At 46.3% G+C, this 72,089-nt stretch overlaps 1 protein-coding gene across 1 annotated transcript; it reads left to right on the forward strand.

Moving 5' to 3' along the window:
* The first annotated feature begins 9,561 nt into the window (after positions 1-9,561).
* Positions 9,562-38,030, forward strand: LOC137348249 (endoplasmic reticulum protein SC65-like). Its single transcript, XM_068013659.1, has 7 exons — positions 9,562-10,107; positions 22,241-22,390; positions 23,034-23,205; positions 24,596-24,724; positions 29,145-29,290; positions 34,883-34,966; positions 36,021-38,030. The coding sequence occupies exons 1-7, from the start codon at positions 9,643-9,645 to the stop codon at positions 36,168-36,170; spliced, it is 1,296 nt and encodes a 431-aa protein (XP_067869760.1). The 5' UTR covers positions 9,562-9,642; the 3' UTR covers positions 36,171-38,030.
* The last annotated feature ends 34,059 nt before the right edge of the window (positions 38,031-72,089 follow it).

The raw sequence follows: 72,089 nt of genomic DNA on the forward strand, positions 1-72,089 counted from the left end.
AAGCCACTTCATTGTATCGAGCTGCTACAAAGTCAATAAAACAGAATGAAACTGGACGGACCACCCGGCATTGACCTAGGCACTGGAAATGACAACGGCTAACCCAGCCCTGTCAACCCTGCAAAGTCCTCCTTACTAACATCTGGGGGCTTGTGCTAAAGTTGGGAGAGCTGTCCCACAGACTAGTCAAGCAACAGCCTGACATAGTCATACCCACGGAATCATACCTTACAGACAATGTCCCACCAGCAGGACAGACCCAGCAGATGTGGTGGCACAGTGGTATACAGGAGGGAGGGAGTTGCCCTGGGAGTCCTCAACAGTAACACTGGACCCCATGAAGTCTCATGGCATCAGGTCAAACATGGGCAAGGAAACCTCCTGCTGATTACCACCTTCTGCCCTCCCTCAGCTGATGAGTCAGTACTCCTCCATGTTGAACACCACTTGGAGGAAGCATTGAGGGTGGCAAGGGCACAGAATGTACTCTGGGTGGGGGATTTCAATGTCCATCAGCTTGGTAGTACCACGACTGACCGAGCTGGCCGAGTCCTAAAGGACATAGCTGCTAGATTGAATATGCGGCAGGTGGTGGGGGAACCAAGAAGAGGGAAAAACATACTTGACCTCATCCTCACCAATCTGCCTGTCGCAGATGCATCTGTCCATGACTGTATTGGTAGGAGTGACCACTGTACAGTCTTGTGGAGATGAAGTCCCGCCTTCACATTGAGGATACTGTCCATCGTGTTGTGTGGCACTATCACCGTGCTAAATGGGATAGATTTCGAACAGATCTAGCAATGAAAAACTGGGCATCCATGAGGCACTGTGGGCCATCAGCAGCAGCAGAATTGTACTCAACCACAATCTGTAACCTCATGGCCCGGCATATCCCCCACTCGACCATTACCATCAATCCAGGGTCCAACCCTAGTTCAATGAAGAGTGCAGGAGGGCATGCCAGGAGCAGCACCAGGCATACCTTAAAATGAGGTGTCAACCTGGTGAAGCTACAACACAGGACTATCTGCGTGCCAAACTGCACAAGCAGCATGCGATAGACAGAGTTAAACGATCCCATAACCAACAGATCAGATCTAAGCTCTGCAGTCCTGCCACATCCAGCTGTGAATAGTGGTGGACAATTAAACAACTAACTGGAGAAGGTGGCTCCACAAATATCCCCCTCCTCAATGATGGGGGAGTCCAGCACATCAGTGCGAAAGATAAGGCAACAATCTTCAGCCAGAAATGCCGAGTTGATGATCCATCTCAGCCTCCTCCTGAAGTCCCCAACATCACAGATACCAGACTTCAGCTAATCCAATTCACTCCGTGTGATATCAATTAACGAGTGAAGGCATTGGATACTGCAAAAGCTATGGGCCCTGACAATATTCCGGCAATAGTACTGAAGATCTGTGCTCCAGAACTTGCCGCGCCCCTAGTCAAACTGTTCCAGTACAGCTACAACACTGGCATCCACCCGGCAATGTGGAAAATTGCCCAGGTATGTCCTGTACAGAAAAAGCAGGACAAGTCCAAACCAGCCAATTACCATCCCATCAGTCTACTCTCAATCATCAGTAAAGTGATGGAAGGTGTCATCGACTGTGCCATCAAGTGGCACTTGCTTAGCAATAACCTGTTCAATGACGCTCAGTTTGGGTTCCGCCAGGGCCACTCAGCTCCTGACCTCATTACAGCCTTGGTTCAAACATGGACAAAAGAGCTGAACTCAAGAGGTGAGGTGAGAGTGACTGCCCTTGACATCAAGGCAGCATTTGACCGAGTATGGCATCAAGGATCCCGAGCAAAACTGGAGTCAATGGGAATCAGGGGAAAAACTCTCTGCTGGTTGGAGTCATACCTAACGCAAAGGAGGATGGTTGTTGTTGTTGGAGGTCAATCATCTGAGCTCCAGGACATCACTGCAGGAGTTCCTCAGGGTAGTGTCCTAGGCCCAACCATCTTCAGCTGCTTCATCAATGACCTTCCTTCAATCATTAGGTCAGAAGTGGGGATGTTCGCTGATGATTGTACAATGTTCAGCACCATTCACAACTCCTCAGATACTGAAGCAGTCCGTGTAGAAATGCAGCAAGACCTGGACAATATCCAGGCTTGGGCTGATAAGTGGCAAGTAACATTCACGCCACATAAGTGCCAGGCAATGACCATCTCCAACAAGAGAGAATCTAACCATCTTCCCTTGACATTCAATGGCATTACCATCGCTGAATCCCCCACTATCAACATCCTAGGGGCTACCGTTGACCAGAAACTGAACTGGAGTAGCCATATAAATACCATGGCTACAAGAACAGGTCAGAGGCTGGGATTCCTGAGGTGAGTAACTCATCTCCTGTCTCCCCAAAGCCTGTCCACCATCTACAAGGCGCAAGTCAGGAGTGTGATGGAATACTCTCCACTTGCCTGGATGGGTGCAGCTGCAACAACACTCAAGAAGCTCAACACCATTCAGGACAAAGCAGCGTGCTTGATTGGCACCCCATACACAAACATTCACTCCCTCCACAACTGACGCACAGTGGCAGCAGTTTGTACCGTCTACAAGATACACTGCAGCAACGCACCAAGGCTCCTTAGACAGCACCTTCCAAACCCGTAACCTCTACCACCTAGAAGGACAAGAGCAGCAGATGCATGGGAACACCACCACCTGCAACTTCCCCTCCAAGTCACACACCATCCTGATTTGGAACTATATCGCCGTTCCTTCACTGTCACTGGATCAAAATCCTGGAACTCCCTTCCTAACAGCACTGTGGGTGTACCTACCCCACAAGGACTGCAGCGGTTCAAGAAGGCAGCTCACCACATCCTTCTCAAGGGCAATTAGGGATGGGCAATAAATGCTGGCCTAGCCACATCCCATGAATGAATTTTTTTAAAACTATTTGCCCTTCCCCCCCCAAAACGCTTACCTTTTAAATCTGAACACTCCCCCCACAGACTGCACAACTTTTAAAGTTCACCCCTTCCCACCATCCCCTCCACCTATTAAGTTTATTTGACCCCGTCTGACCACCCCCTCCCACACTGAAAATCTTAACTCCTCCCCCCTCCCCACCAGTGTCATGACTACTTTCCCCAGGATGGGGAATTGAAGGTGCGGGAGTGCCAGTCACCGCAATGAAGATTGCAGCAGGCCAGGAAGATTGCCAGTAAGAATATTTAAATGAATTCATTTTATTGATTTAAATATTGAAATTGAGGTCCTGTCGCCCGGCGGCAGCAGGGGGGGCGGGGGGGGGGGGTGGGGAGCGGGGGAGCCACAGGGCCTCGCCACTCCTGGGAGGATTGGGCTGGGTCCTCCTCCTGTCGGGCTCCATGGTGGGAGGGCTCTGCTGGAACATCTTCCAACCACCCCCCGCCACGAAGCCCGACGTCAGGGGCCCAGTAAAATCCAGCCTATTGTTTATCTCACCCTGTTACACAGTTACCCTGCAAATCAGTTTTTCCATTTGTTGGGAAAGCCAACTATACCAAAATTCGGCAGGAGCTGGGGAATGTAGATTGGGAGCAGCTGTTTAAAGGTAAATCCACATTTGATATGTGGGAGGCTTTTAAAGAGAGGTTGATTAGTGTGCAGGAGAGACATGTTCCTGTGAAAATGAGGGATAGAAATGGCAAGATTAGGGAACCATGGATGACAGGTGAAATTGTGAGACTAGCTAAGAGGAAAAAGGAAGCATACATAAGGTCTAGGCGACTGAAGAAAGACGAAGCTTTGAAAGAATATCGGGAATGGAGGACCAATCTGAAACGAGGAATTAAGAGGGCTAAAAGGGGTCATGAAATATCTTTAGCAAACAGGGTTAAAGAAAATCTCAAAGCCTTTTATTCATATATAAGGAGCAAGAGGGTAACTAGAGAAAGGATTGGCCCACTCAAGGACAAAGGAGGAAAGTTATGCGTGGAGTCAGAGAAAATGGGTGAGATTTTAAACGAGTACTTTGCATCGGTATTCACCGAGGAGAGGGGCATGACGGATGTTGAGGTTAGGGACAGATGTTTGATTACTCTAGGTCAAGTCGGCATAAGGAGGGAGGAAGTGTTGGGTATTCTAAAAGGCATTAAGGTGGACATGTCCCCAGGTCCGGATGGGATCTATCCCAGGTTACTGTGGGAAGCGAGAGAGGAAATAGCTGGGGCCTTAACAGATATCTTTGCAGCATCCTTAAACATGGGTGAGGTCCTGGAGGACTGGAGAATTGCTCATGTTGTCCCCTTGTTTAAGAAGGGTAGCAGGGAAAATCCAGGTAATTATAGACCGGTGAGCCTGACGTCAGTGGTAGGGAAGCTGCTGGAGAAGATACTGAGGGATAGGATCTATTCCCATTTGGAAGAAAATGGGCTTATCAGTGATAGGCAACATGGTTTTGTGCAGGGAAGGTCATGTCTTACCAACTTAATAGAATTCTTTGAGGAAGTGACAAAGTTGATTGATGAGGAAAGGGCTGTAGATGTCATATACATGGACTTCAGTAAGGCGTTTGATAAGGTTCCCCATGGTAGGCTGATGGAGAAAGTGAAGTCGCATGGGGTCCAGGGTGTACTAGCTAGATGGATAAAGAACTGGCTGGGCAACAGGAGACAGAAGAGTAGCAGTGGAAGGGAGTTTCTCAAAATGGAGACGTGTGACCAGTGGTGTTCCACAGGGATCCGTGCTGGGACCACTGTTGTTTGTGATATACATAAATGATTTGGAGGAAAGTATAGGTGGTCTGATTAGCAAGTTTGCAGACGACACTAAGATTGGTGGAGTAGCAGATAGTGAAGGGGGCTGTCAGAGAATACAGCAGAATATAAATAGATTGGAGAGTTGGGCAGAGAAATGGCAGATGGAGTTCAATCAGGGCAAATGCGAGGTGATGCATTTTGGAAGATCCAATTCAAGAGTGAACTATACAGTAAATGGAAAAGTCCTGGGGAAAATTGATGTACAGAGAGATTTGGGTGTTCAGGTCCATTGTTCCCTGAAGGTGGCAACGCAGGTCAATAGAGTGGTCAAGAAGGCATACGGCATGCTTTCCTTCATCGGACGGGGTATTGAGTACAAGAGTTGGCAGGTCATGTTACAGTTGTATAAGACTTTGGTTCGGCCACATTTGGAATACTGCGTGCAGTTCTGGTCGCCACATTACCAAAAGGATGTAGATGCTTTGGAGAGGGTGCAGAGGAGGTTCACCAGGATGTTGCCTGGTTATGGAGGGCGCTAGCTATGAAGAGAGGTTGAGTAGATTAGGATTATTTTCATTAGAAAGACGGAGGTTGAGGGGGGACCTGATTGAGGTGTACAAAATCATGAGAGGTATAGACAGGGTGCATAGCAAGAAGCTTTTTCCCAGAGTGGGGGATTCAATTACTAGGGGTCACGAGTTCAAAGTGAGAGGGGAAAAGTTTAGGGGGGATATGCGTGGAAAGTTCTTTAGGCAGAGGGTGGTGGGTGCCTGGAACGCGTTGCCAGCAGAGGTGGTAGACACAGGCATGATAGCGTCTTTTAAGATGTATCTAGACAGATACATGAATGGGCAGGAAGCAAAGAGATACAGACCCTTAGAAAATAGGCGACATGTTTAGATAGAGGATCTGGATCGGCGCAGGCTTGGAGGGCCGAAGGGCCTGTTCCTGTGCTATAATTTTCTTTGTTCTTTGTTCTTTTGTTTCCACCGTGGACTGTTTGAGATAACTTAACTCAGAGGTCGTGGATGTCTGTCTGAAGTCAGTCAAGAACATAAGAACATAGGACAAAAGCAAAATACTGCAGGTGCTGGAAATCTGAAATAAAAACAGGAAATGCTGGAAAAACTCAGCAGGTCTGGCAGCATCTGTGGAGAGAGAAACAGGAGAGCTGGTGCTGACACGATGGACCATTGTCCTGTGCTGTAACAATTCTGTGATTCTGTCATCCTTCACCCAGTTTTCAGTTCTCCTCTGCCTCTATTCAACATTATCTGTGCTTTACAAATTGAATATTAAAAAGGGAGAAAGACAGTGAGCAAGGGAAAAGAAAGAAAGCATGACTATATACCCCAAAACACACAATCCCAAGTTCCCAACATGAAATGACATGCTAACAGATACATACAGTGCTGGACATGTTTTATGGAATCTTCTGCCCCCTAGTGCTGAATTCCTGAATAGAAGTGATGGATTTTTCATGCAGGATAAAAGTAAGCAGTTCCTGTGCCAAGTGAGTTGATACAAAGCTGTTTCACCATTGCAGAATCAGGGGCAGTCTGGCTATATGGGATATTGGAAACTTTCCTGCAATGAACCCGTGAATGAGATGAAAGGTCACCCACCTGAAACATTAATGTTATATTTCCATACAGATGCTGCCTGAGCTGCTAAGTGTTAGCCACATTTTCTGTTCTTATCACTTTTCTTTGATGCTCGTTGGTTCTATCTTAAAGGGACCACCTCACTCCCGTCTGTCTCACTCAGTGAATCTACTGCCTGCCATGGACCATCTACTCCTTTGTCCTTTAGTCCAAGCTTCACCTCTCACCCCCTGCATATCTGCTGTTTGGCCAATAGCATTACCAATTTAACTGGTTGTTCCCCCCACTCCACTGCAGAATTGGGGTTCCTTGAAATGAACTCCTGCTGGTTGGTCCGCAGGAAGACTGAAACAATTTCCAGTGTCTAAGGTAGAATTGGCATTTGAGAGGCACCCTTTTATCCAGCTTTATTACACATCTTCCACACTTCCTTCAAGGATTCAGAGTTTGTGCTAGGAGCTGAAGACAATGGCTTTGGTCTTCCCAAAGTTTATCTGAAGGAAATTGCAGTTAAACCAAGACTGGATGTTAAACAAATAGTCTGATAGCATTGAGACAGTAGAGGGGTCATGGGAGAGCTGATGGTGAAGAACAGCTGGGTGCCATCAGTGTACAGTGTACATAATGGAAACTGTTCCCATGTTTGAGGATAATATCACCAAGGGGTAGATGAAGAAGAGGAGGAGACCATGAGTAGATCCTTGGAGCTGAAGATGTAGGTGTTTGAAGAGAAGCCATTGCTGGAGATGCTCTAGCTATAATTCGATAAGTCAAAGCTGAATCAAGCAAGGGCAGTCCCGCTGAGCAGGACAGCAGAAGAGAGAATTGGAGGAAAATGGTGGGATTGACCAGGCCAAAGGACACAGGAAGATTGAGAAGGATGAGAAGGGATAATCCAAAACACCGACACTCACAGAGAAGGCGGTTTGTAATGATGGTTAGAGGGGTTTCAGTGCTGTGAGGGAAAGACCCAATTCAAATGGGGAGCTGCAGGATTGCTGGTCATGAATTTGGGAGGCAATGGCACATTCAAGGACTTTGGAATTGGAAGGGACGTTGGAGATGGGATGGTGGTTTGAAAGGAAAAGGTGTCTTTTTGAAGAGGGAATGATGATGGCAGTTTTCAAAGGGAAGGGGATCGTTAAATATGTCAGTATATCAGTTAGCATGAGGGCCAGGGAGGCACGTTGGTGGTCAGGAGTTTGGTGGGAATGGCATGGAGCAGGAAGTGGGCCTCATAGAGAAGATGAGTATGGAGAAGGCATGGGGAGAGATAGAGAGACAGAAAGGTGAAGGTTGCAGAATAAAGTGAGGGGGAGTTTAGGGTGACCTAGAGGAAGGAGGAAAGCAACAGCGACATCTGAACAAATGGTCTCTACCTCAGTGACAAAGAAATTCATTAGTTCCTTATACTTGTTGGAGATGAAAAGAAAAACTTGCATTTGTACAGCACCTTCCATGACCTCAGGTTGTATCAAAATGCTTTACAGCCAGTGAAGTACTTTTTGAAATGTAGTCACTGTAGTAATGCAGGAAACACAGCAGGCAATTTACACACAGCAAGATCCCAGAATCAGAAATGTGATAATGAGCAAATAATCTGTTTTAGTGATGTTGATTGAGGGATAATTATTGGCCCAGGGCAATTATTGAGGCAGGAGGAGTTTCAGGAGAATTTTGGTAGTGGAGAAATGAAATCTGGGTTTATCAGGTGGTTTTGGTTCAGAAGAGTGAAATTGGTAGGATCTGTTGAGCCAGATCAGGTGATTGATGGCTGAACCAATTGTGTAGCAGATACTTTTGTTTGCACCCCTTTAGAGAGGAATATTGGGATGGGAGACAGTGACAATGTTCCCGGGTACAATAACATCAGGAGTGAAGGTGAGGGAATAGCTGTCAACAGCTGCAGAGGGGTATTTAGAGGAGAGAGGACAAAACTCCAGGCAGCTGACAGTTATGAGAATGCAGTTCTGAGTGACAGGAGAGATTTCTCCAGGAGCAGATGCAGAAAGGAATTGGATTTGGAAGAATGTAGGTTGGTGTGGGTGGTGAAGGATAAAAAGATGTGATTAGCGACAGCCTTAGAGTGCCTGTGGGGGGTTTCCTGGGCCAATTGTGGATGGGTATCAGATGATTGAGGGGGAGTCACACTTGCCTCTGCCCAAAATCCTCTAAACCCTCTTCCTCCTCCAATACAGGATAGTCATTGGCAAGTCCAGTGTGATTCCCTTACTGAGCATTGTGATTGGAGCTTGTGGCAGCAACAACACTATATCTGATATCTCTGCAAACTATGAACCACCATAAGAGAGATAAGGCAGTGAGTGGGAAAAGTTTTGAAAAGAGAGGGGAAGGAACAGACGATCCTGTGTACAGTATTGGTCTCCTCATTTAAGGAAGGATGTAAATATGTTGGAGGCAATTCAGAGAAGGTTTACTAGACTAATACCTGGAATGGGTGGGTTTTCTTATGAGGAAAGATTGGACAGGCTAGGCTTGTATCTGCTGGAGTTTAGAAGAGTAAGAGGCGATTTGATTGAAACATATAAGATCCTGAGGGGTCTTGACAGGGTGGATGTGGAAAGGATGTTTCCCCTTGTGGGAGAATCTAGAACTAGGGGTCACTGTTTAAAAATAAGGGGTCGCCCATTTAAGACAGATGAGGAGAATTGTTTTCTCTCAGAGGGTCGTGAGTCTTTGGAATTCTCTTCCTCAAAAGGCGGTGGAAGCAGAGTCTTTGAATATTTTTAAGGCAGAGGTAGATAGATTCTTAATAAGCAAGGGGGTGAAAGGTTATTGGGGGTAGGTGGGAATGTGAAGTTGGGGTTACAATCAGATCAGCCATGATCTTATTGAATGGCGGAGCAGGCTCGAGGGGCCGAGTGGCCTACTCCTGCTCCTAATTCGTATGTAAGATCGGAGTTGTTCTGGACTCCTCCCTAAATGCTGCTTCAGGGACAGAACTCATCTTTGGGGAGAAAGTCTTGGAATAGTTTCCCTAAATTAGATTAGGATTTCCCATCTCATCACAGTGCAGAACATTTTACTCTGTATCTAACCCATACTGTACCTGCTCTGGGAGTGTTTGATGGGACAGTGTGGATTGGAGGGAGCTTTACTCTATTTGAAACTGACCCGCGGAGAGCGAAAAATCTTCGAAAACAACGATTAATAATGACCTGATATTGGAATTTTAAAACTTGGGGCGGGATTTAATAAGTGGGCTCTAAGACCCTGTTGAGTCCTTGCCTCCTCCTCGGATCTGCTGCAGGGCCTGTGTCCATGTCAGCTCCTGAGCTACGTGCAGGCAGTCAGGAAGAGGAGGGCGATGGAGCGGAGCGGGAGGTTCACTGTGACCGGGGCCGTGTTTCTCCTGAGCGCTTTGTTGTTGGCAGGCGCCCAGTATGAGAAGTACAGTTTCCGAAGTTTCCCGGAGGGTGAGCTGATCCCCCTGGACTCTGCCTACCGTTACTCCATGGAACAATATGCGGCTGAGAACTGGAGAGAGAGTATCAGGTACCTGGAGCTCAGCCTCCGTGTCCACCGACTGCTGCGGGAGAGCCAGGCTTACTGCAGCAACAACTGCAGCGGGCCCCAGGCCGGCCAACACACTCTCTCTCCCGGGGACTTCAGGGAACTCAGGGCGTTCGCTCACATCCTGCACCGTGCCGTCTGTCTCAGGACTTGTAAACACTCCCTGGCCGTATTCAAACTCACTTCCCCCCAGAGAGAAACCCTGCAACACTTCGAATCACGGATTCCCTACAAATACTTGGAGAATGCATACTTCCAGGTAGGAACCCAAACAAATACAACATTAGATCAGTAATAAAAACAGCAAGTGCTGGAAATACTCAGCAGGTCAGGCAGTGTCTGTGGAGAGAGAAACAGAGTTAACGTTTCACTTGTGACTTTTCGTTCGATCAGTAATATTGTGATTAGTTGCATTAATATTACAATGTATCCATTAAATGAAATACAAGATATTATCATTAAATTATATTCCACATTTTAGAATCCGATTGTTGAGTTTTTTTTTGGTGGTTGGGGCTTCGGGTTATTTATTTATTAAAAGTTGACATTACAATGTTTTCAATGCTCGGCTTCTTTTAATTTCACATTTTTCACAATTTGCGCTTTTATGTTAGTTTAAAACCTGAAAAAGTTCCATTGTAATTACAGTTTATTTAAACTATCAACAACAAGAAAGTTCGGAAAGTTTCAGTCGTTGTCGCGAATTATTTTAGACGGTGATTTAATTCTAACGGTAAAATAAACCGGACGAGCGAGTAAATCTGAACTGGGTTTAATCAATTCATTCCAGCTCATTAACTGTATTCCCTCTCTCCTTTTCTCCTTCGCTCTATCCCCTCGTTCCCTCCCTTTCATTTCCGCTCATTCGGGAAGTCGCGATTGTCTGTCGGTGAATTGCTTTGTTCTGAGATGTTAGTTCCTTGTGTTTCCCCTGGAAGAAATTAACCAGTTTTCAAGCCCCCTCTGCAACATGTTCCTTTAACTGCTTTCAAGCAGTTCCTTCAGGCTGAGAAAATTGCCACGTCTTCCCGGTGTTCAGCTTGGCTCCTCCCGGGTTGTGACTGACAGCTCGCCCTATTCACAAAATAGCTGGAGCGCTGCATTCAGGAATGCCCAAGCACTTGGATCAGGGAAGCAACAGGGCTGTGAGATTTCCCATTAAAAACAGCCGGACACAAGACCGCAGGAGCAGAACTACATAACATTATACAGAATTTACCGGCGCAACTTGCGCCCTTGGCACAGGAAAATATTCCCAGGCGCTTTCCAACATTTGACACGAGCCATAAAAGGAGATAAAGACAAGAAATGCTGGAAATACTCAGCAGGTCTGGCAGCCTCTTTGGAGAGAGAAACAGAGTTAACGTTTTCGTTAGCATTTCTTGTTTTTATTTCAGATTTTCCAGCATCCGCAGTATTTTGCTTTTAATTTAGTCCATAATAGGAGATGTTAGGACAGGTGACTTGGGTTTTAAGGAGAGAGAGAGATGGTTTCGAGAGGGAATTCCAGAGCTTAGGGCCCAGGCAGCTGAAGGCAGAGCCGCCAATGAAGGAAATCAGAGATGATCAAGAGGCCGGAATTAGAGGAGTGCAGAGATCTCGGGAGGGTTGTGGGGCTGGAGGAGGTTACAGAGATAGGGAGGGTTGTGGGGCTGGAGGAGGTTACAGAGATAGGGAGGGTTGTGGGGCTGGAGGAGGTTACAGAGATAGGGAGGGTTGTGGGGCTGGAGGAGGTTACAGAGATAGGGAGGGTTGTAGGGGCTGGAGGAGGTTACAGAGATAGGGAGGGTTGTAGGGGCTGGAGGAGGTTACAGAGATAGGGAGGGTTGTGGGGCTGGAGGAGGTTACAGAGATAGGGAGGGTTGTAGGGGCTGGAGGAGGTTACAGAGATAGGGAGGGTTGTGGGGCTGGAGGAGGTTACAGAGATAGGGAGGGTTGTAGGGGCTGGAGGAGGTTACAGAGATAGGGAGGGTTGTGGGGCTGGAGGAGGTTACAGAGATAGGGAGGGTTGTAGGGGCTGGAGGAGGTTACAGAGATAGGGAGGGTTGTAGGGGCTGGAGGAGGTTACAGAGATAGGGAGGGTGTAGGGGCTGGAGGAAGTTACAGAGATAGGAAGGGGTGTAGGGGCTGGAGGAGGTTACAGAGATAGGGAGGGTTGTAGGGGCTGGAGGAGGTTACAGAGATAGGGAGGGTTGTAGGGGCTGGAGGAGGTTACAGAGATGGGGAGCGATTTGAAAACAAGAATGGGAATTTTAAAACTGAAGTCTTTCCAGGCCAGGAGCCAGTGTAGGGCACAGGTGAGCACAGGGATGATGGGTGAACAGGACTTGGTGGGCAGAAGGAGGCCATTCTGTCCATCCTGCCCATGCTGACTCTCTGAAAGAACCCTTAAACCCATTCCCTGACATCGTTCCAGATGCTTAAAAAAAATCCTTTAGAAATATTTATCCATTTTCCTGTTTAAAAACTATTATAGAATTTGTTTCACCACTGGCCATCTCTAGTCCTAATCATGTTTTTAACAAAAAAAAACTCCTCTTCGCTTTCCATCATCACTAGAACAGAGGAAGTATTTTTTAAACTCTTCCCAAATCCCAACTCCCCTAAGAGCCCAATCCCTGTCACCTGTCCCTTACTCAACGTAGTGAATTTTCAAATTCATCCCTGGCCCTCTGTGCTTTCTGATACAGGGGAGGCGGTGGTGTTGTAGTAATGTCACTGGACAAGTAGCCTAATGCTCTGGGGATATGGGTTCGAATCCCACCAGGGCAGATGGTGAAATTTGAATTCAATTAATAAATCTGGAACTTAAAAAAAGCTAGTCTAATGGTGACCAGACATTGTTTGCCTCTACAGCTTCTCCTGACATTTTATTCATGGAATAAAGCCATTTTTGTACTTGTGGATTCTCCAGGAAAGGATTTGGAACTGTTACAGCAATGTCAGCTCGAGCAAAACATGCAGAATAGTGCAGCCTGGAAGAGTCCATTCAGCCCATCGTGCCTGTGCCAGCTCTTTGAAAGAGTTATCCAATTAGACCCACTCGCCCTGCTCCTTCCCCACAACCCTGCAAACTTTCCCCCTTCAAGTACTTATCCAAACTCCCTTTGAAAATTATTATTGATCTGCTTCCACTGCTCTTCCAGGCAGCGCATTCCGGATCACAATATTTTGAGGAGATGTGGTAAATCAAAGAGTAGAGACAAGGCAAGAGAAAAAGGTATTAATGTGGAAAATAATAATTAGACTGTGACAAGAAGGGATAGAGAGTACAAATCTAACAGTAAATCAGTCAAACCTAGATGTTACAAAAATAATAAAATGACAAAACTAAAGGCTCTGTATCTGAATGCACGTAGCATTCGAAACAAAACAGATGAACTGAAAGCCCAAATAGAAACAAAGAAGTACGATCTGATAGTCATTACAGAGACATGGCTACAGGATGACATAGATTGGGACCTGAATATTGAAGGGTACATGACATTTCGGAAGGACGGGAAACTAGGAAAAGGTGGAGGGGTAACTCTGTTAATTAATGATGGTATTAGCACAATAGAGAGGGATGACCTAAGTTCAGGAAACCAGGATGTCGAAGTGGTTTGGGTCCAGATGAGAAATGATAAAAGCAAGAAGTCACTTGTGGGAGTTGTGTACAGGCTCCCTAACAGTAACCACATGGTATGACTGGGTATAAAGGAAGAAATAATGGGTGTTTGTCAGAAAGGTACGGCGATAATCATAGGGAATTTTAATCTACAAATAGACTGGAAAAATCAGATGCGCGAAGGTAGCCTGGATGAGTTCGGGACAGTTTCTTCGAACAGTAGGTTCTGGAGCCAACCAGAGAGTAGGCTATACCAGACCTGGTATTGTGCAATGAGATAGGATTAATTGATGACCTCATAGTGAAGGCACCCCTAGGTAGCAGCGATCATAATATGATTGAATTTTACCTTTAGTCTGAGGGAGAGATGAATGGGTCTAAGACTAGTATTTTAAAATTAAACAAAGGCAATTATGAGGGCATGAAAGCAGAGCTAGAAAAAGTGAACTGGCAAAGTAGGTTAAGGGATAGGTCAATGGAGATGCAGTGGCAGACATTGAAGGGGATATTTCAGAATATACAGAATAGATATATTCCAGCGAGAAAGAAAAATTCTAAGGGGAGGACCCACCATCCGTGGTTAACTAAAAAAATTAAAGATAGTATCAAATTTAAAGAAAAAACATATAATTGTGCAAAGATGGGAGGCAGGTGAGAAGATTGGACAGAATATAAAAAACAACAAAGAATGACTAAAAGATTGATAAGGAGGGAAAAATTAGAGTATGAGAGAAAACTAGTTAGAAATATAAAACCAGATAGTAAGAGTTTCTATAGATATTTTAAAACAAACAAAGAGTTAACAAAGTGAGTATTGGTCCTATAGCGTGAGTTTGGAGAATTAATGAGGGAAAATATGGAGATGGCAGATGAATTGAACAGGTATTTTGCATCGGTCTTCACTATAGAGGATACAGGTAATATCCCAGAAATAGCTGTAAATTAGGAAATGGAAGGGAGGGAGGAACTCAAGAAAATTACAATCACCAGGGAAGTGGTACTGAGCAAATTGTTGGAGCTGTGGGCTGACAAGTCCCCAGGTCCTGATGGACTTCATCCTCGGGTCCTATAAGAAGTGGCCAGTGAGATAGTTGATATAAAAGCAAAATACTGCGGATGCTGGAAATCTGAAACAAAAACAAGAAATGCTGGATTCACTCAGCAGGTCTGGCAGCATCTGTGGAAAGAGAAGCAGAGTTAACGTTTCGGGTCAGCGACCCTTCTTCGGAACTGACAAATATTAGAAAAGTCACAGATTATAAACAAGTGAGGTGGGGGTTGGGCAAGAGATAACAAAGGAGAAGGTGCAGATTGGACCAGGCCACATAGCTGACCAAAAGGTCACGGAGCAAAGGCAAACAATATGTTAATGGTGTGTTGAAAGACAAAGCATTAGTACAGATTAGGTGTGAATATACTGAATATTGAACATCAGCAAGTGCAAACCTGAAGAAAAACAACCTGAAAAAAACAGTGAGTAAGCAAACTGAACAAACTAAGATGAAATGAAATAAATGCAAAAAAAGATTGTAAAAAATGTAAAAAGGAATGCAAAAAAAGGGAAGAAAAAATAACTAAAAATGACTAAAAATGAAAGTAAAGTGGGGGGCTGTCATGCTCTGAAATTATTGAACTCAATGTTCAGTCCAGCAGGCTGTAGTGTGCCTAATCGGTAGAATCTGAAACAAAAACAATCTAATCTACCGATTAGGCACACTACAGCCTGCTGGACTGAACATTGAGTTCAATAATTTCAGAGCATGACAGCCCCCCACTTTACTTTCATTTTTAGTTATTTTTTCTTCCTTTTTTTGCATTCCTTTTTACATTTTTTACAATCTTTTTTTGCATTTATTTCATTTCATCTTAGTTTGTTCAGTTTGCTTACTCACTGTTTTTTTCAGGTTGTTTTTCTTCAGGTTTGCACTTGCTGATGTTCAATATTCAGTATATTCACACCTAATCTGTACTAATGCTTTGTCTTTCAACACACCATTAACATATTGTTTGCCTTTGCTCCGTGACCTTTTGGTCAGCTATGTGGCCTGGTCCAATCTGCACCTTCTCCTTTGTTATCTCTTGCCCAACCCCCACCTCACTTGTTTATAATCTGTGACTTTTCTAATATTTGTCAGTTCCGAAGAAGGGTCGCTGACCCGAAACGTTAACTGAGATAGTTGATATGTTGGTTTTAATTTTCCAAAATTCCCTAGATTCGATGAAGGTTCCGTTAGATTGGAAAATAACGAATGTAACTCCTTTATTCAAAAAGGGAGGGAGACAGAAAGCAGGAAACTACAGGCCAGTTAGCTTAACATCTGTCTTGGGGAAAATGTTAGAAGCTATTATTAAAGATGTTATAGCAGGGCATTTAGAAAAATTCAAGGTAATCAGGCAGAGTCAACATGGTTTTGTGAAAGGGAAATCATGTTTAAACAATTTATTGGAGTTCTTTGAAGAAGTTTTTTTTATTCATTCATGGGATATGGGCGTCGCTGGCTAGCACAGCATTTATTGCCAATCCCTAATTGCCCTTGAGAAGTAATATGTGCTGTGGATAAAGGGGAACCAGTGGATGTACTGTACTTAGATTTCCAGAAGGCATTTGATAAGGCACAACATCAAAGGTTATTGCAGAAATTAAAAGTTCATGGTGTAGGTTATAACATCAGCATGTATAGAAGATTGGCTAGCTAACAGGAAATGGAGAGTAGGCATAAATGGGTCCTTTTTCTGGTTGGCAAGATGTAACAAGTGGTGTGCCACAGGGATCAGTGCTGGGGCCTCAACCTTTTACAATTTATATATAAATGACTTGGATGAAGGGACCGAAGGTATGGTTGCTAAATTTGCTAATTACACAAAGATAGGTAGGAAAATAAGTTGTGACGAGGGCATAAGGAGGCTACAAAGGGATATAGATAGGTTAAGTGAGTGGGAAAAGATCTTGCAAATAGAGTATAATGTGGGAAAGTGGGAAATTGTCCATTTTGGCAGGAAGAATAAAAAGAAGCATGTTATCTAAATGGTGAGAGATTGCAGAGCTCTGAGATACAGAGGGATCTGGGTGTCGTAGTGCATGAATCGCAAAAGGTTAGTGTGCAAGTACAGCAAGTAATTAGGAAAGCTAATAGAATGTTATTGTTTATTGCGAGGGGAGTTGAATACAAAAGTAGGGAGGTTATGCTTCAGCTATACAGGGCATTGGTGAGACCACATCTGGAGTACTGTGTACAGTATTGGTCTCCTTATTTAAGGAAGGATGTAAATGCATTGGAGGCAGTACAGAGAATGTTTACTAGACTAATACCTGGAATGGGCGGGCTGTCTTGTGAGGAAAGGTTGGACAGGCTAGGCTTGTATCTGCTAGAATTTAGAAGAGTAAGAGGCGACTTGATTGAAACATATAAGATCCTGAGGGGTCTTGACAGGGTGGATGTGGAAAGGATGTTTCCTCTTGTGGGAGAATCTAGAACTAGGGGTCACTGTTTAAAAATAAGGGGTCGCCCATTTAAGACAGATGAGGAGAATTGTTTTCTCTCAGAGGGTCGTGAGTCTTTGGAATTCTCTTCCTCAAAAGGCGGTGGAAGCAGAGTCTTTGAATATTTTTAAGGCAGAGGTAGATAGATTCTTGATAAGCAAGGGGGTGGAAGGTTATTGGGGGTAGGGGGGAATGTGGAGTTGGGGTTACAATCAGTTCAGCCATGATCTTATTGAATGGTGGAGCAGACTCGAGGGGCCGAGTGGCCTACTCCTACTCCTGCTCCTGCTCCTAATTCGTATGTAAGATCGGAGTTGTTCTGGACTCCTCTCTAAATGCTGCTTCAGGGACAGAACTCATCTTTGGGGAGAAAGTCTTGGAATAGTTTCCCAAAATTAGATTAGGATTTCCCATCTCATCACAGTGCAGAACATTTTACTCTGTATCTAACCCATACTGTACCTGCTCTGGGAGTGTTTGATGGGACAGTGTGGATTGGAGGGAGCTTTACTCTATTTGAAACTGACCCGCGGAGAGCGAAAAACCTTTGAAAACAACAATTAATAATGACCTGATATTGGAATTTTAAAACCATGATCTTAGAGTTATATATCACAAAAACAGGCCCTTCAGCCCATCGTGTCTGTGCTGGCCATCAAGCACCTATCTATTCTAGTCCCATTTTCCAGCACTTGGCCTGTAGCCTTGTCTGCTATGGCATTTCAAGTGCTCATCTAAATACTACTTAAATGTTGTGAGGGTTCCTGCCTCTACCACCTCTTCAGGCAGTGCGTTCCAGATTCCAACCACCCTCTGGGTGAAAAATGTTTTCCTCAAATCCCCTTTAAACCTCTTTCCCCTTACCTTAAATCTATGCTTCCTGGTTATTGACACTGCCACTAAGGGAAAAAGTTTATTCCTATCTACCCTATCTATGCCTCGCAAATTTGTATACCTCAATCATTTCCCCCCTCAGCCTTCTGTGCTCTAAGGAAAACAACCTTAGCCTATCCAGTCTCTCTTCATAGCTGAAATGCTTCAGCCCAGGCAACATCCTGGTGAATTTCCTCTGCACCCTCTCCAGTGCAGTCACATCCTTCCTATAGTGTGGTGACCAGAACTGTACACAGTACTCCAGCTGTGGCCTAACTAGCGTTTTATACAGCTCCATCATAACCTCCCTGCTCTTATATTCTATGCTGCGGCTAATAAAGGCAAGTATCCCATATGCCTTCTTAACTGCCTTATCTATCTATGCTGCTGCCTTCAGTGATCTATGGACAAGTACACCAAGGTCCCTCTGACCCCCTGTACTTCCTAGGATCCTACCATCCATTGTATATTCCCTTGCCTTGTTAGTCCTCCCAAAATGCATCACCTCACACTTCTCAGGATTAAATTCCATTTGCCACTGCTCTGCCCATCTTACCAGCCCATCTATATCGTCCTGTAATCTAAGGCTTTCCTCTTCACTATTTACGACACCACCAATTTTCCTGTCATCTGTGAGCTCACTGATCATACCTCCTATATTCACGTCTAAATCGTTAATGTACACAACAAACAACAAGGGTCCCAGCACCGATCCCTGTGGTACACTACTGGTCACAGGCTTCCAATCACAAAAATAACCCTCGACCATCACTCTCTGCCTCTTGCCACTAAGCCAATTTTGGATCCAATTTGCCAAATTTCCCTGATCGCACTGGCTCTTACCTTCTTAACCAATCTCCCATGCAGGACCTTATCAAAAGCCTTACTGAAGTCCATGTAGACTACATCAACTGATTTACCCTCATCTACACATCTAGTCACCTCCTCGAAAAGTTCAATCAAGTTAGTTAGACACGATCTCCCCCTGACAAAGCCATGCTGACTATCCCTGATTAATCCCTGCCTCTCCAAGTGGAGATTAATCCTGTCCCTCAGAATTTTTTCCAATAGTTTCCCAACCACTGATGTTAGACTCACTGGCCTGTAATTACCTGGTTTATCCCTGCTACCCTTCTTGAATAATGGTACCGCAATCGCTGTCCTCCAGTCCTCTGGTACCTCTCCTGTGGCCAGAGAGGATTTGAAAATTTGTGTCAGAGCCCCTGCAATCTCCTCCCTTGCCTCACATAACAGCCTGGGATACATCTCATCTGGGCCTGAAGATTTATCCACTTTTAAGCCTGCTAAAACAGCTAATACTTCTTCCCTTTCAATGCTAATATGTTCAAGTACGTCACAATCCCCCTCCCTGACCTCTACACCTACATCGTCCTTCTCCATAGTGAACACAGATGAAAAACAATCATTTAAAACCTCACTGAAACAGTCTGTGTAGAAATGCAGCAAGACCTGGATAATATCCAGGCTTGGGCTGATAAGTGGCAAGTAACATTTGCGCCACACAAGTGCCAGGCAATGACCATCTCCAACAAGAGAGAATCTAACCATCTCCCCTTAACATTCAGTGGCATTACCATTACTGAATCCCCCACTATCATCATCCTAGGGGCTACCATTGATCAGAAACTGAACTGGAGTAGCCATATAAATACTGTGGCTACAAGAGCAGATCAGAGGCTAGGAATCCTGAGGCGAGTAACTCATCTCCTGACTCCCCAAAGCCTGTCCACCATCTACAAGGCACAAGTCAGGACTTTGATAGAATACTCTCCACTTGCCTGGATGGGTGCAACAACACTCAAGAAGCTCGACACCATCCAGAACAAAGCAGCCCGCTTGATTGGCACCCCATCTACAAACATTCATTCCCTCCACCACCGGCGCACAGTGGCAGCAGTGTGTACCATCGACAAGATGCACTGCAGCAACGCACCAAGGCTCCTTAGACAGCACCTTCCAAACTCGCGACCTCTACCACCTAAAAGGACAAGGGCAGCAGATGAATGGGAACACCACCACCTGCAAGTTCCCCTCCAAGTCACACACCATCCTGACTTGGAACTATATTGCTGTTCCTTCACTGTCGCTGGGTCAAAATCCTGGAACTCCCTTCCTAACAGCACTGTGGGTGTACCTACCTCACAAGGTCTGCAGTGGTTCAAGAAGGCAGCTCATCACCACCTTCTCAAAGGCAATTAGGGATGGGCAATAAATGCTGGCCTGGCCAGTGACACCCACATCCCATGAATGAATTAAAAAAAACCTATGTCCTCCAGCTCCACACACACATTGCTACTTTGGTCCCTAATGGGCCCTACTCTTTCCCTGGTTATCCTCTTGCCCTTAATATACTTATAAAACGCCTTGTTGAATGTGGGAACAAGCTTGAGGGGCCGAGTGGTCTACTCCTGCTCCTGATTCATATGTTGATGACAATTTGCTGTGTGTAAAAAAAAAAAAAAAAAGTTTCCTTATGTCGTCTATGGTTCTTTGGCCAATTCTCATGTGTCCTCTAGTTACTAACCTGTCTGCTAAATAACTTCCATTTAATCATTGAAAAGCTGGTTTCCATTTTCTTTCATGCTGTTTCTAAAGGCTCACACTCTGGTTCCCAGCCTTCGGGAAGGGTGACGCCCCGTAACTACACACAGATCGTGTTTACTTTAGCTCGGTGGATAGCAATCTGAAATAAGCTCATGAGTTTAAGCTCCTCTATAGAGACATGAGCACCTGTTCCAGGCTGACAAGCCAATGTAGTACTGAGTGGGTGCTGCACTGTCAGTGGTGCCAACTTTCCGATGAGTCTTAAAACCGAGGCTCTGTTGATGCTCTCAGATGAATGTGCAAGTTCCCATGGCCGCTGTTAGAGGAAAAACAGGAGAGCTCCCGTCAACCAACATCACAAAAAAATACATTATCGCAGCATTGCTATTTGTGGGATCTTACTGTGCACAAACTGGCTGCCATGTTTCCCACTTTACAACAGTGACTGCACTTCAAACGTACTTCATTGGCTGAAAAGAGCTTGTAGAAATCCTGAAGTCACGTAATCCATTCCCAGCACTGTGGTGAAAGGGTGTCTGGAAATCCCAGTTACTGTCGAAAATGATGAGGAAGGTATGGAATATTAAAGGAGTGGCTGACCAGATCCAAAGGTCTAGTTCCGAAGAGGGGTCACTGACCCGAAACGTTAACTCTGCTTCTCTTTCCACAGATGCTGCCAGACCTGCTGAGTGGTTCCAGCATTTCTTGTTTTTATTTCAGCTCCGAAGGTCCATCAGTGTCTGTCCAGAAACTGGATTAACATTTTGAATTGGCTCCTTCTTCAGAACTGGGCTTTCACTTTCCCTTGTTCAGGCATTGACTATTGCTGGGGTTTATTCTGAGGGTGAGGCTGTGTCCCAAGTATCTCACCCTATGGCCAGTCTTCATCTGTGAACTGACGTGGAGCAAATTGGCTTGAGGTACAGATCAGTCATGATCTAATTGAGTGCCAGTACAGCCTTGAGGGATTGATTGGCCTACTCCTATCCCTTTGTTTCAAATATTTGACCATGGAGGAGATTGCAGCTGATCATGTTTATGAGGACTTTGCTGGTGGAGACCGGGGCTGCTGGTGGAGAGGGGGGACACCCAGTTATTTTGTATTTTCCTCCTAGCAATTGTAGCACCTCATCCACTGCCTCAGGAAGAGGCACTCCCTCAGAGAGAGGGCTGGAGCTGTGGGGCAGGGTGGAGGGGTGCAGGTTGCTGGGGCAGAAAAGACACAGCAAGACAAGTATTCTGGCAATGCTGTGTAATGTAGGAGCAGCAGGAATTAAGCAATGTCTTAGTCTATCACAACGCTACATCTTCAACCTCAGGTGCTGCTCGGGCAGGAGCTATAGGCTCCTGTCTGTCTCTGTGTCTGGGACTAGGGGCTCTTGTCTGTCTCTGTGTCTGGGACTAGGGGCTCCTGTCTGTCTCTGTGTCTGGGACTAGGGGCTCTTGTCTGTCTCTGTGTCTGGGACTAGGGGCTCTTGTCTGTCTCTGTGTCTGGGACTAGGGGCTCCTGTCTGTCTCTGTGTCTGGGACTAGGGGCTCCTGTCTGTCTCTGTGTCTGGGACTAGGGGCTCCTGTCTGTCTCTGTGTCTGGGACTAGGGGCTCTTGTCTGTCTCTGTGTCTGGGACTAGGGGCTCTTGTCTGTCTCTGTGTCTGGGACTAGGGGCTCTTGTCTGTCTCTGTGTCTGGGACTAGGGGCTCTTGTCTGTCTCTGTGTCTGGGACTAGGGGCTCTTGTCTGTCTCTGTGTCTGGGACTAGGGGCTCTTGTCTGTCTCTGTGTCTGGGACTAGGGGTTCCTGGTTGTCTGACCTTGTAAATTCTCTCTCTCTCTTGCTTTCTCTCTCTGACTTGTGCTTTTTGATCACAGGTCAATAATCTGGGGAAATCTATTGCTGCTGCTCACACGTTCCTGCAAAAGAATCCCAAAGATGTTGCAATGCAGAAGAAGATGACTTATTATAAAACCATCCCCGACATCGAGACTTACCTCATTGATGTGGAAGCCCGAGAACACGAGGTAAGTCGTGGCAAATTTAGAAATGGCAGCTCAAGGCCTAACCGGGTCGAATAGCTGTGTACAGGGTATCCAGGTGCAGACAGAGAGAGAAACATAGAAAAATCTATGCCATAGAAAGTGGGCATTCGGCCCATCATGTCTGTGCTGGCCGACAGAGAATAGCCACGCTAATCCCACTTTGCAGCTCCTGGTCCATAGCCTTGTAGGTTGATGCATTCAAGTGTATATTCAAGTATTTTTAAATGGGACGAGGGTTTCTGTCTCTACCACCCTTCAAGGATTCGAAGGAGCAGGGCCCTCTGTAGAGGCCACCTCACCTGGAGTGTTGCATCCCAGCGCTCTTCCGACTCTGGCTGTCTTCTGTTGCTTCCTGTGTTGTCCCTAATCCTAGCTGTTGTATCCCAGCATTGCCCTCCCAGAATGCTGTATCCCAGATTAACCCTGATCCTGGAATGCTGCGTCCTGACACTTCTGCAATCCCAGCTCCCAGCCTGAGCTATGTCCCCCAGTAGAAAATCTGGATGCAGGTTACTTTCCCACTATCACGGGCAGGGAATGATGTGTGAGGATGTGGAGAGGAGTAGGAGGGAAAGGGAAATGGGAACATGAATCCTGACCTGTGCTATTCTTTAACTCCGGATAGGCACTGTTTCTGAAAGCTGTGAAAGCTTATAACATCGGGAATTTCCGCAGCAGTATAACTGACATGGAGAACGCACTACCTGAATATTACAAAGCGTATCAGGAATGTATCAGCGGCTGTGATGAATCGTACGACGTGACCGATTTCAAGGACTTCTACCCGGCAGTGGCAGGTGAGTCACATCGTGTAGAAGGATCACTCTCCGAATCCTAGCTTTACCTGACAGTCTAACTAGGCTCCACTCCAGGACGATAGAACCTGCTGGTTTTATAGCCTCCTTAGTCCCTTCGTGTTTGATTCCTCTTAGACACTTTGAGTGCAAGCATTTCATTCACTGTCCTGGATTATGTTGTGTGCAAGATCTTCCCTGTTTTTATTATGGGCTAGCTTTGGCAAAAATACGGGGAGTCTGTCCATTTTCCACGCAGTCACATACACCATTTCCATCCTGGTGGTGTAGATGCTGACTCTGGTTGGACATAGCCTTGCTGTTTTCATTGCATGACCTCTTCCTTCTAAATACTCCATCCACTCAAACAGCCTTTCTTTATCATCTCTAATACTTTTATAACTAATAAGTTTTCAAAGAAAATTTTTAAAAATCATTTTTAAGCCACAATGATTTCTCTCCTGGGTTTGCTGCCAGTGTCCTGGAGATTAATCAGGAATTGTTGGAGACTCCAGGGCAATCCTGGAGAGTTGGCAACCTCTATGGTAGTGGAGGATGGTTTCTATTGAAGTGGAGACTGAAACCTCAGGCTCACGGGTAAACTGAGGCCCCAAAATGGCAGAGCTCACCTGAGTTATGCCAGCTTGGATGGGCAGGAGTGAGTGACAATGAGCCATATAAGGCGATATTAGGGCAGATGACAAAAGCTTGGTCCAGGACAGAGGTTATAAGGAGTGCCTTAAAGAACAAGAGAGAGATAACGAGGCATAGGGGTTTAGGGAGGGAATTCCATAGTTTAGGCCACAGGCAGCTGATGTTACAGCCACCAATGGTGGAGTGATTAAATTCATATCCTCAAGAGGCTAGATCTGGAGCAGCACAGATATCCTGGAGGGTTGTAGAGCTGGAGGAGATTAGAGATAGGGAGGGCCAAGGCTGTGGAAGGGGAATGGGGCCGTGGATATGGCTCAAGGTGAGCTCGGTGCTGAAATGGGGTTAGTTTAGGTTAGTGAAGGTTCCCACTAATGTCCTTGACACTGATTACAGAGTAATGTAGCAACTTAGTGTAACATGTAGAGGAGTAATGGAGTAACCTGTAGAGTAGTGTTATAATGCAGAGTAACACTGTAATGTGGAATGTAGTGTAGTAACATATTGTGTACTGGACACTCTTGCTCCATTTTATCTGCCCATCCAGTTATCCCCTTTCTCCTATGAGATATCTCGAACAAACACCACTCCTTTCAGATGCAGAAATGTACCTGGATCCTTATAATACCTGTTCCATATGTTGACCCCTGTATACTTTACAGTTCTTTCTGGTTTAGAATGCCTCAGGCCAAACTGTACAGATTTCCTGCAGTCTGTGATTCTGGTGGTTCTCTGTTCACAGATCACTACATTGAAACACTGAAATGCAAAGTGAAATGTGACCAGATTCTAACTCCCAATGTTGGGGGATTCTTCGTGGAGAAGTTTGTTGCAACAATGTACCATTACCTACAGTTTGCATATTACAAATGTAAGTATACTTGCTTAAATACACAGAGCACCAGACAGACACAGAGCAACACTGTCTACACACAGTCACGCACACCTGCTCACACTCACACAAATACACAGAGCAACACTCACACTCTCTCTCACTCACCCTTACAAATATCAGGACCATCTAGTTCCCTTTACCAGTTTAACTTGCTTTTATGTCTGCCAATCTGTCTCGTGCCTCACTCTATCCAACTCTTGGCTGTCTGTCTGTCTGACTCTGCCTATCTCTTTGTCTGCCTGTCTGTATCTCTGTATCTCTCTTTCTCTTTTGCTGGTGTGTTTGTCTGTATATTTCTGACCCTGTTATTTTGTATCTGTCTCTGCCTGTTTGTGTGTGTGAGTCCCTCAATCCATTCTCATCCTACCACACTCCCAGGATGCGTGTCTCTGACTGATCGCTGGTGTTCTCTGTTATGTCCGTTGTGGTTCCTGGCACTGGCTCCTCCAGTGCCGCAGCCTGATTTTGTCTCTACCTCTACCCACGGCTCAGTCCATTCCCTCTACAGTAAAAGCATGAAGCAGACACAGGCTACTGCTGCTGCTCTCGTGTCTCTACTTGTGTTTGTGTGTGAATGCTTTTACTGTTTCTCTTCAATCTCCTTTGCAGATGCTGTTTACTCTGGGCGTGGCTGACTTTTGTAGTAATGTGTTAAGCGATTACCTGAAGACCTTTTACAGCTTGGATTCACGGTGGCTTCTGATAAATTCCAGAAAGCTTGTTACAGAAGGATAATGCTGGAGCCTATATTTACTCAGGTTCACATTTATTGTGCAGAATAAAAGGATTACGAACACATAGCTCCTCACTCAAACCCTTCACCAGTCTCAGTGAGTGTCTGCTTATAAGTGCTCAACTAAGACCCCCAATTAACACCCTTCACCTGCATATAATTAAACCATTGACACACAATTAACCAATTAACAGCTTCTTCCCATTAAAGGGACAGCACCAATTTTTCAAAGCGAAGAGCAAACTCTGCAGGCCTGAATTGAGGCCTTGGAGAGCAGGCAGTGCTTAAGGGGCTGTACCCCAACCAGAATATGTAGGATATGGTGGTGTGGTGGTTATGTTACTGGACTAATAATCCCTAGAGAACTAGTGTTCAAATCCCACCAGGGCACTTTGAGAATTTGACTTCCGTTTAAAGGAAAGCTGGTCTCGTAAAAATGATCACAAAGCTGTTGGGTTGTTGTAAAAACCTACCATCCTTACCTGGCCTACATGTAACTCCAGTCCCATACCAGCGTGGTTGACTCTCACTCTTAACTACTCTCTGAAGTGGCCACTCAGTTGCATCAAACCACTTCAAAGACTAAGCTGTTCAAGAAAGCCCATCAACACCGAGGAAAATGGAGTTGAGGCACAGATCAGCCATGACCTCATTGAATGGTGGGATAGAATCAAGGGGCTGAATGGCCTCTTCCTGTTCCTTTGAATAAGGGGATTTAGATGTTTCAGTAAGAACAGAGAAGATGGTAAAAGAGGGGGGGTGTGGCAAGGAGAGTATTACAGCGACAGAAAGGACGTTTGAGGACTCGTCTACTGAGGTAGTATGGGCTGAGGTTAGAAACAGGAGAGGTGAGGTTACCCTGTTGGGAGTCTTTTATAGACCTCCGAATAGTTCCAGAGATGTAGAGGAAAGGATAGCGAAGATGATTCTCGACAGGGGCGAGAGTAACAGGGTAGTTGTTATGGGGGACTTTAACTTTCCAAATATCGACTGGAAATACTATAGTTCGAGTACTTTAGATGGGTCAGTTTTTGTCCAGTGTGTGCAGGAGGGTTTTCTGACACAGTATGTAGACAGGCCAACCAGGGGTGATGCCACATTGGATTTGGTACTGGGAAATGAACCCGGCCAGGTGTTAGATTTAGATGTAGGTGAGCACTTTGGTGATCGTGATCACAATTCGGTTAGGTTTACCTTAGCGATGGGCAGGGTCAGGTATATACCGCAGGGCAAGAATTATAGCTGGGGGAAAGGAAATTATGATGCGATTAGGCAAGATTTAGGATGTGTAGGATGGGGAAGGAAACTGCAGGGGATGGGAACAATCGAAATGTGGAGCTTATTCAAGGAGCAGCTACTGCGTGTCCTTGATAAGTATGTACCTGTGAGGCAGGGAGGAAGTTGTCGTGCGAGGGAGCCGTGGTTTACTAAAGAAGTTGAAGCGCTTGTCAAGAGGAAGAAGAAGGCTTATGTTAGGATGAGACGTGAAGGCTCAGTTAGGGCGCTTGAGAGCTACAAGCTAGCCAGGAAGGATCTAAAGGGAGAGCTAAGAAGAGCAAGGAGAGGACACGAGAAGTCATTGGTGGATCGGATCAGGGAAAACCCTAAGGCTTTCTATAGGTATATCAGGAATAAAAGAATGACTAGAGTTAGATTAGGGCCAATCAAGGATAGTAGTGGGAAGTTGTGTGTGGAATCAGAGGAGATAGGGGAAGTGTTAAATGAATATTTTGCGTCAGTATTTACAGTAGAGAAAGAAAATGTTGTTGAGAATACTGAGATTCAGGCTACGAGGCTAGATGGGATTGAGGTTCACAAGGAGGAGGTGTTAGCAATTTTGGAAGATGTGAAAATAGATAAGTCCCCTGGGCCAGATGGGATTTATCCTAGGATTCTCTGGGAAGCTAGGGAGGAGATTGCAGAGCCTTTGTCCTTGATCTTTATGTCGTCATTGTCGACAGGAATAGTGCCGGAAGACTGGAGGATTGCAAATGTTGTCCCCTTGTTCAAGAAGGGGAGTAGAGACAGCCCTGGTAATTATAGACCTGTGAGCCTTACTTCGGTTGTGGGTAAAATGTTGGAAAAGGTTATAAGAGACAGGATTTATAATCATCTTGAAAAGAATAAGTTCATTTGCGATAGCACGGTTTTGTGACGGGTAGGTCGTGCCTCACAAACCTTATTGAGTTTTTCGAGAAGGTGACCAAACAGGTGGATGAGGGTAAAGCAGTGGATGTGGTGTATATGGATTTCAGTAAGGCGTTTGATAAGGTTCCCCACGGTAGGCTATTGCAGAAAATACGGAAGTATGGGGTTGAAGGTGATTTAGAGCTTTGGATCAGAAATTGGCTAGCTGAAAGAAGACAGAGGGTGGTGGTTGATGGCAAATGTTCATCCTGGAGTTTAGTTACTAGTGGTGTACCGCAAGGATCTGTTTTGGGGCCACTGCTGTTTGTCATTTTTATAAATGACCTGGAAGAGGGTGTAGAAGGGTGGGTTAGTAAATTTGCGGATGACACTAAGGTCGGTGGAGTTGTGGATAGTGCCGAAGGATGTTGTCGGGTACAGAGAGACATAGATAGGCTGCAGAGCTGGGCTGAGAGATGGCAAATGGAGTTTAATGCGGAAAAGTGCGAGGTGATTCACTTTGGAAGGAGTAACAGGAATGCAGAGTACTGGGCTAATGGGAAGATTCTTGGTAGTGTAGATGAACAGAGAGATCTTGGTGTCCAGGTGCATAAATCCCTGAAGGTTGCTAACCAGGTTAATAGGGCTGTTAAGAAGGCATATGGTGTGTTAGCTTTTATTAGTAGGGGGGCCGAGTTTCGGAGCCACGAGGTCATGCTGCAGCTGTACAAAACTCTGGTGAGACCGCACCTGGAGTATTGCGTGCAGTTCTGGTCACCGTATTATAGGAAGGATGTGGAAGCTATGGAAAGGGTGCAGAGGAGATTTACTAGGATGTTGCCTGGTATGGAGGGAAGGTCTTACGAGGAAAGGCTGAGGGACTTGAGGTTGTTTTCGTTGGAGAGAAGGAGGAGGAGAGGTGACTTAATAGAGACATATAAGATAATCAGAGGGTTAGATAGGGTGGATAGTGAGAGTCTTTTTCCTCGGATGGTGATGACAAACACGAGGGGACATAGCTTCAAGTTGAGGGGTGATAGATATAGGACAGATGTGAGAGGTAGTTTCTTTACTCAGAGAGTAGTAAGGGCGTGGAACGCCCTGCCTGCAACAGTAGTAGATTCGCCAACTTTAAGGGCATTTAAGTGGACATTGGATAGACACATGGATGAAAATGGAATAGTGTAGGTCAGATGGTTTCACAGGTCGGCGCAACATCGAGGGCCGAAGGGCCTGTACTGCGCTGTAATGTTCTAAAAAAAAAATAAAGTCACATAAAGGGAGGAACTGCAGGGAAATTAGTCTTAAATAAAAGCAGAAAATGCTGGAAACATTTAGCAGGTCAGGCAGCGTCTGGAGAGAGGAACACAATTCTGATAGGTCATTGTACTGAAATGTGAGCTCTGTTTTTCTCTCAACACACGCTGCCTGGCCTGCTGAGTGTTTCCAGCATTTTCTGTGTTTATTTTAGATTTCCAGCACCCTCAGTATTTGATTTTCATTTTAGTGGGAAATAATTCTTTTCTTTTTGCGCAGTGAACGATATTAAGAATGCAGTGCCCTGCGTAGCTACCTACATGCTCTTTGATCCACAAGATGAAATCATGCAGCAGAACCTGGTGTATTATCGATTTTACCGGGAGCAGTGGGGTCTACAGGAAGTAGATTTCCAACCTCGCACTGTGAGTACAAAGCTTTCCTCCATTTCCTGTACCCTGCTCACACCATCATGAAGCTTCTGTGTCAGATTACGTGACCGCTTCCCCCACCCACCTAGGGAAAACTGTGTCCCTAATGGGGGGGCAAAGTGATGTACTCCTCATTATACTGCTGCTTTGAGTCAGTGTCAACCATGGCAGCACTTCTGCCTCAGAGCCAGAGGATTGTACGTTCAAGCCTCACCCCAGAGACTTGAGCGCAAAATTCAGGCTGACATTCCAGTGCAATACTGAGGGAGTGCTGCACTGACAGAGGTGCTGTCTTTCTGATGCAACATTAAACCAAAGCCCCATCTGCTTGTTCCGATGGTTCAGGTTAAGAAAGAAAGAACTTGCATTTATATAGCACCTTTCTCGACCTCAGGATATCCCAAAGCACTTCACAGCCAATGAAATACTTTTGCAAGTGTAGTCACAGTTATGCTGTAGGAAACATGGCAGTCAAGTTGTGCACAGCAAGATCCCAAAAACAGCAGTCAGAAAACCAGATAATCTGTTTATGGTGATTGTTAAGGGATAAATATTGACCATGACTCCAGAGAGAACTCCCCTGCTCTTCTTTGAATAGTGGCCATGGGATCTTTTACATCCACCTGAGAGAGCAGACAGGTTATTGGTTTAATGTCCCGTCAGAAAGATAGCACCTCCAACAGTGCAGTGCTCCCTCTGTACGGCACTGGAGTGTCACTAGATTATATGCTCGAATCTTTCGAATGGGACTTGAACCCACAACCTTGTGACTCAGAGGCGAATGCTAACCAATCAGCCACTGCTGACAAAAGATACAGATACCCTAGTATCCTGACCAAACACTGTCAAGAGATTGGCTTACTGTGTATAAAATACATAATGTCAATGAATGAAGTGCTTTGGGATGTCTGATGTGCAATAAATGCAAGTTAAGATTTAAAACTGCAGGCATCCTAACCTCAGTGAGATTTAGTAAGCCTGACATTTTCTGTTGCATCTGGTGAATGAAATAGAAAATCTCAGATGAGCAGTCCCTCTTCGTCTCACTGCCTGTAGCCTGTTCTCCGATGGTCTCGGTCTCACTGCCTGTACTCTGTTCTGCGATGGTCACGGTCTCACTACCTGTATCCTGTTCTCCGATGGTCACGGTCTCACTGCCTGTACTCTGTTCTGCGATGGTCACGGTCTCACTACCTGTATCCTGTTCTCCGATGGTCACGGTCTCACTGCCTGTACTCTGTTCTGCGATGGTCACGGTCTCACTACCTGTATCCTGTTCTGCGATGGTCACGGTCTCACTGCCTGTACCCTGTTCTGCAATGGTCACAGTCTCACTGCCTGTACCCTGTTCTGCGATGGTCACAGTCTCACTGCCTGTACCCTGTTCTGCGATGGTCACGGTCTCACTACCTGTACCCTGTTCTGCGATGGTCACAGTCTCACTGCCTGTACCCTGTTCTGCGATGGTCACGGTCTCACTGCCTGTACCCTGTTCTGCGATGGTCATGGTCTCACTGCCTGTACTCTGTTCTGCGATGGTCACGGTCTCACTACCTGTATCCTGTTCTCCGATGGTCATGGTCTCACTACCTGTATCCTGTTCTCCGATGGTCACGGCCTCACTGCCTGTACTCTGTTCTGCGATGGTCACGGTCTCACTACCTGTATCCTGTTCTCCGATGGTCACGGTCTCACTGCCTGTACTCTGTTCTGCGATGGTCACGGTCTCACTACCTGTATCCTGTTCTGCGATGGTCACGGTCTCACTGCCTGTACCCTGTTCTGGAATGGTCACAGTCTCACTGCCTGTACCCTGTTCTGCGATGGTCACAGTCTCACTGCCTGTACCCTGTTCTGCGATGGTCACGGTCTCACTACCTGTATCCTGTTCTGCGATGGTCACGGTCTCACTGCCTGTACCCTGTTCTGCAATGGTCACAGTCTCACTGCCTGTACCCTGTTCTGCGATGGTCACGGTCTCACTACCTGTATCCTGTTCTGCAATGGTCACGGTCTCACTGCCTGTACTCTGTTCTGCGATGGTCACGGTCTCACTGCCTGTACCCTGTTCTGCGATGGTCACGGTCTCACTGCCTGTACCCTGTTCTGCGATGGTCACGGTCTCACTACCTGTATCCTGTTCTGCGATGGTCACGGTCTCACTACCTGTATCCTGTTCTGCGATGGTCACGGTCTCACTACCTGTATCCTGTTCTGCGATGGTCACGGTCTCACTACCTGTATCCTGTTCTGCGATGGTCACGGTCTCACTGCCTGTACCCTGTTCTGCGATGGTCACGGTCTCACTGTCTGTACCCTGTTCTGCGATGGTCACGGTCTCACTACCTGTATCCTGTTCTCCGATGGTCACGGTCTCACTACCTGTATCCTGTTCTGCGATGGTCACGGTCTCACTGCCTGTACCCTGTTCTGCGATGGTCACAGTCTCACTGCCTGTACCCTGTTCTGCGATGGTCACGGTCTCACTACCTGTATCCTGTTCTGCGATGGTCACGGTCTCACTGCCTGTACTCTGTTCTGCGATGGTCACGGTCTCACTGCCTGTACTCTGTTCTGCGATGGTCACGGTCTCACTACCTGTATCCTGTTCTCCGATGGTCACGGTCTCACTACCTGTACCCTGTTCTGCAATGGTCACGGTCTCACTGCCTGTACCCTGTTCTGCGATGGTCACGGTCTCACTACCTGTACCCTGTTCTGCGATGGTCACGGTCTCACTACCTGTACCCTGTTCTGCGATGGTCACAGTCTCACTGCCTGTACCCTGTTCTGCGATGGTCACGGTCTCACTGTCTGTACCCTGTTCTGCGATGGTCACGGTCTCACTGCCTGTATCCTGTTCTGCGATGGTCACGGTCTCACTGTCTGTACCCTGTTCTGCGATGGTCACGGTCTCACTACCTGTATCCTGTTCTGCGATGGTCACGGTCTCACTGCCTGTACCCTGTTCTGCGATGGTCACGGTCTCACTGTCTGTACCCTGTTCTGTGATGGTAATTCGCTGAGGCACCACCAGAGGGGGCTGAACTTTTAGTACTGAATTCATGGAGAGATCATTTTAAATGATTGTATCCACATGATAACAGGTAAAGTTGTCAAATGGCATCCTGTTCATTGTCAAAACACTACCAAAAAATGTCTCTGGTTTCTGCCCTCCTCTCCTGAAGGTGCTGCCTCATGAGGCAGCAATTCCTTACTTGTAAGTCGAGATGATGAGGGTTCATGGGCTATTACACTACAAAGGCATCACTGCGGGGCACAGTTCTGTCATCACCTGATTTCCTCACGTGTGTTGCGAATTGATCAGGTGATGGGGCAGGTTCCACAATTGATTCAGTGATTGAAAAGCAAGGTAATAAAGTGCTGGTTTTCAATGGCTGAGTTTAAACTGTGAATGATTTCATATCTGGAGGCTGAGGTAAGGTGGAGCATTAAAACCAGCACTGAGCAGATGGACCGAATGGCCTATTTCTTTGCTGTAAACTCAATGTACTGGGTAAGAGTTTCTGCTTTTGCCGCATCACCAGTTCACATGCAATTAGTGACAGTTTTTGGAAGTGGTGTTTTTTTTTGCTCAAATTTCTGCTCAAACTCATTTGCATATTATGAACGTAAAATCTGCCCTGAACCATCACAATTGGACATTGAATGTAATTTAAACATTTTTTCTTTGTAATATTCCTTGATGTATTTGCATGGTAAGTGGTGCAGTTTTATTACTAAAGCTGAAAATGGGTTTATCACAAAAATAAGTATTATTAATCAGTGTCTGGTCCACTACCTGTGAATAACTCAATTAATTATTCATGAAATAACTTTTTAAAAACTGTTCAGAACCATTTACTAGTTTCACTGGTGTACAGTAGTCAGTTTCTTAGTAAATCCTTTTTCTTTTGATATCTAAAGCTTTTAAAGAGTGTCTTCGTGCCCCTCTGCCTTAAAATAAAGCTTAATTGTAAAAGCCGCCTCAACTTTGCTCTTGAAATTCTGCCATATTTTGCATTGGGTTTTGGGCAGATTGTGCTGAACACAAAAAAACAGCGTAACCTCCTGGAAACTCCTGGCCCCTGTCCACAGGGTGTCCTAGTTACTACACCCCACACCTGTCCATTTTTAAACAGGTCTAAAGGGAGAAGCCTAACACTGGAATGTGATGTGCAGCTCTCCTCCCCAACCCTGTTTAAAGTCCCAATGTGGCATAGAGCAGAGATGCAGGATATTATTCAGTGGAAATCACTCATTCCTGGCTTTTTGGTGGAGCTATCCACTTCGTCCCACTCTCCTCCTCTTTCCCTATAGACCAACAAATGTCCACTGTCCTTTCAGTCAGTCCATTCCTGATCATCATAACTCGTGTGTTTAAAATAAAAAAATCTCCTCTGCTCCCCTCTAGTTCCACTTACCTTAATTCTGTGTCCTTTGATTACCAACACTCCTGTCAGTAGAAACAGTATTCCCTATTCATCCTAATCCCTCATAATTTTGAAGACCTCTTAAATCTCCTCATAACCTTCTCTGTTATAAGGAGAACAATCCCAGCTTTATAACTGAAGTCCCTCATTTCTGATAACATTTAGGTAAATCTCCACTGAACCCTCTCCAAGGCCTTAAGAACATAAGAAATAGGATCAGGAGTAGGTTTTATGGCCTCTCGACCCTGCTTCACCACTCAATAAGATGACTGAATTTCACCCTCATATCCTCAGACCTCTTGATTTCCTTAGTTCCCAAAAATATATTGATCTCTTGAACGTATTCAATGACAGAGCATCCACAGCTCTCTGGGTTAGAGAATTCCAAAGATTCACAACTCTGAGTGCAGAAATTTCTCCTCATCTCCATCCTAATTGGCCCCTAGTTTTAAACTCTCCAGCCAGGGGAAACTGTCTCTCAGCATCTACCCTGTCAAGCCCAGTAAGAATTTTGTACATTTCAATGAGATCACCTCTCAATCCTCTAAACTGCAGAGAGTGTAGAACATTCCACTCCATCTGTCCTCGTAGGCCAACCCTCTCATCCCAGGAATCGGTGAACCTTTATGCATTCCCTCTAAGGCAGCTTTTCCCTTCCTTGGGTAAGGAGACCAGAACTATACACAATGCTCCAGGTGTGGCCTCACCAAGGCCCTATATAATTATAAATTATAAAGACTTTCTTACTCTTAGACTCCAATCCCCTTGCAGTAAAGGCCAACATATCATTTGCCTTGCTAATTGCTTCTTGTACCTCCATGTTAACTTTCTGGAATTCATCTACAAAAGTACGCAAATCCCTCTAATGCCAACATTTATTAGTCTCGCACCATGTTTTGTAAAAAAAAATTCTTCCTGAATGTGATGCTCAGAATTGGACACAATCCTCCAGCTGAGGCCTAACCAGTGATTTAGAAAGGTTTAGTGTAACTGCCTTGCTTTTATACTCTACCTCTATTTATAAAGCCCAGGGTCACGCTTTATTAACAGCTTATTGGGGATTGGTTATTGATTCCTTTGGAACGTTGCTGATGTTTGGGGTCAGTTATTGATCCTTTCTGTAACTGCTCTGTCCTTTTCCTCCTGTTTCCAGGATGCTCACCTTTACTATAACCAGACCCAGCTACAGATCCAGTTACTGGAATTTGCGGACAACTTTCTGCAGTCAGATGACGAGGTGAGTTTTGTGGATCAGTGATGGCAACATGCCGACTTGTCAGATATTTAACCAGCTTTGCTGAGCTTTCTAGGACTGTAGGAACAGGAGGAGCTGTTCAGCCCCTTGAGTCTGCTGCACCATTCAGTTAGATCATGGCTGATCAATATCTCATCTCCATCAACCCGCCTTTGTTCCATATCCCTTGATGTCCTTACCCAACAAAAATCGAATCTACTATCTTGACCCCCAGAATCCACAGCCTTTTGGGGGAGACAGTTCCAATTTCCACTACTTTTAGTGATGAAGAAATGCTTCCAGATTTCACCCAAATGTCTTTGCTCTAATTTTGAGATTATGTCCTGTTGTTTTTGATTCTCCCATCAGAGGAGATAGTTTCTCTGTAACCCCCTTACCTCTGTAACTTTTAAACATCTTGACCAGATCTTCTAAACTCAAGAAAATACAAGACAAACACTGTTAGAATTCTTCAATCATTTAATATTGTTTTGTTTTTCTGTCGGGACTATTAGAAGGTCAGTACTGAGGGTGCTGCACTGTCAGAGATGCTGTCTCTTGGATGGAATGTTAAACCGGGGCCCCGTCTTCCCCCTCAGGTGGATGTAAAAGATCCCAGGGCACTATTTTGAAGAAAAGCAGGGGATTTCTCCCGGTTGTCCTGGCCAGTAATTATCCTTCAACAAACATCACTAAAAACAGATTATATGCTCATTATCTCATTGATATTTGTGGGAGCTTGCTGTGCACAAATTAGCTGCTGTGTTTCCTACATTACAACAGTGACAACACTTCAAAAACTACTTCATTAGTGATAAAGCACTTTGGGGCATCTGATGTTGTGCAAGGTGCTACATAAATGCAAGTCTTTCTTATCTCTCATGTGTTTTGTCTGGAACTATATTCTACATTCTCTGAAGCCAGGCTTTGCATTGCTGCTAATGTAGAGGTAAATGGAAGAAAGAGTGAGCTCTCTCTGTTGTTCTGTTGCATTGAGTACAACAGTTGGAGATGAAGTTCAGCCTGTCTAACTCTCACTTTCCAATGTTGTTGACAGATGGAAGTGTCTGATGAGACGTTTTCGCACAGTGAGACGGAAGTAACTGATGAAGAGTTTGAGGGGGAAGGGGATTACGAGGAGACTATCCTTTCAGATTGGTGGCAGAAACCAAGACAAAAAGGAGATTTGGATGACGAGTCTAATTAGGGTTAAACTGGACAATGTGCCTGATACCTCAGTCATTGCTGTGTGTGGCTGCCAAGTTCAGTGTCGTAGCCAAAGAACATGAGTTGAGAGAGAAATTTGTGTCTTTTAATGTGTCTGCAATCTATTACACTGGGCATTGAGGGATAGGATGTGAGAGCGAGCACAAGTACTGGAGGTGCAATGAAGTTGAAAGAAATATTTTGAAACATCACTGGTGTAGTTGTTCCTTCTCCAGTCTAAATCCTTGCTTTCCCCCCAACTTCTGATCAGTAAAAGAAGGTTCAGCTCTCTTCAATAAGGAGCTTCAAGTAAAACAAACAGGTATCCCAAGAAGCCCTGCAAGTGTCATGTGTCCCAAGTTACATTGCCTAAATTTTGGAGCCATTATGACTCACCTACAACTAACCTGACTTTGCAAAGTTCTTCACTGTTTTTTAACTTTATTTATTCCTTTCCATGGAGGACATTCCATGTCACATACAGTCCACCATGAAAGATCCCAGCTTTTGTTAGCTGGATCTCTGCTCTGTCTCACTGTCTGCACTGAGGCCAGTGCAGGGATCTGGGCTCTGTGGTGACTGAGTATGGATGGGATTGATTTGCTTAGCTACGTGCGTACTTAGTTGGCTGGAGAATTTAATGGTGCGGCTCTCAGACGAACCTGAGGCCAGCTAAAGATCTGATGGGTCAGAAAGCTAGGGGATCTCTTCAATCTGACCTTGGGATGTTAAGGATCAATGACTGGGCTTCTGGTCTTCCATAGTCTCTCATGGGGTATGGTGGTGTAGCAGTAATGTTACTGTAACTCGAGGCCTGGACTAATTCCACCACAGCAGTTTGAGAATTTGAATTCAGTCTTAAAAACCTGTAATTAAAAAGCTGGAATCAATAATAGTGAGCACAAAGCTGGGATTGAATCCGAATTGTTCACCAATGTCCTTGCCCAGTCTAGGCCTATATGTGACTCCAATCCTACACTGTGGTTGCTTCTTTACTGCCCTCTAAAATGGTCCAGCAAGACTCTTGATTGCATCACCAACTACGAATGGGCAATAAATGCCAGCCTTGCCCATAGTATTCATATCCCAGGATTTTAATTAAAAGATCTCTCACTGGGTCACTGGATCTCTTCTGGGATTGATTCAAACTCAAACTGGCTTCCATTTAATAGCAGGGAGCTGGATGTTAATCAACCTTACTCTTCACCTATTTATGGTTTTAATGTATAGGGGAGTCAAAAGATAAAATAATACTTGTACAGTATTCATTCTGAATATGTTTCTACCAAGCAGCCTTGTACCTGGCCCGTTGCTGCAATATGCTCTGCTAGTGCTTGTATTCACAGAATCTTTCAGCACAGAAGGAGGCCATTTGGCCCTCCATGCCTGTGCTGGCTCTTTGAAAGAGCTATCCAATTAGTCCCACTCTCACTGCTCTTTCCCCACGGTCCTGTAAACTTTTTCCCCTTCAAGTATTTATCCAATTCCCTTTTGTATTTGTGCCTGTTATTCTCCACAGGGTGAGTTCCTTATCTTGTGCCTTCAGAGAGAATATTGACCAGATGTCAGAGAGTGAGGGAATGGACTGATATACAACAAAGTGACCTTTCACAAGATAACACACATGGTGAGTTTTAATTGCTGGGGCTGGTGATATTGGGACAATGACCTTTGACCTATCCCGACCTGAATGAATTCCCCAGACACACACACACTTTCTCTGAGACGTGAATGAGGGAGAGCTGTACAGGTCTTGTGGAAATCAGACAAGACTGGATAATTTTTGACTGACAATAAAACAGCCTTTTTTTTCCAATGCCAATGTTTTTATATTTAATAAATGAAAAATCTTGAAAGAAAATGGGGGAAAAGTATTTTTTTAATGGCGTATTGATTTTCCTCCTTCAGTATGAAAGGGGCAGCTTTGTGATGTGGGAGGCAAGTTGTGTGCAACGACAGATTCTCACATCCAGTCAGTCTTTCGATGTCAGTTAGCTGCGGAGTGTATATTAATTTAATAAAAGTCAGATTCTGTATTTTCAAATCCAGAGTTCATTCCAGTTTTTTTCTGAGTCAAAATGGGGAACTTCTGACTGCAGCTGATTCTGTGAAGGGGGTGGTGGTGGGCGAGGGGGGGGGTCACCTGTTGTAAGTTTATTTTCCTCACTGCCCTGCCATCCCCCCACCCCCAGCCCCACCCCCGGTTATTCCTTTCCTGGAGACCCTGACTCTCGTTGGGGTACAGATCGTACAAGCCCCAGAACCTCACCTGAGGCATCATTATTACAGTGGGAACCTCGTTCATGGCCCATCCCCCAACCTGATCTTAGATGCTTGTAGAATCTTACAGCAGAGAAAGAGGCCATTCAGCCCTTTGGGTCTCTGCCACCTCTTTTGAAAGAACTATCCAATTAGACCCACTCTCCCCTGCTCTTTCCTCACAACCCTGCAAAGTATTTCCCTTCAAGTATTTATTCAATTCTCTTTTGAAAGTTACTGTTGAATCTGCTTCCACTGCCCTTCCAGACAGAATTCCAGATCACAACAACCCGATGCGTAACAAAACATCTCCTCATCTGCCTCTGATTCTTTGGCCAACTACCTGCAATTTCCAGTGGATGGAACATGGAGTGGGAACGCTGAATGAAATTCCCCCTTCCTCCCACCCAGTGACGATTCCCATTGTAGTTCCTTCACCCAGCATGTTCTACTAACTCCGCACAGACCGGGAGTGAACCGCTGACCTTCAGGGAACAGTGCAGGTTCAACAAATTGCCAAATAGATCTGATCTCTTGTGTAGCAGAACCATGATTTGCAATTGTCACTTGTTTCCATCTCAGCCCTATTACTGTAGAGTTTAGTGCAGTGCCTGTCCCATTCTACAGGCACAAACCCACAACACAAAATGTTCCATAACATGACATCATGTTGGTGATTTTCGCATTGGTATTTCCAACCGTCTGGCCAGCCTCTCACCTTGTACCTTCTATAAATTTGATCTCATCCAAAACTTATCTGGTGTCTCAGGATATTGAGGAGCATCAGTATGTCGTAAGATCATAGTCTTCCTGCAGCCACCAGGTGGTGATAGCTACCAGGTTTCTCTCTGCTGCAGTTGTAAGCCTTGTACACCTGCTGCTTCAGTCTTCTTGCTGGGGTGACTGTGAAACATTGAAATCATCCAGTTCCCAATATCGGATGGGAAAGCAGGGCTGTGTGCGTCTGTGAGATTCTATGGCTTTGTGGGTAGCACTGGGTGCTCAGTGAGTCATTTTTCGGTCAGACGATTGTCAGATCAGGTCCCAGTCCAGTGACCTCGGCACCTATTCCAGGCTGACACTCCCAGTGCAGTACTGAGGGAGTGCTGCACTGTCGGAGGGTCAGCAGTGAGGGAGTGCTGCACTGTCGGAGGGTCAGCAGTGAGGGAGTGCTGCACTGTCGGAGGGTCAGCACTGAGGGAGTGCTGCACTGTCGGAGGGTCAGCACTGAGGGAGTGCTGCACTGTCGGAGGGTCAGCACTGAGGGAGTGCTGCACTGTCGGAGGGTCAGCACTGAGGGAGTGCTGCACTGTCGGAGGGTCAGCACTGAGGGAGTGCTGCACTGTCGGAGATGCCGTCTTTCAGATGAGAAACTAAAGTGAAACACAGGTATCTCAGGTGTACGTAAAAGATTCCAAGGCCATTATGGGATGAAGAGTAGCAGAGTTCTCTCCGGTGTCCTGATCAATATCTATTCCTCAAACAACATCACTAAAACAGGTTATCTGGCCATCGTCATATTCCTGATTGTGGGACCTTGCTGTGCACAAATTGGCTGCTGTGTTTCCTACATTACAACAGCGATCACACTTCAAAAGCTTTTCATTGGTTGTGAAGCACTTTGGAACATTCTGAAGGTGCTATAGAAATGCACATCTCTTTTTTTCACTCCGCCTGGAGTGTCGTTCTCGAACTCCCACCTCTCTCCCCACACCACCCCCCCCCCCCGCCCCCGCCCCCCACACCCCACCAAACTAGACTGAAGCAGACCAGGAGAATGAGAGTATCAGGCAGGATTTATGTGCATTAGTCCTTGCAGTGGGATTGAACACACGGTGAGCCATGGCTGATTGTTAATGAGTGGGTGCAGGCTGTGCAGTGCAGTGGTTATGTAATAATGTCACCCTCCAATTCCACTGCTCCAGAGTGTGTTCAGGTCTACACTGAGTTCCTGGTTGGTGTTAAATTCTGTGACCGGGAATTGACAATCAGAGGAGAAAGTAGCCACAGGAGTGAGTGATCATTGACGATACATCAAAAAGAAAATCACTGCTCACAGCCAAACAATTTTAGTGAGACAGGACAATTTCTGACTCTACACACAAACATTTTAATGGCTTTTATCTCACATCTGTGTCTGTCGGATGCCAGTGTGATAATTGGGTCTCAGCTGCTGAATTTAAAGAGGTTCCATGATTCTTGATTTCCATTTCAAAAATTAATCCCTCCCCTCCCCACCCCCATCCCACCCTGGTCCTTCGGAATTTCTCCAAGTGCTGGGTCTCGCCTAGGGTACGGTTCAAGTGCACCAGGCACCCTCAGGTATAAGTGATCGATCAGTATGTTCAGACCTAGACAGTATCAATAGCCTGTTCTGCCACGGACGACTCTGGTTCCCTATTTCCCAATTGGGGCAGCACTGATTTACTCAAGTCACGGTAAGAAAGAATTTCACTCTGACCCGTCCGTATCCCATCAGCTTCCTGCTGTAAGGGCAAGTGAACAGTGGATGGCATCTTGGGTCTGTGCTCTTGTGTTCTCATGTTACCCATCAATCATTTCTGTGCCATTGTCCCAGAGAGAGAGAGAGTGAATGAGAGAGAGAGCAAGAGAGAGAATTTTTACTGGTTTTGTTAGATCTTTCTCCGTCCCTCCCTAAGCTAATGATTTTCTGCTGGTATTGGCTACCAGTCAGAGCTGGGATCACAGACTTGGGCAACTGGTTATCTTGGCTACAATTGTGCTGACAGGAAGTGCACCATACTGAATTATTACAGCAGCTTAAAGTGGTGTCATTCTTTTCCACTTAACACTCTCCTTGCTGAAGGTGCTGACTCTTGCTGCAGGACAGTTCCAAGTGTATCAGCTGCTGTCCTGGTACCTCACATAGTGGGATCTTCAACCCTGGAGGGCATCACAGTTGAGCCCAATCCTGCCTGACCAAAAAACACTCTCACTAATCTTCCAGCAGGATCACTGGATAGTGTTAAGGAGCAGGAACCCTGACATCAGCACAAAGCAGAGCACAAGGAAATAAGTAGGTCAGTAACTCCTTGGAAAATGAGAGTCCAGATGAGGTAGAGGAATCTGGGGTTACAGATATATTAATCACCAAAAGTAGCGAAACAGGTTAATAAGGCTATGAGAAAACAAATAAAGCATAGAGACTTATTTGGAGAGGAATAGAATTCAAAAGCAGAGAAGATGTGTTACACAAGATATACAGCACAGTAACAGGCCATTTGACCCAACAAAAGATCCATGCTGCTGCCATGATCAGAACACACTTGGTGAGTACTGTGAACTGTTGTGGTCTTCAGGATTTGAGTACAGGAGTAGTGAAGTCTTGCTTCAATTGTATAGAACCTTGGTTAGACCGCACCTGGAGTACTGTGTGCAGTTTTAGTCCCCTTACCTTAGGAAGGATATTATTGCCATAGAGGGAGTGCAACGAAGGTTCACCAGATTTGTTCCCGGGATGGCAGGACTGTCCTATGAAGAGAGATTGGGGAAACTGGGCCTGTATTCTCTAGAGTTTCAATGAATGAGAGGTGATCTCATTGAAACCTACAAAATACTGAAAAGGATAGACAGGGTAGATGGAGCTAAGATGTTGCCCCTGGTTGGGGAGTCTAGAATCAGAGGACACAATTTCAAAATAAGGGGGAAGCCACTTAGGACAGAGATGAAGAGAAATTTCTTTACTCAGAGGGTTGTGAATCTTTGGAATTCTCTACCCCAGAGGGTTCTGGAAGCTCAGTCATTGAGTACGTTTAAAGCAGAGATTGACAGATTTCTAATTACAAATGACATAAAGGGATGTGGGGATAGTGTGGGAAAAAGGCATTGAAGTGGATGATCGGCCATGATCGTATTGAATGGCGGAGCAGGCTCGATGGGCTGAATGGCCTACTCCTACTCCTATGTTCCGATATTACTAAAAGGATATTGAGGCACTGGAGAAGGTGCAAAAAAGTTTTGCAAAAGGGGATACCCGAACTGAAATGGTGATAGGGTTTGATAGGGTAGATGTAGAGGAGATGTTTCCACTTGCAAGTGAGACCAGAACTAGAACTCAGGTCCATAAATAGAAGATAATCACCAATAAACCCAGCAGGAAATTCAGGAGAAATTACTATACCCAGAGAGTGGTGAGAATGTGCAACGCAGTACCACAAGGAGTGGTTGAGGCAAATAGTGTAGATACATTGAAGGAGAAGCTGGATAAAGACAAAGGAGAAAGGAATAGAAGGATATGCTAATGGAGTGAGATGAAGAGGTAGTGGGAGGAGAGGCGGGATGAAGGGCGGGGGAGGTGAGGGAAGGGATGGGGGGGAGGAGTCCATCAAAGGAATTGCTGCAACGAGCAGATGGCGTGTCCAGAGATGAGGTGATGTTGTTTGATCCCTGTAATGAGTACTCGATATTCAGTATTGAGGCAACGTTAATTGAATAGTGCACAGATTCACAATGATCTTCCCTGTAGCTGGAGGCTGTGCAGTTTCGAGAGCCTGTTCACCTATTCAGAAGCGCAAGGAGAGAGCCAACTGTGTAACAGCCCTGACAACCAATTTTATCTGCCGCATCTGTGGGAGAGTCTGTCACTCTAGTATTGACCTTTATAGCCACTCCAGGCGCTGCTTCACAAACCACTGACCACCTCCAGGCGCTTACCCATTGTCTCTCGAGACACAGAGGCCAAAGAAGAAGAAGATTCACCTATCGAAATAGATCCTTTCCAGACTGTTAATGGTTCCCAGAGATCTGGACCATTAGTTCAATCTGGCCTGGGCTGTGTGATAGGGACAAGGCTGGATTCTCCCTATGGGGGCGGGAAACAGGAGTCGGGACTGTTTCCGGGTCCTGAACCTGCCCCTGGGAGGAGCAGTCACTCACTGGGATTTTCACGGGGGCGCCCCCTTAATTGGCTTGGAGACAGGATCCTGTCCAATTACGAATGGCAGGTGGGCTCTCTAAGCTGGAGGGCCAATCAGAGGCCTTCCAGCTGGAAAGGAGAAGCAGGTTGCAATAGAGGGCAAGTAACAGAGAGGGATTTTCAAGATGGAGGTCATCTCTCAGCAATGTTTTTATATCTTAAATTAAAAAATGGCTTTTGCAGCTAGGCCACTACTTTTGGTGGGGGATTGGTGAAGGGGGCCCCTCTACAGAAAGGTCTGTGGCTGCTCCTGCACCCAAGCAGGCAGAGAGGGCCTCTAAACCTGCCTGGTCCCCTGGCTTCCCGGCACTGCTGCTTGGTGCCTGCCTCCAGGCACCTAAACAGGCCCCCCCGCCAGTGCGGGAAACTGGAGGCCAACTGGAAAATTCCGGTCAGCTCTTTAATGAGCCTGGTCGGTTACCTCCCACGTGTGGGCAGGTAGTCCTGCCAGCCCCTGATCCTGCCTCCACTAAAATGGGTGCAATCGATGATGCCCTGCACCTGGGGGGAATCCAGCGATGGCAGTGAAACCTATTGCCCTCTGTCCCTGCAAGGCTGCATCTGTCATGAAGTGAATGTGCTTTCTAGCTGTGTCAAAGAGGGCATCAGTGACCAGTGAGATGCAGTGATGTGCAGCCGCTTGCGAGATGCCACTAAGGTCCGCAGCTGATGCCTGGAATGAGTTCAAGACCACAGTGACTTTGATGGCTATTGACAGGGCATGGTGACCAGTGCTATGAGCTGGGAGGTCTTTGATGACAAGGTTACAGATGTCCGTGACCATCTGCCTGGAGAGTCGCAGTCTCCTGTTGGGTCTTGGTCATCTCCAGGTAGCTCCATCTTTGGTGGTAGATCTTGTGTTGAGGGTATGGCATCCATTGCCTTTCTGCCCCTCTTTACTCTCCCATGCCCTCTAGCTGCTCGGGGTTCCGCCCTTTCTGTGTGGGGTGTTGCCCCTCATGGTCACTGGGCTCAAAATCTGACAACCACATCCCTATTGCCAGTTTCAGCCTTTCTTTTGGACAGGTAGCTGCCCAATTGTCTTGGCAGCCTTGCCCCCTGCTCTTCTGCCCTCACGATGCCAGGGGGTTAATAACCACCCCCACCGTTCAATGCCCAAGTGCTGAGTTCCCACTCTCCTTGCCGCCTGTGCAGTGTCAAGGGAATCTCCTTTCTAAAGGCAGATTCCCCCTTTTCCCTGATGACCCTCTTAAGGGGCCAGGGTGATGCCCTGGAGCAGCCATGACTGGCTCCCTACACTGTACCCACTTTCCGTCAGCTGATCTGCAACATGCACTTCCTGAAATCTGTGTACCCACTTCAAAATTCCACCCTCCCCCTCCTGAAACTGACACGCTGGCTGGTGCTGGTATTTCCGGCCCCCCCCCCCCCCCACCCTGACTCCATTCCCGACTTCAGAGGGGGCCCGAAAATACAGACCCCAGAGTGGTACTGAGTCACACAGCAGAACAACGCAAGTTTGCAGATATCAACTGGGGTGAACTCTAATTGGCCTCATTGCCTGACCTGGGAAACTAGGGTGGGAGTAGGACCACCAGCCTGGGTAATTTTCAATACTATCCAGTCACTCTGCTGGGAAGTGACTGTGTATGTGGACATCAGGGCCTACTGTGATGCTGTCCGTAGTCAAATAGCCTGGTGATACTAACATTCTGGGCTCAGACATTAGGAGGTACTGTGTTTGGCAGGGGCTCTGGAACAGGGGGATGAGAGTGGACATGGGGGTGGTGGGGGGGAGTGGGGAGATATCAGTATATATTCTGCAGAGAGTGAAGATTAATTGCAGCTAACAACCTTCCCCAGCAACGGCAGTTCTTCTCTCAGTTCGAGCCTATTACTCTATAAAAAATCACCTGCTTGAAACTGAACTAAAATTCAGTAATTGGGTTTGTTACTCAAGGGAAAGATCAATATTCCCCAGCCCACCCTCACTTAGTAACACAAAACTCTGGGTGAGAAATAGGAATCTATCTTTGTTCTCTCTTTCATTCTCTCTCTTTCTCCCCAGCGTGTCACTCCATAACTAACCTGCGTTTTCCCTTCAGCCTCTCCTATCAGACTCACTCACAATATACTTAATCGAGGTGTTCAAATTCATGACAGGTTTTGATGGTGTAAATAAGGAGAAAGTGTTTCCAGTGGCAGGACGGTCAGTAACCAGAGGGCACAGATTTAAGGTAATTGGCAAAAGAACCAGAGGTGAGACAAGGAAACATTGTTTTTTGTTGTGATCTGGAATGCGCTGCCTGAAAGGGCAGTGGAGGCAGATTCAATAATAACTTTCAAAAGGGAATTAGATAAATACTTGAAGGGAAAATAAATTTACAGGACTGTGGTGAAAGAGCAGGGGATTGGGACTAATTGGATAGCTCTTTCAAAGAGCCAGCACAAGCAAGATGGCTGAATGGCCTCCTTCTGTGTTGTACCATTCTATGATCCCATTTCTAATTGTCGGGGCTTGCTGTGCACAAATTGGCTGGTGCTTTTCTTGCATTACAACAGTGATTAAACTTCAAGAAAAGTGTTTCATTGACTGTAAAGCACTTTTTGATGTCCTGAGATGGTGAAAGGCGCCATATAAATGAAAGTTCTTACTTTTCGTCAGCAAGCATTAAGTCACGAATGGGTTAATGACTATTTTCTTTTTATTTCCCTGTCATTCACATCACTAGGTGTGGAGTTCATTTAAATATACAAACTAAGCAAAAACTCCTCAGCCTTCTACACCCACAGGCCCAGCCTCCGCCTCGAGCAATGGGCGAAACCAGCCCAGCCTTCAAACCACAACTTTAGTCTTGATCAGCAAAGAACTATGTAGAATTTACAGAAAAGAAACAGGCCATTCGGCCCAACAGGTCCATGGAAGCCAAGGCCCTATCTTCCCTTTCAGGTGGGGGTAAAAAATCCCATGGCATTATTTCAAAGGAGAGTTCTCCACAGTGTCCTGCCCAATATTTGTTTGTCCCTCGAGCAACATTACTAAATCCAGATTTTAGTTTAGTTTTAGTTTTTTAGTTTAGAGATACAGCACTGAAACAGGCCCTTCGGCCCACCGAGTCTATGCCGACCATTTATACTAATCCTACACTAATTCCATATTCCTACCACATCCCCACATGTTCCTATGTTTCCCTACCACCTACCTATACTAGGGGCAATTGCTAATGGCCAATTTACCTATCAACCTGTAAGTCTTTGGCATGTGGGAGGAAATCGGAGCACCCGGAGGAAACCCACACAGACACAGGGAGAACTTGCAAACTGCACACAGGCAGTACCCAGAATTGAACCCGGGTCACTGGAGCTGTGAGACTGTGGTGCTAACCACTGCGCCACTGTGCCGCCCAAGATCAGATTATCTTATCATTATCACATTGCTGTTTGTGGGAGCTTGCTGTTCTTATTGGGCGCTTCTTAAAACTTACCTGTCCTCATATCTCCTTCTTCGGCTCAGTGTCAATTGTTTTGCCTTATTAATCACCTGTGAAACACCCTGGGACATTTTACCAAGTTAAAGCCACTAAATAAATGCAAGTTCTTATTAGTTCTCCATATTGCTGAGGTGTAGAGCTGGAGCAGAATGGTGGGAAAGTGGAGTTGAGGTCAAGGATTAGCCGTGATGGTGTTGAATGGTGGAGCAAGCTCGAAGGGCCATGTGGTCTACTCTGCTCCTATTTCAAATATTCTGATCTAATTCAAAGTCTGATCAAGGGGGTCTCCTGAGTAAAGCCTGGCTACCCGACCCGAACCCAACCCAACTAGACCCGACTATATGTGTCGGGTTCAGGTCGGGTCGGGTCGAAATTCCAAGTCCACCATTCGGGCTAGGGTCGGATCGGGATGGATAATGCTGCTTCCAGGAAGCCACGGGATCAGGCTTACCCATGATTCCCCACAACTCCAGCTGCAGGAATAGCCTGCTGCCAGAACGGATGAAGGAGATTCATGTCGGGTCGGGTCGGACGCGAAATGAAATTAAAGGGCTCGGTCTCGGATCGGGTTCAGGTTGGCTGTGATTGGGTCAGGCCCGGGTCGGGTTTTAATTTTATACCCAAGTCAGGCTTTACTCCTGAGAATGAAATGTTAATGTTTGGAAGCTGGTGTTTGTTTACAGACCTTATTGCCAGTTCTGATGAAGAGTTACGAACCTGAAACGTTAACTCTGCTTCTCTCTCCACAGATGCTGCCAGACCTGCTGAGTATTTCCAGCACTTACTGTTTTTATTTCAGATTTCCAGCATCTGCAGAATTTTGCTTTTATTATTGCTTTGGACCTAATTTGCTTGAGGACTCTGGGTGTGTTTGGGTGCGTTGTGGGTGTGGGTGGGTGGGTGTGTGTGGGTGGGTGGGTGTGTGTTGGTGGGTGGGTGGGTGTGTGTGTGTGCGGGTGTGTGTATGGGTGGGTGGGGGTGTGTGTGTGTGGGGGGGGTGTGGGTGGCTGGGTGTGTGTGTGTGGGGGTGGGTGTGTGTATGGGTGTGTGTGTTGGTGGGTGTGTGTGTGTTGGTGGGTGTGTGTGTGTGTGTGTGTGTGTGTGTGTGGGTGTGTGTATGGGTGTGTGTGGGTGGGTGGGTGTGTGTTGGTGGGGGTGTGTGTGTGGGGGGTGGGTGCCAGAAAAAAAACAACAGACCTAAAGATTGAGAGCAGTTTAGAATTCAGCAAAGGAGGACCAAGGGATTGATTAAGAAGGGGAAAATAGAGTATGAGAGCAAGCTTGCGGGGAACATAAAAACTGACTGTAAAAGTTTCTATAGGTATGTGAAGAGAAAAAGATTGGTGAAGACAAGTGTAGGTCCCTTACAGTCAGAAACTGGGGAATTTATTATGGAGAACAAAGAAATGGCTGACCAACTAAATGCATACTTTGGTTCTGTCTTCACAAAGGAGGACACAAATATCCTACCAGAAATGTTGGGGAACAGAGGGTTTAGTAAGAGGGAGGAACTGAAGGAAATCAGTATTAGTAGAGAAATAGTGTTGGGGAAATTGATGGGATTGAAGGCCGATAAATCCCCAGGGCCTGATGGTATGCATCCCAGAGTACTTAAGGAAGTGGCCCTAGAAATAGTGGATGTATTGGTGGTCATCTTCCAAGATTCTATAGACTCTGGAACAGTTCCTATAGATTGGATGGTAGCTCATGTAACCCCACTATTTAAAAAGGGAGGTAGAGAGAAAGCAGGGAATTATAGACCAGTCAGCCTGACGTCGGTAGTGGGGAAAATTCTCGAGTCCATTATCAAAGATTTTATAGCAGAGCACTTGGAGAATAGTGGTAGAATTGGGCAGAGTCAGCATGGATTTACTAAAGGGAAATCATGCTTGACAAATCTACTAGAATTCTTCGAGGATGTAACTAGTAGAATTGATGAGGGGGAGCCAGTGGATGTGGTTTATTTGGACTTTCAGAAGGCTTTCGACAAAGTCCCACGTAAGAGATTAGCGTGTAAAATTAAAGTACATGGGATTGGGGGTAGTGTATTGTGATGGGCAGAAAATTGGTTGGAAGACGGGAAACAAAGAGTAGGGATAAATGGGTGTTTTTCCGAATGGCAGGCAGTGACTAGTGGGGTACCGCAGGGATCGGTGCTAGGACCCCAGCTATTCACAATATATATTAATGATTTAGATGAGGGAACTAAATGTAATATCTTCAAATTTGCAGATGGCACAAAACTGGGTGGTAGGGTGAGTTGTGAGGAGGGTGCAGAGAGGCTTCAGGGTGATTTGGACAAGTTGAGTGAGTGGGCTAATGCATGGCAGATGCAGTATAATGTGAATAAATGTGAGGTTATCCACTTTGGTAGCAAAAACAGGAAGGCAGATTATTATCTGAACGGCTATAAACTGAGAGAGGGGAATATGCAGCGAGACCTGGGTGTTCTCGGACACCAGTCACTGAAGGTAAGCATGCAGGTGCAACAGGCGGTAAAAAAGGCAAATGGTATGTTGGCCTTCATAGCGAGAGGATTCGAGTACAGGAGCAGGGATGTCTTACTGCAATTATACAGGGCCTTGATGAGGCCACACCTGGAATACTGTGTGCAGTTTTGGTCTCCTTATCTGAGGAAGGATGTTCTTGCTATAGAGGGAGTGCAGCGAAGGTTTACCAGACTGATTCCTGGGATGGCGGGACTGACGTATGAGGAGAGATTCAGTCAGTTAGGATTATATTCGCTGGAGTTCAGAAGAGTGAGGGGGGATCTCATAGAAACCTATAAAATTCTAACAAGACTTGACAGGGTAGATGCAGGAAGGATGTTCCCGATGGTGGGGGAGTCCAGAACCAGGGGTCATAGTCTAAGGATACGGAGTAAACCTTTCAGGACTGAGATGAGGAGAAATTTCTTCACCCAGAGAGTGGTGAACCTGTGGAATTCGCTACCACAGAAAGCAGTTGAGGCCAAAACATTGTATGTTTTCAAGAAGGAGTTAGATATAGCTCTTGGGTCTAAAGGGATCAAAGGGTATGGGGCGAAAACGGGATCAGGTTACTGAGTTGGATGATCAGCCATGATCATAATGAGTGGCGGAGCAGGCTCGAAGGGCCGAATGGCCTACTCCTATTTTCTATGTTTCTGTGTGTGTGGGTGGGTATGGGGATGTGTGGATGGTGCAGCTGGTCTGACCCCATAGCCCATCACAAAGGCAAGATGATGCGTCATAAGACATCATAAATGAGTTCACAAAGATCTCCTCTGGTCAGAATTTCTGGTTAAATCGCAAAGGCATTTCTGCATTCGAGGTACCTGAACAGAGAAAATCTTCACAATCTCATTCAGGCTGTTGCTGCACAAAACAATGAGAGCAAATCATTACCACAGGAAATACAGACACCAAACTGGACAAGGGCAGCGTTTGTTCCAGCTGAAAATTCTCCAAAAATCTCAGTAATGAATCGTTGCCCCTCATCAGACAGTGGGGAAAAATTAAATGTTTAAATGCAAGATTTTTTGTACCTTTTATATCTTTGAATTTCTTGGACTATTCACTTAAGAACCTATGGTTCTGTGCACAACTGGATGGATGAATACCCCTGACTGCTCAGCACTCCTGCCAAGTGCCCAGTGATACCCTCAGGAGCACACACTGAACACTGGCTTAATCTAGCTGTGCACATCTGGACTCATTCTTGTTTGGGGTCAGCTGGTAGGTGGCCTCTTCTCTCCTTGCTGCAGGCTGTTGTCTGGGGGAAGGGACTTCCAGATAAAAGGGTGGGAATAAGATTGATAACAAACAGGAATGACTGAGGACCAGGATTGCCAATTTTTCAGGATTGGAGTCTCCAGGAATTAAAGATTAACCTCCTGGGGACTGCTGTGAGCAACTCACAAGCTACAACTCCCCTCCAAGTCACACACCATCCTGACTTGGAACTATATCACCATTCCTTCACTGTCACTGGGTCAAAATCCTGGAACTCCCTTCCTAACAGCACTGTGGGTGTACCTACCCCACATGGACCGCCGTGGGTCAAGAAGGCAGCTCACCACCACCTTCTCAAGGGCAATTAGGGATGGGCAATAAATGCTGGCCTAGCCAGCGACGCCCACATCCCATGAATGAATTAAAAAAAACTCTGGGGAAATCTCACGGGGCAGCATAAAAAATTTTTTTGAGAACACCTTAGTTAATTCATTATAAAAAGATTGGAGATGGGAAAAGAGTCAGGAATCATCCAATCAGATATCCAAGAGACTGTTCACTTTGAATTGGCATGGGAAGATGGAGCACTGTGATGATGGACGTGTCACGTGACCAATTACAGGAGCTTGGGAGTGGGGCAGTTGAGGGTCATGTGATGAAACCTCCCAGAAAATATCCAGACTCGGAAGCCCCACTCATTCATCGTTGCTGGGTCAAAATCCTGGAATTCCCTCCCTAACAGCTCTGTGGCAGCACCTTCACCACATGGCCTGAATGGGTGAAGAAGGCAGCTCACCACCACCTTCTCGAGGACAACTAAGGACAGGTAATAAATGCTGGCCTTGCCAACGATAGCAATATCCCGAGAATGAATGAAGGAAACTGAGGCTGCAGGATGAACTATGCTCTTGTGACACTGCACCGTTTACACCTCTGAATCTAACAATATCACTCTCCTTGTAAGTCTACTCCCCAGGAATGCTACCATCCCACTTTCCCAGGTCCCGTCGTTGCTGAACTTTATACAATACAATAGGGATGAGGAAGTTCAATTATACGGAGAGACTAAAGAAGCAGGGATCGTTACCCTTAGAGCAAAAAAGATTATGAGGATATTTAATTAGAGAGCTCAAAATTACGAGGTGTTTTGATTTTTTTTCCGCTGGCAGGATTTAACCAGAGGGACACAGATTTAAGATAATTGGGTAAAGAACCAGAGGCGACATGAGGAGAATTTATTTTACGCAGTGTGTTGTTGTGATTTGGAATGTACTGTCTGAAAGGGCAATGGAAGCAGATTCAATAATAACTTTCAAAAGGGAATTGGATAAATACTTGAAGGGGAAAATTTGTACACATTTTTTTTTTATTTAGAGATACAGCACTGAAACAGGCCCTTCGGCCCACCGAGTCTGTGCCAACCATCAACCACCCATTTATACTAATCCTACACTAATCCCAGATTCCTACTACATCCCCACCTGTCCCTCTAATTCCCTACGACCTACCTATACTAGGGGCAATTTTATAATGGCCAATTAACCTATCAACCTGCAAGTCTTTGGCACGTGGGAGGAAACCCACGCAGACACAGGGAGAACTTGCAAACTCCACACAGGCAGTACCCAGAATCGAACCCGGGTCGCTGGAGCTGTGAGGCTGCGGTGCTAACCACTGCGCCACTGTGCTCGGGAAAGAGCCGGGTAGTGGGACTAATTGGATAGCTCTTTCAAGGAGCTGGCATAGGCATGATGGGCCAAATGGCCTCCTCCTGTTCTGTAAGATTCTTTGATTCTATAACTGCACCCATGCCAGGAATAATCAGATTGAAAATTCATGTCCACCTCCTCCCTAAAGTACCCAGTTTACTGACAGTGCCTCTGGGCATTTGGACAGAGATCTGAAAATAACACATTCTAACACAAAGCTTGCATGAGTGTCCCAACTCCTGCTCCCTAGCAACAAGACTCTCACCTTGGGGCAATGATGAGAGAATTTACAAAGCGTGAGATGTTGGAATATTCTGTATATTTTAATAATAATGATATAATACAATAAAAAGACACTTGCTAAATGTCTTCACACTGGAGATGAAGATATGGTTGCATTTTTCTCAGATTCCTGAGCAGAGGTGTGGTCCTATAAAATCTAAATCACTTTTACTGATAAAAGATAATTATTAACAGTGTCCCAGATAGAGGAAGAACTGTTTATTATTTGTTGTGATGGGAGCAGCTAAGAGAGAATTTAACGTGTGCTGATTATAGCTAAAGGGAGGGTTAATGCCTGAGGCACACTGGGTTTGTGTCTGGTTTCATTCCATTACAGGCATTTTAATTCCTTCCCTCCTGTGCTGAAGCAGCTGATTTTATGTCAGGTAAAGGACACATAGCACTCACCATCATTTAGCATCTCACCCAAAATTACCTTTCTTCATGTCTGGTCTGGTCAATGAGTGTCAGATGAAATGTTTAGCCAAGGCCCTGTCTGTCTTAATAAATAAAATAAAATAAAAGCAAACTACTGCAGATGCTGGAAATCTGAAATAAAAACGAGAAATGCTGGAAATACTCAGCAGGTCAGGCAGCATCTGTGGAAAGAGAAGCAGAGTTAATGTTTCAGGTCAGTGACCATTCTTCAGAACTGCCTGTCTGTCTTCTTGGATGGATGTAAAAGTTCCTATGGCCACTATTATGAAGAAGTGCGGGTGAGTTCTCCCCAGTGTCCTGGCCCAATATTTATCCTCAACCAGTATCATTGACAATAGATTATCTGTGTGTTAATCCAGACAACCAGTTGGTGAAGGATAGAACTGGAGCCAATCTTTACACACACTAAGTTAACTTGGAACTATATCACCATTCCTTCACTGTCGCTGGGTCAAAATCCTGGGCAACCCTCCCGAACAGCACTGTGGGTGTACCTACCTCACACAGACTGCAGCGGTTCAAGAAGGCAGCTCATCGTCACCTTCTCAAGGGCAGTTAGAGATGGGCAATAAATGCTGGCCTTGCCAGGGACACTCAGATCCCAAGAACGAATAAGAAAAAAAAAGCATTTATTCACAGATATACATTACAAACATGTACCTCCTCACCCAACAACCACAATTTAATACAACTAATATACAATTAACAATCTGCTCATTATCATGTTGCTGTTTGTGGGAGCTTGCTGTGCACAAATTAGCTGCCGTGTTACCTATATTACAACAGTGACTATGCTTCAAAAAGTACTTTGGCTGTAAAGTGCTTTAGGACATCTTGAGGTTGTGAAAGGTCTATAAAACTGCACGTTTTTTTCTTTCTGATAGTCACTGGAGCACTAGCCCCTCTGAATTCCTGCTTTCATTGGTACAGCATCACTATGTACAGATCTAGTAATTTAGGACTAGCAATCTTGCCCAGAGAGAGACTACAGATAATCAGATAGAACATTTCCTGCTGCACTGGTGGGGTTCTTGTAAGTGTGGGAATGAAGGCATGTATGTGGGGCAGTTTAGATGGAGCTTGATTCTCCACCCCTCCACTGCTATCATAGTAACCCTGTGGCCGAAACATAAAACATTATTTTTCATGCTCCAGTCTGACATCAGCCAGAGAATGAATTTCTGCTCAGTGCCCTTGAGCTAGGGAGGGGGGAGTCAGACTCTCCTGATCACATATTCCTATGATCTCACTGCAAGTGGTTGCAGTTTTTACAGAGGGAGAATGGGAGGAGGGAAGGTTGAGTGAGGGAGGGTCTGGTGAGTGGAGGGTAATGGGAGGGAAGGGTGGAGTGATTGGAAAGAAAAGTTGGTAATGCACAGAAATCGATGCTTCCAGGAGGCAAACTGGTAAAAACAAATTTTGCAAAACGTTCTTCTCCCGAAGTGTTCTCCCATTGAGACAATCTCTCAGTTTCTGATCCAAAGTCTACATTTGGTTCTTTCTCTCTCTCTGTCTCTCTCTCCATCTATCTTTCTCTTTCTGTCTGTCTGTCTCTCTTGCCATCTATCTTTATCTGTTTGTCTGTCTGTCTCTCTCTCTCTGTCACTATTTTTCTCTGCCTCTGTCTCTCTGTCTCTCTGTGTCTCTGTCATTCTCTGTCTGTCACTCTCTGTCTACCTTTATCTGTCTCTGTCTCTCTGATTCTCACTGCCTCTGTTTTTCTCTCCACCTGTATCTCTCTCTCTCTGTATCTGTGCCTCAGGCAGTTTCTTTAAACAATTTATCATACATTTTACTATAATCAAGGCCATCAAAACTTGTGTGACTGCTTGTACCACATATGCAAAGCAATGAGAGTCACTGACTCTCCGAAAGAAGAAGACCCTTCCGAAGAAGGGTCACTGACCCGAAACGTTAACTCTGCTTCTCTTTCCACAGATGCTGCCAGACCTGCTGAGTGATTCCAGCATTTCTTGTTTTTATTTCAGATTTCCAGCATCCGCAGTATTTTGCTTTTATTACTGTATTGGTGTGTGCCTGTCCTGGAAGCTTCACCACTTAAATAGGACAGTCTGAGATATCGAGGTCCCTCACTCCTCACAATAACAAGCTGAGGGCAGGTGAATTTGAGGCCAAGCTTTGCGATGACATAAATATGAATATTTAGTGAAAGAACAAAATGGAGAAAGAGACAGATTCAGGTCACATATTGAGCCGGGCGTCCCATTTTAATTGCATAAGCTGCTGTAACAAAGTTGGTGAGGAAATTATACCAATCCAACGCTACTGAACTAAACTTAATAGTTTAACAACAACAAATACAATTTACATTGAGATAATATTTTTAATGTAGAAAAAATGTCCTCAGGTGCTTCACAGAGGTGTAACCAGACAAAAATTTGACACCAAGCCACATATTAGGACAAATGATGAAAGCTTGGTCAAAGACAAAGATTTTAAGAAGCCTCTTAAAAGAGGAGAGAGAGGTAGAGAGACAGAGAGGTTTGGGGAGGGAATTCCAGAGCTTAGGGCCTAGGCAGCTAAAGGCACAGCCACCAATGGTGTAACGATTAAAACTGGAGATGCTCAAGAGGCTGAAATTAGAGGAGCACAGAGATCTCGGAGGGTTGTGGGGCTGAGGAGGTTACAGAGATGAGAGGGGTGAGGCCATGGAGGGATTTGAAAACAAGGATGAGAATTTTAAAATTGAGGCATTGCCAGATCAGGAGCCAGTGTAGGTCAGCGAGCACAGGGGTAATGGGGGAATGGGATTTGTTGTGAGTTAGGACATGGTCACAGAGTTTGGATGAGTTCAAGTTTATGGATGGTGCAAGATGGAAGGCTGATCAGGAGAGCATTGAAATAATTGAGGTTGGAGGTAACAAAAGCATGGATGAGGATTTCAGCAGTTGATGGGTAAGGCAGGGGAACAGAGACAGGCAATATTATGGAGGTGGAAATAGGCATTCTTTATGACGGAGCAGTTATAAAATTGGAAGCTCGGCTCAGAGTCAAATATAACACCAAGGTTGCAAAGAGTCTGGCCAGGCAGAGGGATGGAGTTGGTGACGAGGTTATGGTATTTGTGGCAGAGACTGAAGGCATATTTAAAAGCATATTTTCTAAATGGTGAGAGATTGCAGAGCTCTGAGATGCAGAGGGATCTGGGTGTCCTAGTGCATGAATTGCAAAAGGTTAATCTGCAGGTACAGCACGTAATTAGGAAAGCTAAAAGAATGTTATCGTTTATCACGAGGGGAATTGAATACCAAAGTAGGGAGGTTATGCTTCAGCTATACAGGGCATTGGTGAGACCACATCTGGAGTATTGTGTACGGTACTGGTCTCCTTATTTAAGGAAGGATGTAAATGCGTTGGAGGCAGTACAGAGAAGGTTTACTAGACTAATACCTGGAATGGGTGGGTTGTCTTACGAGGAAAGGTTGGACAGGTTAGGCTTGTATCCACTGGAATTTAGAAGAGTAAGAGGCGACTTGATTGAAACATATAAAATCCTGAGGAGTCTTGAATGGGTGGATGTGGAAAGGATGTTTCCCCTTGTGGAAGAATCTAGAACTAGGGGTCACTGTTTAAAAATAAGGATCGCCTTTTTAAGACAGAGATGAGGAGAAGTTTTTTCTCTCAGAGGGTTGTGAGTCTTTGGAATTCTCTTCCCTCAAAAGGCGGTGGAAGCAGAGTCTTTGATTATTTTTAGGGCAGAGGTAGATAGATTCTTGATAAGCAAGGGGGTGGAAGGTTATCGGGGGTAAGTGAAAATGTGGAGTAATCAGTTCAGCCATGAACTTATTGAATGGCGGAGCAGGCTTGAGGGGTCGGATGGCCTACTCCTGCTCCTAATTCATATGTTTGTAATGATTTCAGTTTCCCTGTGTTTACTTAGAGGAAGCTTTGGCTTATCCAACACCGGATGTCGGAGCAGTGGTCAGACAACACAAAGGCAGTGGAGGAGTGGATGGAGGTTGTAGAGAGATAGAACTGGGTGTCATCAGTATGGAGCCTGGCCCTGTGTCGTCAGATGATGTCACAGAATGTAAATGAGAAAGTTAAAAGATCATTGGTGACTCCAGGGGAATACTGAAGGGAATGATGAGGAGTCATTCCTGCAGATTCTCAGATCGGTGAGAGGGAACAAAGACCTGAGCTGCAAAATGGAGGAATCACAGAATTGTTACAGCAGAAGGAGGCCGTTCGGCCCATCATTTCTGCACGGGCTCTTCAAACAAGCAATTCACCTAGTGCCATTCTCCCCTTCTCCCCACAACCCTGCACATTCTTCTTTTTCAGAAAACTATCCAATTCCCTTTTGAATGTTTCAATTGAACCTGCCTCCACCACACTCTCAGGCAGTGCATTCCAGACCTTAACCATTCGCTGTGTGAAGAAGTTTTTCCTCATGTCACTTTTGCTTCTTTTGTCGATTTCTTTAAATCTGTGCCCTCTCGTTCTCGATCCTTTCACAAGTGGGAACAGTTTCTCTCTATCTACTCTGTCCAGACCCATCATGATTTTGAATATCTCTATCAAATCACCTCTCAGCCTTCTTTTCCCTAAGAAAAACAGTCCTAACTTCTCCAAATCTTTCTTCATAACTGAAATTCCTCATCCCTGGAATCATTCTCATGAATCTTTTCTGTACTCTCTCCAATGTCCTCACGTCTTTCCTAAAGTGCGGCACCCAGAACTGGACACAATACTCCAGCTGAGGCCGAACTAGTGTCTTATACAAGTTCAACAAAACCTCCTTGCTCTTGTACTCTATGCCCCTATTAATAAAACCCAGGATACTGTATGCTTTATTAACTGTGCTCTCAACCTGTCCTTCAAAAGGAAGGGTGTTGGAAGAGGATGATATGGGCAGAATATTGTTTAAATCAAGATTGTCCAACATACGGCCCGCAGGCCAGAATCCAGCCCACCAAAGGTTTCCATCTGGCCCGTGGGTGTAAACTGTACCCAGGGCTGTTCCTCATCCTTGCCAGGGCTCCATGACTGGAGATGGAAAATTTCCTATTGTCTTCTGTAGAGCAGCCTTTTAAAATTATCATGCTGAGTTTCACAGCAGCTAAGGTAGGAACGCATTTCCCAACATCAGCCAGATCAGGGTTTTCCGACTTTTTAAAAAAGCTTGCCAGAAAAGCCTGAATCAGAGCGGGGGTGGGGCGGGGGGTGGGGGGGCATGGAGGGGGGGGAGGTGGTGGTAATGAACAGAGAGAGGGGAACAGAGAGAGAGGTGAAACATTCTGGGGAAACACAGAGATGGGGAACACAAAGAGTGAGGATGACACAGAGAAGGGGAACACAGGGAGAGACAGAGAGAGAGATCAAGATCACTCCTGACAGATGGATATCTATCCAGAATATTCTACATTGCTATGTCAAGTGTGCCGGCAGAGATTGACTACTTATGCAAGCAAAAACAAAGCCAGGTATGTCAATAAACCAGTTTTCACAATAGTGATGAGAAAGTAAGTCAATAAATTAGTCTTCTATTTAAAGCTTCTCACAAAATGCACATCAATTGTTGTTTTTTATACCAAGATAATTTTTTAATGCCTTTATCTTTCAAAATTTGCTCACCTACCCCCCAGGCCGAGCAAAAATCCGCAGTGCGGCCCTCCGCCCGAAAAAGGTTGGACAACGCTGGTTTATATCCTTTCCTGTAAATAATTTGCATTTGTGCTTTATTCAAGGTAATGAGGGGATGAATTATTGATCAGGTATTGAGTGGCCTCACTTGTGTTACACCAGCCTCATTACTGTTATAGATGTGAGCTGATAGCAAGGCGGAAGGAATCATTAATTGATTCAGGAAGCACTGTTATATTTCCAGACAAGGTATGACAATGGCATAATTCTATATGGCTTTTCTGGTGGGATGGAATCTTGGTGATAATGAATGCAGGTCAGTCGGTCAGGGCTATGATGTTGGAACTGTACTTCTTGTAGGTGTTATTTGTGGATTAGGGGGTAGCACTGTCACCTCTGACTCAGAAGATTGTGGGTTCAAACCCCACTCCAGAGACTTGAGCATATAATCTATGCTGACGCTCCCAGTGCAGTACTGAAGCAAATGCTGTCTTTCAGATTAGATATTAAACTGAGGCCCTGTTTGCCCTCTTAGATGGGTGTAAAAAATCCCACAACTACTGCTTTGAAGAAGGTCTGGGGATTTATCCCTGGTGTCCTGCCCAATATTTATCCCTCAACCAACATCACCAAAAACAGATTACCTGGTTATTATCACATTGCTGTTTGTGGGAGCTTGCTGTGCGCAAATTGGTTGCCACATTTCTTATATTGCAACAGCAATTGCACTTCAAAAGTACTTTATTGTTTGTGAAGCACTTTGGGGGGGGGTCCTCAGGTTGTGAAAGGTGCTATATAAATGCAAGTTTTTCTCTCTCTGCTATTGAACTTTCCATTTTGAACTCGCTGCTATTAAGAATGAGCACCAGGAATCCAGGCTTTCAAATCCTTTAGCCTCTCTGTGTGTAGCCTGCCTGTGTTTGATTTAATCAGTGTAGCTGTCTGCACAATTTGACCAGCCTGTTAAAAGCCACAATTGCCCTCTGGTTAAAGATCATATCCAGTGAGTGTTAGACACACAGACACCAGGGATAACTCCCCTGCTCTGCTCTGGAATAGTGCAATGGGATCTTTTACTTCCACCTGAGGGGGCAGATGGGGCCTCGGCTTACGGTCTCATCTGAAAGACGGAACCTCCAACAGTGTAGCACTCCCTCAGTACTGACCCTCCAACAGTGTAGCACTCCCTCAGTACTGCACTGGAAGTTCCAGCCTAGATTTTGTACTCAGGACTTTGAGTAAGATTTGCCCTGCCCACGACCGGTTGATTCAGAGGCAAGTATTTTACCCATTTGTTCAGTTAACACCTAATCCTAGCTAGTGTGTGTCAAAATGTCAGGAATCAGGCAGCAGTTGTAGTGAGGGCTTTAGGTAATGTATGTGTTGGGACTCTCCCAATTAACGCTTCCAGACTGGGGAATAAACTCATTATAAACCCAAAGTGAAAGCCTATATGTGGTGACGACTGGTTGCTGATTTTGTAAGTCTACAGTTAATGCTCCCTCTTTCTGTCCACTCTCTCCTTCTGCAATGGGTCAGATCCAGCTGGGATGGACTGGCATGTGCCAGGCCATAGCACCATCCTTACTATTCAATTTCTGGATGGGTACCTGACCTCTTCCTGGCCTCACTGCCTGTTCCCATAAATGTCCCAGCTTGTGCTCCTCCTTAGTGCCCCCGTAACCACCCCTCCCCCCCCCCACCCCCCCCAACCCCAGGGAAGTGTGTGGGCAGTAGGTGAAGACAGGATTTGATCCGTCTGTCATGTCATAGAATCACACAGCACAGAAAGAGGCCATTCGATCCATTGTGCCGGTGCTTTGAAAGAGCTATCCAATTAGTCCCACTTCCTGTTCCCATGCCCCACCCACTGCTCTTTCCCCATAGCCTGGAGAATTTTCCCTTTTCCGAGTATATATCCAATTCCCTTTGTCCCTTGTGCTACATTGTTTACATCCAGCCAATGTTCACTGCCTGAGTCCACACACAGAGAATTATTATTTGGGTGAGGGTGGGATTGCCGTGTCCATGTGATCTGCAAGGATCAAGTCTGTAGGTGAGAAAATTAACATTCCCTCTGATACTATGCATGGATCTCTGCTTCTGTTTGCAAACAGACCTCTCCTGAAAGGGTTAAACTGTGGCAGAGGAGAGCTTCAGGACGATTCCCCTGGTGATAAACTCAGACATTCTCTCCCATTCTTGTTGCTCAGTAATTGGTGCTGGAGACTCCCAGAGGAGGAAGTATCACTGAACAGCCCCTTCCGATTAGAATCTTCCAACTGTTGTCTGGTTTTTCTGAACCACCATCCCCCTCCCCCTCCCCCTCCCCCTCCCCCTCCCCCTCCCCAACCCTTCCCCCTCCTGCTCCCTCCCCATCCCCAACCCTCCCCCTCCAGCTCCCTTCCCCCTCCTGATCCCTGCTCCCTCCTGCTCCCTGCCCCCCCAGCTCCCTTCCCTAACCCCTCCCCCTTCTGCTCCCCATCCCCTTCCCCTTCCCCTTCCCCTTCCCCAACCCTTCCCCCTCCTGCTCCCTCCCCCTCCCCAACCCTCCCCCTCCAGCTCCCTTCCCCCTCCTGATCCCTGCTCCCTCCTGCTCCCTGCCCCCCCAGCTCCCTTCCCTAACCCCTCCCCCTCCCCCTTCCCTAACCCCTCCCCCCCCCCCTTCTGCTCCCCATCCCCTTCCCATCCCCTTCCCCTTCCCCTTCCCCTTCCCCTTCCCCTTCCCCAACCCTTCCCCTTCCCCTTCCCCAACCCTTCCCCCTCCTGCTCCCTCCCCATCCCCAACCCTCCCCCTCCAGCTCCCTTCCCCCTCCTGATCCCTGCTCCCTCCTGCTCCCTGCCCCCCCAGCTCCCTTCCCTAACCCCTCCCCCTTCTGCTCCCCATCCCCTTCCCCTTCCCCTTCCCCTTCCCCAACCCTTCCCCTTCCCCTTCCCCAACCCTTCCCCCTCCTGCTCCCTCCCCATCCCCAACCCTTCCCCCTCCTGCTCCCTCCCTCTCCAGCTCCCTTCTCCCTCCTGCTCCCTGCCCCCCCAGCTCCCTTCCCTAACCCCTCCCCCTTCTGCTCCCCATCCCCTTCCCCATCCCCTTCCCCTTCCCCTTCCCCTTCCCCAACCTGCTCCCTCCCCCAACCCTTCTCCCTCCTGCTCCCTCCCCCCCTAGCTCCCTCCCTTCCCCAACCCTTCCCCCTCCCCCTCCCCCTCCTGCTCGCTCCCCCCCAGCTCCCTTCCCCATCCCCCACGCCACTCCCAGTCCCTCCCCCCCACCCCCCCAGCTCCCTCCCCACTCCCACGCCGGTTCCCTTCCCCAACCCTTCCCCCAGCCCTCCCGCTCTCTCCCCCACCCCCCACTCCCTTCCCCAACCCCTCCCCCTCCTCCAGCCCTCCCGTTTCCTCCCCCTCCCACTCCCACTCCCTCCCCCTACACCTCCCAACCTCCCCCTCTGATTTGATTTGATTTAGAGATACAGCACTGAAACAGGCCCTTCGGCCCACCGAGTCTGTGCCGACCATTACCCACCCATTTATACTAATCCTACACTAATCCCATGTTCCTACCACATCCTCACCTGTCCCTATATTCCCCTACCACCTACCTATACTAGGGGCAATTTATAATGGCCAATTTACCTATCAACCCGCAAGTCTTTTGGCTGTGGGAGGAAACCAGAGCACCCGGAGGAAACCCACGCAGACACAGGGAGAACTTGCAAACTCCACACAGGCAGTACCCAGAATTGAACCCGGGTCGCTGGAGCTGTGAGGCTGCGGTGCTAACCACTGCGCCACTGTGCCACCCTCTCTGTCCCCCACTGCCCCCACACAAAAACAAGCTGAAAATTGTGCCGGCACTCGGCGTTAGGTCCATTTCTGAAGAGCAGCCACTGCAGTGACAGAAATGTCAGGTGTCCTTGCATTGTACCCCACCTGGGTCAACACCTTCAGGAGAAAAGGGGCACCTGCTCACTAGTCCTCACACAACTGGACACACCTCTCCCTTTCTTTCCCCCTCTCCCTCCCAGTCTCTCCCCTAGTCCTCCCGCTCCCCCTCCTCCTCTCTCCCCCCTCCCCCTCTTCCTTCCCCTCCCTCTCGCTCCTGCTCCTTTCCCCTCTCCCTCCCCCTCTCTCCTTCCCCCCTCTCCCTCCTGCTCTCTTCCCGTCCCCCTCCTCCTCCCCCACTCTTCCTCCCACATCACAGTGAAACTCTAGGCTGCCAGCAGAGGCCTCTACCTACTGCATCTTATTCCCGGGCACCGAAAACTCACTCACCATCTGCACCCGAACCCATTGTTTGAGTTCAGCCAAATTAAAGATCAGCACTGTACTTCCCCACTAATTTTAGCAAATAAAAAGCCAAGATGTATTAATAGTGGCAGGACTTATTCCCTCAGGTTACAGCTCGCAAACGTGGTTTCCAGAGAGATGATCAGATTGGCAGCTGCAATTTAAAAAAATGTTTTATCCTTCAGTCAAATTCTGGAAGACTCCACCTGCATATGAAAGGTGTGTCCAGTTGTGTGTGAGGACTAGTGAGCAGGTGCCCCTTTTCTCCTGAAGGTGTTGACCCAGGTGGGGTACAATGCAAGGACACTTGACATTTCTGTCACTGCAGTGGCTGCTCTTCAGAAATGGACCTAACGCCGAGTGCCGGCACGATTTTCAGCTTGTTTTTGTGTGGGGGCAGTGGGTGACAGCAAGTGTGACGCTGCCCTCACCTATTATTTGTCCTATTTCAACACTCATAAAATCATAGAATGATACAGCACAGATGGAGGCCATTCAGCCCACCATGCATGTACCATCTCTTTGAAAGAGCCATCCAATTAGTCCCCACTTGCCCCCAAGCTCTTTCCCCATAGCCCTGCAAATTCATCCCCTACAAGCATTTATCCAATTCCCTTTTGAAAGTTGTTGAATCTGCTTCCACTGCCCTTTCAGGCCATGCGTTCCAGATCACAACAACTCACTGCGTAAAAAAAACTGCCCTTAACTCCTGCTCTGGATCTTTTGATGATTACCTTAAATCTGTGTCCTCTGGTTACTGACCCTCCGGCCACTGGAAACAGTTTCTTCCTATGTATTCTTTCAAAATTCCTCATGATTTTGAACACCTCTATTAAATCTCCCCTTTAACCTTCTCTGCTCTAAGGAGAACAATCCCAGCTTCTCCAGTCTCTCTGTGTGACTGAAGTCCCTCATCCTATTGTCCCCATTAGCCCATGAACATTGAGTTATTTGTAGTGTTCCATTGTCACTGCTTGGCTGAGATGGGTGAAGGGAGTTCAGAGGGAGACTGAAATCTTGGTTCTCCTGGATGTCTGTTGATAGTAGTCTGATTCAGGCTTGAACACGGTTACTCCAGATAGGGTCTGACCAAGGCTGTGAACAACTGAAGCAAATTACTGCCTCACTTTGGTAATCTCACCCCCCTTTCAGACAACAGCCAAAAATTCATTAACCTTTTTGATTTTTTTTCTTGTTTTTGCCCACATTTTGAGGAGGAGTGACAGCTTCCCTTTGGCAGGCGGCAGCAGTGCCTTTGGATCTGCTGCTGACTCCCCTGTCCCTGGCCATCTCTGACCCTCACTCAGAGTTCCCTGCTAAGTGACTGAGGCTCTTCCCCTTTAGATCCCAGGATTCTTTACCTTCTGGGAGATCTTTGCCCAAGCTTCACACTTCAGTGAACTTCCAAGGTCAACACCAGTGGAAATAAAGAGCAATTAGTAACAGCTGGAACCGAAGTACAGGATCGATGGCAAATAATTTATACTTCTGTTTGGTTGGATGATTTACTCTGGTGATTTTACTGCTCTCATGAAGAGATAAAATAATACTGAAGAGTTCAGTAGAGAATTGACTGTGTTGCTATAAATTTACATTCCAGCACCACCCACTGGGATTTTCAAGCTAAACATATTTGTAATGTTTTTGGCATCAAGTCCAATTCTACCTGAGTAATTTCAATAGAAATATTGCTTATTACAACCGTTTTACTGTCCTTTACAGCTAAGGTCATTGGCACATGTTAACATCATGTTCCTCCCTCTTTCTCATGGCTTCTGCCAAAGGCTCTTTATGACTGTGGAAAGATATCAGACAATTCCCACCATTGCATGTTCCTGCTTGTTCCCAATCACATTCTCTCTTGGTTGAATGTCTGACTCAGATGGGTGTTAATTTTTGCCACAACACTCCTGTTTAAAACCCTTTCTCTGTGGGAGCATTTGATCAACAACATGATGCCCCCCATGACAGGTTTCAACACAACTTTGCGAGGTCAATACTTGCAGAAAAAGGTTGGTTTTCATCCCTTAATTTTCCTCCTGAGAGTGTTTGACTCTCTATTAAGGTCCATGATCCCTAGGAATTGGGATCATGACCCCCACATACGGGGTATTGCTGCAGTTTATGGGAATGAGGTTAGTGTTTGGAGTGCTGTTCACTCTTTGCAATACGCAGGAACTTAGCGATGAATTCTGCTCCAAAATTTCCTGTCTCCAGTTCACCTTCGAAATAGAGGCTGTGGGACTGTTTACATCCAACTGAAAGGGCAGTTGGGGCCTTGTTTAATGTCTCATCCAAAAGACAGCACCTACAACTGCAGCACACCCTCACTACAGACCCTCCAGACGGGGCAGCACTCCCTCAGTACTGACCCTCTGACAGTGCAGCACTCCCTCACTACTGACTCTCCAACAGTGCAGCACTCCCTCACTACTGACCCTCTGACAGTGCAGCACTCCTTCAGTACTGACCCTCCAACAGTACAGCACTCCCTCACTACTGACCCTCCAACAGTGCAGCACTCCCTCAGTACTGACCCTCCGACAGTGCAGCACTCCCTCAGTACTGACCCTCCAACAGTGCAGCACTCTCTCAGTACTGACCCTCCAACAGTGCAGCACTCTCTCAGTACTGACCCTCCAACAGTGCAGCACTCCCTCAGTACTGACCCTCCAACAGTGCAGCACTCCCTCAGTACTGACCCTCTGACAGTGCAGCACTCCTTCAGTACTGACCCTCCAACAGTACAGCACTCCCTCACTACTGACCCTCCAACAGTGCAGCAATCCCTCAGTACTGACCCTCCGACAGTGCAGCACTCCCTCAGTACTGACCCTCCAACAGTGCAGCACTCTCTCAGTACTGACCCTCCAACAGTGCAGCACTCTCTCAGTACTGACCCTCCAACAGTGCAGCACTCCCTCAGTACTGACCCTCCAACAGTGCAGCACTCCCTCAGTACTGACCCTCCGACAGTGCAGCACTCTCTCAGTACTGACCCTCCAACAGTGCAGCACTCCCTCAGTACTGACCCTCCAACAGTGCAGCACTCCCTCAGTACTGACCCTCCAACAGTGCAGCACTCCCTCACTACTGACTCTCCGACAGTGCAGCACGCCCTCAGTACTGACCCTCCGAGCGTGCAGCACTCCCTCTATACTGAACCTCCGACAATGCAGCACTCCCTCAGTACTGACCCTCTGACAGTGCAGCACTCCCTCACTACTGACCCTCCAACAGTGCAGCACTCCTTCAGTACTGACCCTCCAACAGTGCAGCACTCCCTCACTACTGACTCTCCAACAGTGCAGCACTCCCTCACTACTGACTCTCCGACAGTGCAGCACTCCCTCAGTACTGACCGTCCGAGCGTGCAGCACTCCCTCTGTACTGACCCTCCGACAGTGCAGCACTCCCTCAGTACTGATCCTCTGACAAGTCAGCACTTCCTCAGTACTGACCCTCCGACAGTGCAGCACTCCCTTAGTACTGACCCTCCAACAGTGCAGCACTCCCTCACTACTGACTCTCCAACAGTGCAGCACTCCCTCAGTACTGACCGTCCGAGCGTGCAGCACTCCCTCTGTACTGACCCTCCGACAGTGCAGCACTCCCTCAGTACTGATCCTCTGACAAGTCAGCACTTCCTCAGTACTGACCCTCCGACAGTGCAGCACTCCCTTAGTACTGACCCTCCAACAGTGCAGCACTCCCTCACTACTGACTCTCCAACAGTGCAGCACTCCCTCAGTACTGACCCTCCGACAGGTCAGCACTCCCTCAATACTAGAATTTCGCCTGGATTTTGTTCCAGTTTCTGATATGGGGCTGCACCCACAGCCTTCAGATGTGAGACAGCTTACAGCATGACAAGGCTGATAAAGGATGTAAGGAACAAGTGGGGATGGGAGTTGGAGCTGTCTGATGAATCAAGGGTATTTTCTGAGGAGGTCGGGGGGGGGTGGCGATGTCTGCATTTTTGAAAGTGAGTGATTAACAATGTCCGTTAGCCTGGGGGCCAGGAGATTAATAGGTTTAATGTTGGGGAGTGAGGGGAAATCAAAGAGGTAGGAAGTTGGTCTCATGGAAAAGATGAAAGAAGGGAGGGCATAGGAGGAGATGGGAAAGGAAGTGTAGAGTGAAGGGGATTGGGCTGGAGTGAGGGGGAAACAGAAGGAGAGGAGAGGAGTAGGCAGCAACACAGATTATCTCAATCCTGGAGAAGGACAAATCCATGAGCAGTCACAGTACAGATTCACACTTGAATAACATACACTTGTACCTGAAACCAGAGGATACCAGAGTTGGGTATCACCCCTAATGAACCAACCACCCTCTGCTGTCTTGGCCAAGTGTACAACATTTATATGTGAGTGAAGTTCACAAGCTATTTAACTGCGGAAGGCATCACTGCCAAATAAGATCCTGCCCTCACCAAATGTCCACATACATAATCATGAATTACTGGAAAACCACTGGAACCAAGAATCCTGGCTGATTTAGATCCATATGAACTGAAGCCAATTGTAGCCCTCCTACTACCAGCCCAACTGAGGTAGGCTGACTCAGCGCAGACAGGGGATGGGGCCAGAGATCAGAGACTTGCCTGAAGTGTGTGCAGCACTGGGCTGCTGGGATACCAGCAGTCCCTTTTGTTATTTATTTGACATTTTCAAATGATATTAATTTCTCCTCATTAATTCCCCTTCTCATGGGAGGTTTACTTGGCGTGCAACCCCTCCTTGACCTGAAAGAGGGAACAGTTCTCTGGAAACAAGTTTGTCCCTCTCCCAGTTAGCAGGTGCTTCTACCCTACTCTGCCATGCTTGGGTCCTGCCTGCCTGGTGTCATCACTCTGACAGGGAATCTCAACCCAACACACTGTAATACCAGTGCTGGGTATCACCTGTAAAAATAGACCTGTGTGAATATATTATTCACATGTATGTGTGAACAGACAGTGTAGCACATTGTAATTCACATGGCTGGCTATTTGTGGGTCCAACTAATTAAACAATGATAATTTTAAAGGGTGGTATCAGTAACGCTGTTTACATCCCTGTTTTGGGAACTCCATAATTTGCGATAGATTTCCCTTCTGGAGCTGTTGGAATTCTGCTCCTGGGGTGAATGTTGTGCCTGCTGAATTTACTGGTCTCTCAGAATTGGCCACAGACCCTCACTCAAAATTTCTACAATTATAGAAATGGTATCTAATTTGTAAGGTGCAGATCATTGAATGCTGAGTGGGGTTAAAATCAATCACAATTGTAATTCTGGATGTATTTCAATGAATAAGGCAATTCAGTAATCAATGTACCCACAAATTAATTATGACTTGTATTCAGTTACTAGCTGAAGGTCCCAGTCTCAAATGCAGACCGATGTTGAGTTGGCTGTTCTCAGCCAGATGATCTTGGGATAGAGATGCTACAGTTGATCTAAGTGCCCTAATGAAAGGAGCAACAAAATCAGCCAGACTTCCTGCTTCTGATTATTGCCCAGCAACTTCTGCTGGAAAGTACCCAGGTATGGCCAGGGATGAGCTTGGCATTGATGCAACTTTTAGCCAAATAGTTCACTCTCAAGGATCACATGTGAACTATGGTAGTATTGCCCACTCAAGTAAGTTTCAAAGACTTGTGATCCTGACCACCCACTCATTACCTCTCAGTGCCAGCTCACAGTTTCCTGATTCTGTAACCTTATACAGTTGTGACATTTTTGAGACTGCTGGGTTAAGCTGTTTTGCTGTGCAGGCTACGTGTAACTCTGTATTGAAGACATGCTCCTGAAATTTAGAGATTTTAAGTTGAAGAAGGAAAGAAATTGCATTTATATAGAACTGTTTACATCCTCAGGATGTCCTAAGATGCTTAAAAGCCAATGAATTACCTTTGTAATTTCAAAGGCAAACTAAGCAGCCTATTTGTGCACAGCAAGCTCCCATAAACAGCAATGACCAGATAATCTGTTTTTAGAGATGTTGGTTCAGGGATAAATATTGGCCAAGACACTGGGGAGAACTCCCCTGCTCTTCTTTGAAATGGTGCAGGATCTTTTACATCCACCTGAGAGGGCAGACAGGACCCTTGTTTAATGTATTATGTAAAAGACAATTGAAGACAATTGCTGTCATTCCAATGGACCACAAACTAAGGTAACAATAATTCATCATAACCGTTGCTTTTTAACTGATGAATTTGAGCATTCCCCAAACCCAGGTCACCCTATTCGCACTCCCCAAACCCAGGTCGCCCTATTCGCACTCCCCAAACCCAGGTCACCCTATTCGCACTCCCCAAACCCAGGTCGCCCTATTCGCACTCCCCAAACCCAGGTCACACTATTCGCACTCCCCAAACCCAGGTCACCCTATTCGCACTCCCCAAACCCAGGTCGCCCTATTCGCACTCCCCAAACCCAGGTCACCCTATTCGCACTCCCCAAACCCAGGTCACCCTATTCGCACTCCCCAAACCCAGGTCACCCTATTCGCACTCCCCAAACCCAGGTCACCCTATTCGCACTCCCCAAACCCAGGTCGCCCTATTCGCACTCCCCAAACCCAGGTCACCCTATTCGCACTCCCCAAACCCAGGTCGCCCTATTCGCACTCCCCAAACCCAGGTCGCCCTATTCGCACTCCCCAAACCCAGGTCGCCCTATTCGCACTCCCCAAACCCAGGTCACCCTATTCGCACTCCCCAAACCCAGGTCGCCCTATTCGCACTCCCCAAACCCAGGTCACCCTATTCACACTCCCTGCACCTAAAGTAATGGAAGTTTCTCTGTTTATGCTAATTTTTTAACATTTATTTCCGGGATGTGGCAAAGCCAGAATTTATTGTCCATCCCGAGTTGTCCCTGAGATGGTGTTTCTGAGCTGCCGCCTTCTTGAACTGCTACTGTCCATGTAGTGTAGTGTAGGTACACCCACAGGTAGTGAGTTCTAGGATTTGGACCCAGCGACGGTGAAGGAACGGCAATATATTTCCAAGTCAGGATAGTGTGTGACTTGGAGAAGGAAGGTGGTGGTGTTCCTATGCACCCGCTGCTCTTGTTCTTCTAGGTGGTAGAGGTTGTGGGTTTGGAAGGTGCTGTTGAAGGAGCCTTGGTGAGTTGCTGCAGTGCATCTTTGTGCGCTGGTGGTGGAGGGAATGAATGTTGAAGGTTCTGGACAGGGTGCCAATCAAGCAGGCTGTTTTGTCCTGGATGGTGTTACATTTGAGGTTTTCCAATCTGCTGGGATCTTTCCAGAATCTAGGAAATTTTGGAAGATTACAACCAAAGCATCCACTGACTCTGCAGCCACTTCTTTTAAGACCCTAGGATGCAGGCCATCAGATCCAGGGGGCTTGTCAGCCTTTTGTCGCATTAGTTTTCCTAGTACTTTTTCTCTAGTGACAGCAATTGTTTTAAATTCCTCCCTCCCTTTTAATCAATAGTGAATGTCCGGTGCTGGAAATCAGGATTGGAGGGAGAGAGGGATTAGGAACTGTTAAAAGTTTATAACTATTGGAGAATATAGTCCAAAGTTGCAATTTGAAGTTAATATGGTCAAGCAACTCCTTAAGCCTGACAATGAAGTCAATAAATTGTAAACATTCTGATGCATGATCGTGAAACACAACTCCTGGGCTCATCACTTCCTACACCAGTTCTCACATAATGTTTGCTGGAATTGATCATCTATGAACAGTGGGAAATTGTCAATAATTCAGATTTTCAGGCTGCCATGGAATGTGGTAGAACTAGTTTGAAAATAAAATGCAAGTAATGTAGGTGCGGTGACCACAGAGTGGACAAAGTCTACACCTGGTTAATGATGTTTAGCAGGAATCCTATAATAGGTGTTTGGGAGGAGACTATCAGGCAGTCGGTGCCTGTAAAACTGCACAGCAACAAGGATTCAACACTGTCATTGACTAAAGGGTTAACCATTTAGGACTGAGATGAGGAGAAATCTCTGAACTCAGAAAGTTGTCAATTTTTGAAATTCTCTACCCCAGAGGGATGTGAATGGTCAGTCAATGATTATATTCAATGAATATAATCAATAGATTTTTGGGTACTTAGGGAATCAAGGGATAGGGATAGTGTGGGAAAGTGGAGTTGATGTAGAGAATAGGATATGATCTTATTGAATGGTGGATCAGGTTCGAGGGGCCGTCTGGCCTACTCCTATTCCTTATGTTCTTATGGCCTGTTGTGCAGCCCCATTCCCTTCACCCCAACATTGCTGGCCATGCCTTTGGCTATCTAAACCTTAAGCTCTGAAATTCCCTCCCAAAACTTCTCCACTTCCCTGTCCTCCATAAAACACCTCTTTGTCCAAGATTTTACTCAACGTTCCTAATATATCCTTCTTTGGCTTTGTGTTCATTTTTTCCTGTCTGATTAAGCTTCTGTGAAATACCTTGGGATGTTTTCCTACATTAAAACTTTGTATAAATGCAGCTGTGCTTCTTATATCTAGTAGAGCCAATATTTAATAACAATTAGTATTAAACCAGAAATAAAAACGGAAAGTGCTGGAAATACTCAGCAGGTCTGACAGCATCTGTGGAGAGAGAAACAGAATTAACGTTTCAGGTCCATGCCCCTTCATCAGCATCCTTTAGTATTCAATCAGTAGAACATAGAACATAGAACATAGAACAGGACAGCACAGTACAGGCCCTTCGGCCCATGATGTTGTGCCGAACCTTTAACCTACTCTAAGATCAAACTAACTACCTACCCTTCATTCTACTATCATCCATGTACCTATCCAAGAGTCACTTAAATGTCCCTAATGTATCTGCTTCTACCACCACCGCTGGCAGCGCATTCCACGCACCCACCACTCTCTGTGTAAAGAACCTACCTCTGACATCTCCCCGAAACCTTCCTCCAATCACCTTAAAATTATGCCCCCTGGTGATAGCACTTTCCACCCTGGGAAAAAGTTTCCGGCTATCCACTCTATCTATGCCTCTCATCATCTTGTACCCCTCTATCAAGTCACCTCTCATCCTTCTTCGCTCCAATGAGAAAAGCCCTAGCTCCCTCAATCTTTCTTCGTAGGACATGCCCTCCAGTCCAGGCAGCATCCTGGTAAATCTCCTCTGCACCCTCTCTAAAGCTTCCACATCCTTCCTATAATGAGGCGACCAGAACTGAACACAATATTCCAAGTGTGGTCGAACCAGGACCCCAAGGTCCCTCTGTTCCTCTGCACTACCAAGAATCCTGTCT

This window comes from Heterodontus francisci, chromosome 33, assembly GCF_036365525.1.
Source record: "Heterodontus francisci isolate sHetFra1 chromosome 33, sHetFra1.hap1, whole genome shotgun sequence".
NCBI classification, from domain to species: domain Eukaryota; kingdom Metazoa; phylum Chordata; class Chondrichthyes; order Heterodontiformes; family Heterodontidae; genus Heterodontus; species Heterodontus francisci.

What these genes read in the sequence shown, in the direction of transcription:
- LOC137348249 (XM_068013659.1), top strand. Translation starts at nt 9,643, where the DNA reads ATGGAGCGGAGCGGGAGGTTCACTGTGACCGGGGCCGTGTTTCTCCTG. An exon ending in ACAGTTTGCATATTACAAAT is followed by an intron (nt 24,725 to 29,144) that starts GTAAGTATACTT and finishes CTTTTTGCGCAG; the next exon opens with TGAACGATATTAAGAATGCA. An exon ending in TAGATTTCCAACCTCGCACT is followed by an intron (nt 29,291 to 34,882) that starts GTGAGTACAAAG and finishes TCCTGTTTCCAG; the next exon opens with GATGCTCACCTTTACTATAA.